Below are 72,089 nucleotides of genomic sequence, written 5' to 3'. Positions count from 1 at the left end.
ATTCATGAGGAAAGGAGGAAAATGAAAAAAGAGAGGGTGGAGTTGTCCCAAAACTACTACCTAATTTGTTCTATCCCTAGGACACCACAAAGGTGGAGAAGGCAGAGTAACCGGGACTGTGGTCTCGTGATTAACTAAGCCCTAAGCTGATTTGAGAGACTACGATATCCTATAAAACCACAATTCCTCGGTCTCCTGGGAGTTTAGTATTGCAGAGAAGAGAAGGAGTTGAACCGAGCAAAGATTCTTTCCACCACCCTCCAAAAATTGTTTGACCCCAAGTTGAGTATATAGTTTAAAAGATAACCAGATCTGGAAATGAAACGCCGAGTCAGACCTCCACCGGAATTAGAAGGATAAAAACCAAGGGGTGATTCGTGTTTGCATTTTAGTCATTGGAAAACACGTTTTTTTCAAAACACATCAGTTAATAGTGCTATTCCAGCAGAATTCTGCCCTGAAATCCATGTCTTAAAAGAGCAAACAGATTTTTTTATTTTCAATTTTGAAATCTGACATGGGGCTAGACATTTTGTCAATTTCCCAGCTGCCCCCAGTCATGTGAATTGTGCCTGCACTTTAGGAGAGAATTGATTTCTGGCAGGCTGCTGTTTTTCCTTCTCAATGTAACTGAATGTGTCTCAGTGAGACATGGGTTTTTACTATTGAGTGTTGTTCTTAGATCTACCAGGCAGCTGTTATCTTGTGTTAGGGAGCTGCTATCTGGTTACCTTCCCATTGTTCTTATGTTTGGCTGCTGGGGGGAAAAGGGTGATATCACTCAAACTTGCAGTACAGCAGTAAAGAGTGATTGAAGTTTAGGGATGTCGCGGACTGTTCGCCGGCGAACATCGACTATTCGCGCTCGCCGAATGTTCGCGAACGTCGCGCGACGTTCGCCATTTTGGGTTCGCCTTACCTGGCGCTTTTTTTTGACCTCTCACCCCAGACCAGCAGATACATGGCAGCCAATCAGGAAGCTGTCCCTCCTGGACCACCCCCACACCCCCTGGACCACTCCCCTTCCATATATAAACTGAAGCCCTGCAGCGTTTTTTCATTCTGCCTGTGTGTGCTTGGAAGAGCTAGTGTAGGGAGAGAGCTGTTAGTGATTTGAGGGACAGTTGATAGTAAGTTTGCTGGCTAGTAATCTACTTGATACTGCTCTGTATTGGAGGGACAGAAGTCTGCAGGGATTTGAGGGACATTTCAGGTTAGGTAGCTTTGCTGGCTAGTAATCTACCTTCTACTGCAGTGCTCTGTATGTAGCTGCTGTGGGCACTGATCTCTTCTGATCTCATCTGCTGACTGCTTTAATAACCCAATAGTCCTTGTAAGGACTGCTTTTATTTTCTTTTTTGTTTTTTTACTTTGCTAGTTGCTACTATAAGAGCCCAGTGCTATTAGTCTAGCAGTGTTGGGGAGTGGGACTGGTGTGCTACTGTGCTGCTCCTAGTAGTTCAGCAGCACCAACCCGAGAATTTTTTTTTTTTTAATATACATATAATTTTTTTTTTATTTTACTTATCTTACTGTTCTTTAACGTGTACAGTGCTGTTTGCTGTTCTTCATAGTAGTGCACCAATAGTAGTGCACTTGCAGGCATTATTTGCCCAGTGTGTTCTTCAAACAACGGCCATCTAGCTGTGTGAGCTGTTTCACATTCTGTCTAAATATCAATAATAATACCGTCTCCAGAAACACCACCTGAGTGACGTTTTTCAAGCAGCAATAATATATTCCGTATCCACTGCTGTAGTAGTGTATACGTTGACCTTGTAGGCATTGTTTGCCCAGTGTGTTGTTCATTTTCAAACAACTGCCATCTAGCTGTGTGAGCTTGTTCACATACTGTCTAAATATCAATAATAATACCGTCTCCAGAACCACCACCTGAGTGACGTTTTTCAAGCAGCAATAATATATTCCGTATCCACTGCTGTAGTAGTGTATACGTTGACCTTGTAGACATTGTTTGCCCAGTGTGTTGTTCATTTTCAAACCACTGCCATCTAGCTGTGTGAGCTTGTTCACATACTGTCTAAATATCAATAATAATACCGTCTCCAGAACCACCACCTGAGTGACGTTTTTCAAGCAGCAATAATATATTCCGTATCCACTGCTTTAGTAGTGTATACGTTGACCTTGTAGGCATTGTTTGCCCAGTGTGTTCTTCATTTTCAAACAACGGCCATCTAGCTGTGTGAGCTTTTTCACATTCTGTCTAAATATCAATAATAATACCGTCTCCAGAAACACCACCTGAGTGACGTTTTTCAAGCAGCAATAATATATTCCGTATCCACTGCTGTAGTAGTGTATACGTTGACCTTGTAGGCATTGTTTGCCCAGTGTGTTGTTCATTTTCAAACAACTGCCATCTAGCTGTGTGAGCTTGTTCACATACTGTCTAAATATCAATAATAATACCGTCTCCAGAACCACCACCTGAGTGACGTTTTTCAAGCAGCAATAATATATTCCGTATCCACTGCTGTAGTAGTGTATACGTTGACCTTGTAGGCATTGTTTGCCCAGTGTGTTCTTCATTTTCAAACAACTGCCACCTAGCTGTGTGAGCTTGTTCACATACTGTCTAAATATCAATAATAATACCGTCTCCAGAAACACCACCTGAGTTGTTGTTGTTGTTTTAAAAATAATGCCAGGCAAAGGCAGGCCGCCACGCAGAGGCACTAGGGGCCGTGCTGCTATGCTATCCTGTGGCCCTAGGAAATTGCCCAGTTTTAAAAAGGCAATGACCCTGAACTCCCAAAATGCTGAAGAGGTAGTTGACTGGCTTACACAGCACACCCCATCCTCTACCGTTTCTAACTTTACCACAACATCCTCATCCTCCACTGCTATGGCCACCCCACGTAACACTTCCTCCACCACCGGCCCCCCTTCTTCACTGGAGTCAGAGGAGTTATTTTCACATGAGTTTCTTGAACTGAGTGATGCGCAACCATTATTGGCAGAAGAAGATGAAGGAGATGAGGACGTTACACCAGATTTAATTCTGGCAGAGAACACAACAGAGATGGACATAATGAGTGATGAGGAGGTCCCCGCTGCTGCTTCCTTCTGTGAGCTGTCAGAAGAAATTGATGCATCTGAGGAGAATGATGATGAGGAGATTGATGTTTTGTGGGTGCCCAGTAGAAGAGAGCAAGAGGAGGATAGTTCAGATGGAGAGACGGAGAGTCAGAGAGGCAGGAGGAGAATAAGACTTAGAAGAAGCAGGGAGGACAGCTCGCAGGGAACAGTAGGGCAACAACATGTATCGGCACCTGTGGTCAGCCGGCCAACGCGCCCGCCATTGCCGCCAACGCCGCCAACTTCTACTGTTACCGCCAGATTGCCAGCTTCAAAAAGGTCAGCAGTGTGGGATTTTTTTAATGTGTGTGCCTCTGACAAAAGTGTTGTAATTTGCAATGAGTGCAGTCAGAAACTGAGTCTTGGGAAGCCCAACAGCCACATAGGTACAACTTCTATGCGAAGGCACATGAACGGCAAGCACAAAGCACTTTGGGAGCAACACCTCAAAGGCAACAGGCAAACTAAAAGCCACCCTCCTTCTGGTCCAGCATCTTACTGCTCTACCTCTGCTGTCCTTGACCCATCTGAACCACCATCCACTCCGCCTTCCACCTTGACCACCAGTTCCCATTCCCAGTCATCTGCCCCCAGCCAAGTTTCTGTGAGGGCCATGTTTGAGCGTAAGAAGCCAATGTCTGCGAGTCACCCCCTTGCCCGGCGTCTGACAGCTGGCTTGTCTGCACTCTTAGCCCGCCAGCTTTTACCATACCAGCTGGTGGACTCTGAGGCCTTCCGCAAATTTGTAGCAATTGGGACACCGCAGTGGAAGGTACCCAGCCGCAATTTTTTTTCAAAAAAGGGAATACCACACCTGTACCACCATGTGCAGAGCCAAGTCACCGCATCTCTGTCACTTAGTGTTGGGCCAAAGGTCCATATGACTACTGACGCATGGTCCTCCAAGCATGGTCAGGGCAGGTATGTCACCTACACTGCCCACTGGGTGAACTTGGTAATGGCTGGGAAGCAGGGAATGTGTGGCTCAACAACGACAGTGGAGTTGGTGTCACCGCCACGGATTGCACGCGGTTCTGCCATCACCTCTACTCCTCCTTCGCTCTCTACCTCGTCTTCTTCCTCTTCTTCCTCCTCTGCTGCTGGGTCCTCCTCCTCCACACCTGTGCACCCCCAGCTCCCCCTAGGCTATTCGACGTGCCAGGTACGCCGTTGTCATGCTGTCTTGGGGATGACGTGCCTGGAAAGCAGAAACCATACCGGATCTGTACTCCTGTCATCTCTGCAGTCACAGGCCGATCGGTGGCTGACCCCACACCAACTGAAGATCGGAAAAGTGGTGTGTGACAATGGAAGCAATCTGTTGGCAGCACTGAGACTGGGCAATTTAACACATGTGCCCTGCATGGCACATGTTCTGAATTTAATAGTCCAACGTTTTGTCTCAAAGTACCCAGGATTCTAGGACATTCTCAGGCAGTCCAGGAAGGTGTCGGCCCATTTCAGACGTTCCTACACAGCCATGGCACGCCTTGCTGACATTCAGCAGTGGTACAACATGCCAGTCAGGCGTTTGATTTGCGACAGCCAGACTCGCTGGAATTCAACGCTCCTCATGTTGGAACGTCTGCTGCAACAACAAAGAGCCGTCAACGAATACCTGTTTGAACTGGGTGGTAGGACTGGATCTGCAGAGCTGGGGATTTTTTTCCCCCGTTACTGGGTGCTTATGCGCGATGCCTGCAGGCTCATGCGCCCTTTTGAAGAGGTTACAAATATGGTCAGTCGCACCGAAGGCACCATCAGCGACCTAATACCCTTTGCTTTCTTCCTGGAGCGTGCCGTGCGACGAGTGACAGATGAGGCTGTAGACCAGCGTGACGAGGAGCAGGAAGCGCACGATTTCTGGTCGGAATCACCAGAACGAACCCAGGCACCTGCTGCAATGCAGGGAGAGGTGTCAGAAGTGGAGTCAGAGGAGGAAGGTGGCTTTGTGGAGGAGGAGGACCAACAGGAGCAGGCTTCCCAGGGGGCTGGTGGTGACCTTTTGGGGACCCCTGGTCTTGTACGTGGCTGGGGGGAGGAGACCGTGGATGATGCAGTCCTTGATAACGAGGAAGCGGAGATGGATACCTCTGCATCCAACCTTGTGAGAATGGGGTATTTCATGCTGTCATGCCTGTTGAAGGACCCCCGTATCAAGAGGCTTAAGGAGAAGGACCTGTACTGGGTTGCAACGCTACTAGACCCTCGGTACAAGCATAAAGTGGCAGAAATGTTACCAACGTACCACAAGTCCGAAAGGATGCTGCATTTACAAACCAGCCTGCAAAACATGTTGTACAATGCTTTTAAGGGTGATGTCACTTCTGGAACTCATCAACATTCCAGGGGCAGAGGTGCCAGTAATCCTGCCACGAGTGCACCTGCAAGGACAAAGCACTTTGGCCACTCTGTAACGTCAGACATGCAAATGTTTTTCAGTCCAAGGCAGCGCCAGAACCCTTCTGGATCCACCCTCAAAGAACGCCTCGACCGGCAGGTAGCGGACTACCTGGCATTAACTGCAGATATCGACACTCTGAGGAGCGATGAACCCCTGGACTACTGGGTGCGCAGGCTTGATCTGTGGCCAGAGCTGTCACAATTTGCCATGAACCTCTTGTCTTGCCCCGCCTCAAGTGTCCTCTCAGAAAGGACCTTCAGTGCAGCAGGAGGGATTGTAACTGAGAAGAGAACTCGCCTAGGTCATAAAAGTGTGGATTACCTGACCTTTATTAAAATGAATGAGGGGTGGATCTCGGAGGGTTACTGCACGCCGGAAGACTTGTTCTGAGTTTCTGACTCCCCATGCAGCTGTCCTTCTCTGCACGCCTCATGACTCCACACACAGCTGTCCTTTAGCATCCTCCTCCCTCCGCCACCGTTACAAACTAGGGTGCAAACCCTACTGGTTTCATTTGAATCCAGGTAAATCCTGAGTTTTTCTGGCCTCTGTGCTTCAGTGGCTGCAACCAAAAAAATTAATATTTTCAGCATTTATATGGCATATTTTTTCTGGCCTCTGTGCTTCAGTAGCTGTGACAAAAAAAAATGAATATTTTCAGCATTTATATGGCATATTGTTTCTGGCCTCTGTGCTTCAGTGGCTGCGACAAAAATAAATGAATATTTTCAGCATTTATATGGCATATTGTTTCTGGCCTCTGTGCTTCAGTGGCTGCGACAAAAATAAATGAATATTTTCAGCATTTATATGGCATATTTTTTCTGGCCTCTGTGCTGCAGTGGCTGCGACAAAAAAAAATGAATATTTTCAGCATTTATATGGCATATTTTTTCTGGCCTCTGTGCTTCAGTGGCTGTGACAAAAAAAATGAATATTTTCAGCAATTATATGGCATATTTTTTCTGGCCTCTGTGCTTCAGTGGCTGCGACAAAAATAAATGAATATTTTCAGCATTTATATGGCATATTTTTTCTGGCCTCTGTGCTGCAGTGGCTGCGACAAAAAAAAAAGAATATTTTCAGCATTTATATGGCATATTTTTTCTGGCCTCTGTGCTTCAGTGGCTGTGACAAAAAAAAAGAATATTTTCAGCATTTATATGGCATATTTTTTCTGGCCTCTGTGCTTCAGTGGCTGTGACAAAAAAAAAAGAATATTTTCAGCATTTATATGGCATATTTTTTCTGGCCTCTGTGCTTCAGTGGCTGCGACAAAAATAAATGAATATTTTCAGCATTTATATGGCATATTTTTTCTGGCCTCTGTGCTGCAGTGGCTGCGACAAAAAAAAATGAATATTTTCAGCAATTATATGGCATATTTTTTCTGGCCTCTGTGCTTCAGTGGCTGTGACAAAAAAAAATGACTATTTTCAGCATTTATATGGCATATTTTTTCTGGCCTCTGTGCTTCAGTGGCTGCGACAAAAAAAATGACTATTTTTAGCATTTATATGGCATATTTTTTCTGGCCTCTGTGCTTCAGTGGCTGCGACCAAAAAAAATAATATTTTTAGCATTCATATGGCATATTTTTTCTGGCCTCTGTGCTTCAGTGGCTGCGACAAAAAAAATTATATTGTTAGCATTCATATGGCATATTTTTTCTGGCCTCTGTGCTTCAGTGGCTGCGACAATTTTTTTTTATATTTTTAGCATTCACATGGCATATTTTTTCTGGCCTCTGTGCTTCAGTGGCTGCGACAAAAAAAACATAATTTTTCAGGAAAGTACACATGCCTAATTTTTCAGGGTTCTGCAACAGTGGCAAAATCGCATCTTTTATGGTCACCGCAGGTGATCAATAAAGTAGACCAAAACTGTGCCCACACTGCAGAATCAGTGTTTTTTGGTTCACTTCACTGTACATTGAATTACCTCTGCCTGACCGTGCACGTGCGCACAAGCACAGTGACTGCTAAACACACCACTACAGAAATATTGCCACCAACAGGACGAACATCCTAGAGGTGACAAGCTCAACTAGTAATTAACAACTATTATTTGCTCACTTGACGGTATCATTCATTAAAGCTCTTTGCGTTTTTTTGCGTTGCAGTAAGCGCCGCGTTTCGTCTTTGCGTGTGAACAGGCTGTAACCTTTACATGTAGACGCTGGACGTTTTAAAGCAGTTTATTACACAGGTTTAGAAATGTAGTGTGATTTCTGCCCTTTACAGCACAAAACGCAGCGCTGTGTCAACAATGTATTTTTTAGAAACATTTTTGCCCTTGATCCCCCTCTGGCATGCCACTGTCCAGGTCGTTGCACCCTTTAAACAACTTTAAAATCATTTTTCTGGCCAGAAATGTCTTTTTTAGCTTTTAAAATTTGCCTTCCCATTGAAGTCTATGGGGTTCGCGACGTTCGCGAACCGTTCGCATTTTTGACGCAAGTTTGCGAATATGTTCGCGAACTTTTTTTCCGACGTTCGCTACATCCCTGTTGAAGTTTATCAGAGCACAAGTCACATGACCTGGGGCAGCTGGGAAATTGACAATATGTCTAGCCCCATGTCAGATTTCAAAATTGAATATAAAAAAATCTGTTTGCTCTTTTGAGAAATGGATTTCAGTGCAGAATTCTGCTGGAGCAGCACTATTAACTGATTCATTTTGAAAAAAATGTTTTTTCCCATGACAGTATCCCTTTAAACTGGGTTTGGCTGAGGCACATCAGGCATGTGACCTAATATGAATTTTGCACAGTGTAAATGAATAGGTTTTGGCATAAAAACCTACTGTATTAAGAGTCTTTTTAAAGGTGAGTTCAGTGTAGCCAGAATTATAGACCTCTATGCTCGATGAACTGCAATGTCTAAAGATGAAGTCGTTTCTCTACTCTACATACCATGGGCCAGATTCAATTCAGTGAGAAAAAGTTATCTCATGGTTTATCACATGAAAATTCATGGAAAGGATTTAATTTGAAGAGAAACAACTTTTTTCCTAATTCATTTCTACTTTTCACTTGATAAACATAAAGATGCATTTTCCTGAATTGAATTGCATCTCAAATTGCATCTCTAAATTACGGGAAGGCCATCTCCCTTAGACTCTATTTTAATCAAATAATTAAAATTTTTAAACTGATTTACTTTTTTCTGTAATAATAAAACACCCAACTAAGATATAATTAATTCTTATTAAAGGCAAAACAAGCCTATTGGGTTTTATTGAGTTTTTAGTAGATTTAAGGTATGGAGATCCACATTACAGATATATCCCTTATCCGAAGAACTCCAGGTCCCAAGCTAACAAGTGTATTGGGGGAAATTAATGGTGCAAGTAAAAACTGAGCAATCTGGTTTGACATTTGTACTAATGTTGTTGCTGCAAATCATGTTTCGTGCAATGGATTCTGTCTTCCGGAAAAAAAAGTTTGTATTCTTAAAGCTTAAATTTTTTTCCAAAGACCGCAGGCTCAGTCACTAACAACTTCATAGAAGCCAGGGAAAAAAATATAGGAAAGTACATTATGTGGCCAAAGGTATGGTGACACTTGCCTGTCCAACATCTTTTGGTTCTATTTTTGCTGCTTAAGTCTTCAGTTCTACTTGTCTAAGAAAGGCTTTCCACTAGATGTTGGGAAAATGTCGGTGGGATTTGATTCCATTCATATGGAAGATGTTGGCCACTAACGTTGGCAATGAGACTTGACTCGCACAGGCATTCCAATTCATCCTGCAGGTGTTCAGTTGCGTTGAGATCAGGGCTCTGCTCAGGCAAGTTCTTCTACTTCCATCTCTGCCAACCTTTTCTCTATGGACATCACTTTGTTCATAGGGTTATTATACTGCTGGAACAGAAAAGAACCTTCCCCAAACTGGTGAAAAAAGTAGAAGGAAGTACCCGAGTCAACAATGAATAACCATCTCAAATAATTAGAACGGGTTCTTCTTTTTTATGCCAGGGATCACTAACTTTTTTTAACCTTGAGCCTCCTTCAAATATTTGAAAAAGTTGAGAGCAACACAAGCATGCAAAAAGTTTCTGGAGTGTCAATTATAGTCTATGATTGACTATTGGTGGTCTTTATGTGGACTGGCAGCCTACAGTAGGTTCTGTTTGGCAATACACCTGGTTTTTGCAACCAAAACTTACCTCCAAGCCAGGAATTCAAAAATAAGCACCTGCTTGGAGGGCACTGGGAGCAAAATCCAAAGGGTTCGGGAGCAACATGTTGCTCTTGAGCCACTGGTTGAGGATCACTGCTTTAGGCCAATAAATATGAATTCAGCTCTTACTATTTCAATTAGACAATTCAACATGTGTCCAAGCCAGGAATTAAAAAATAAGAACCTGCTTGGAGGCCACTGGGAGCAACATCCAAAGGGTTAGTGAGTAACATGTTGCTCTCAAGCCACTGGTTGAGGATCACTGCTTTATGCCAATAAATATGAATTCACCTCTTACTATTTCAATTAGATTATTCAACATGTGTAGAGCAGTGATCCCCAACCAGTAGCTCATGAGCAACATGTTGCTCACCAATCCCTTGGATGTTGCTCCCAGTGGCCTCAAAGCAGGAGCTTATTTTGAATTCCAGGCTTGGAGGCAAGTTTTGGTTGTATAAAAACGAGGTGTACTGTCAAACAGAGCCTCAATGTAGGTTGACAATCGACATAGGGGCTACCAAATGGCCAACACAGCACTTATTTGGCACCCCAAGTACATTTTTCATACTTGTGTTGCTCCCTTTTTCCTGAATGTTGCTCATGGGTTCAAAAGGTTGGAGATCCCTGTTATAGATCAACAGAAGCATGCATGGAATGCCCATGCGAGTCAAGTCTCATCGCCAACGTCAGTACCCAATGTCTTCCATGTGAATGGAGGCAAATCCCACCATCATTTTCCCAACATCTAGTGGAAAGCCTTCCTTAGAAGTGACTTAAATACTTTAGCACTAAGAATAGTACAAATTTTTGATTGCAAATGAGATGTTGGACAGGCAGATGTCACCATACCTTTGGCCACATAGTATGGCCTATCTTTTTTTCCTGGCTTCTATGAAGTTGTTAGCGACTCAGCCTGCGTTTTTGGTTTTTCCAAAGCTGCTGTAGAAAATGATATCCTTTATTATATGCTTTAGAATTCATATCTAAGCAAAGTCTTATATAGTTTCTTTTTTATACCTTGGCTGATGGAATACCTCTGCTGTTCGGAAATAAACATATATGCTCTTTGGTTTCGTTAGCAAGAGATTGCTAGTCATGTTTTGGAAGAATGAATAATGAACAGATATACACCTTGAAGTTACCAGCCAAGCACTGATAGGCCGGCAACGGCAGACACCAAGTGAATTCATTAAAGTCAATTGGCTGTGTTAATCAAAGAGCCTTCTGTCAGGTCTCGGAGTCCTTTGAAAGGGAAGTGCACGAATCTCTAAACCCATTGAGACAGAACACCTGCACGGATGGGCTGATAATCCCAAATTGCTACCGTTAAGTGCTTTGGTGCTAACTAAACAAAATTCATTGTTGACTCGGTGTCAGGCAAAGTAACTAATGCTTTTTCTCACTTTTCCAGCCTCTTAGAAAAGAGTGTTTTAAAGGTGCGATCGCTGTGACCTTGCGCTATTAACACTGTTTGTAATGATTTAGTTGATGCTTTCTCCCTCTGTATCAGGACTTTTCTGGTTATAGAGGTCATTAATAAAAGTAGCATGTTCTTGTTTCCATGCCCAAGCTCGGCTACGAAAGTTACTTAATCTTCTCTTTGAAGACTTGCTGAAACCCTCTCAGAATGTAAAACAGAAACCCAATAAGTGGATGTGTGCGCTTACTGCACTTACTGTATTTGCATGCTTACCAACTGGGATGCTGATTTACATTTTGGCAGGTTACTTTCTCTTAAATTCACATTTTATTACGCTCCCGAAGCAGTTTGTACAGAGAGAGCTCACGCTGTGATTTCCACAGTCTTTCCACTGTATAATTAGCTTTCCGTCTCGAAGATCATAGCTCAAGGTTTTAAGTGCGTCAGCAGAGCTGGAGTAAAGATGGATTCCTGTAGTGGATGTCTGGGGTGGGATTTACAGTTTTACTAAAAATGCTCAAAAATGTTTTGTAAATTACACAGCCCTTCCCAAATATTTAATAAGTAACAAATCAATTTGATATGATTTATAAACTGTAAGTATATGGCTTATAGCTGTCGTTTGTCATCAAAGTGCAGAGCAAGATGCAAGTGCAACAAACTGGCACAAACCATCATGTTTTTATACATTTTTCCCCATCCTCCACTGCTTTGGATTTTTGCAGGTCTCTGTTGTCTAGAGACCTTCATGAACCTCTTGAATACAGGACTGCCTGCATTTGGTAGCACTGTATTCATAAGAGCTGCGTAAGGGGGAATCATGTAGACAATCCCCCGCTTGCGCCATCCCCTAAATCATGTGCCATTTTCAATCTGGAGCTAGGTGCAAAACACAACCAGACCCTAGACACAAGTGCTTTTTGAATGAGCACTAAAGGGTGCACTTTTTCACTAGCACTTGAGTCTTGGGACCAAAAGAAATTCTATGCATTTGCACCCACTGGCCACAAGCTGCTTTTGTTTTCTGCTTTGCAATCAATGCTGTAGGGCAAATAATGTGCAGAAGCTGAATTGTGGTTGAATCAGGGGAACTGTGCCAATTTGTCGAATTGAGGCAAAAAGCTGCTCCTGGTAAATTTAAGGGCAGAATTTCTGGTTATCAAACCAGAAATGAAGCTCTTTTAGTGCAGAGAGTGCAAATGCATTCCACGGACCCCCCTGAACCACCTCCGGCACTGGAAACATAAGGCAGCAAGAAAGCCACCTCAGGGCGACAGAGGGGTGAGAATTGCCCCTGGGTTGAATTATCTTAATCTCAAACCCAAAACCCTCCATGCAACCATATCCCTTATCTACGTACTAGGTACCTAAGGAGTTAATATACAAACACAAGTGCTGCGTGCAAGCAAATCCCTATGTTTTTTTCACTCATATTGTATCTTTTTCCCATAATTCCAGGATAATTGTGGTTGCTTCTGCTGCAATTGCACTAATGCAATGCAATGCAATAGATGCAATTGCTCTTGTGGTGCAAATCAGGTGCAAGTAGCATCTTGATTGGTTAATTGCCTCACTCTCAGAGCATGCTTTTCAAATGGCCTATGCATCTTATTCACTTGGTGCAAGTCTGGTCTGCCTATTGATGCATCCAATGTGGGAACCCTGGATCTATTTCTCCTGGTTCAGGCAGTAGCCCCAGGGTTTGAAAAAAATTTGAGTTGCCCCAAAAAGCCCGATCAGAAACTCCTAAAGCCATAAAAGCTGTCTTAGATTTGTTTTACTTTCTGATTTTACTCAAAAAATTCCCCATCAAACACAATATACAAAAAAAACCCACAACCAAACCAAGAAACAGTCAGATGCCAACATCCAATATGTGCACATTGATAGCTTTATTAAAGGGCATGTAAAGGCAAAAACATAAAATCCCATTTTTACTTTCTTTAATGAAAAAGAAAACTATCTCCAAAATACTTTAATTAAAAAATGTGTACCGTTTTTATTAGAAACCTGACTGTATGCAGTGAAATTCTCCCTTCATTTACTGCTGTGGATAGGAATTGTCAGACGGTCCCTAACTGCTGAGCAGGGAAACAATCATACTTATGAACAGCAGGGGGAGCCCCCGCCTTACTTCCCAGCCATGCAGAACTCAAGCAGCTTTGTTTATGGGTGAGAATTGCCCCTGGGTTGAATTATCTTAATCTCAAACCCAAAACCCTCCATGCAACCATATCCCTTATCTACGTACTAGGTACCTAAGGAGTTAATATACAAACACAAGTGCTGCGTGCAAGCAAATCCCTATGTTTTTTTCACTCATATTGTATCTTTTTCCCATAATTCCAGGATAATTGTGGTTGCTTCTGCTGCAATTGCACTAATGCAATGCAATGCAATAGATGCAATTGCTCTTGTGGTGCAAATCAGGTGCAAGTAGCATCTTGATTGGTTAATTGCCTCACTCTCAGAGCATGCTTTTCAAATGGCCTATGCATCTTATTCACTTGGTGCAAGTCTGGTCTGCCTATTGATGCATCCAATGTGGGAACCCTGGATCTATTTCTCCTGGTTCAGGCAGTAGCCCCAGGGTTTGCCAGCATTAATAGGTGCAGTTGTAAATTATAAATCAGAAGAGACAAAATGAGTTGGCAACATGTGGAAGAGCAGGAGCAAGTTTGCACACCGTTACCTTCATGAATTGTCTCAATATGCAATTTCCATTTTAAAGCACTCATGGATGCGTTAATAAATGATTCGCTTTGGGGGTTATCTACTAAAATCTGATTTTATTATTTTTTTTTCAATAAAGAAAGCTTGACCAAACTCCCATCCACGATTATACCTTATCTATCAAGGTATTGGGAAAAAACTCGAAAAAAATCAAGTGAAAGTTCTAATTTTTCATACTTTACTCCTGAACATGGCCGGATTTCAAGAGGCAGCACCCCGAGGCCTCAGGTCCCATCACTGCGTGCACCCCCCATGCCCACATGATCCTAGTGCTGGCATCTAGGGTGAGAAATGCAGCTATGCACGATATCCAGCAGCAGAGCGCTGGTGAGTTTTGAGTCCCCAGTGCTCCCTAGGATGCGGCCCGGGCCTTTTTGGCCTCGCCACAAATCTGGGCCTGCTCCCGAATTGCTCGATTTTTTTTGAGTTATCGATGAAAACCCAAATTTTGCAGATTATCAGACTAAACCCAGTGCAGGCCACAATATCTCCAAATTGGGATAGGGACAGCTGCCATTGATTTATACATGACCTCAGCAGGTTTGAGTTGACGAGTTTTTGGATTCGGGCTTTTTGCAGCATCGGGTTAAAAATTCAAGTTTTCTTATTCCACAAAAAATTTGAGTTGCCCCAAAAAGCCCGATCAGAAACTCCTAAAGCCATAAAAGCTGTCTTAGATTTGTTTTACTTTCTGATTTTACTCAAAAAATTCCCCATCAAACACAATATACAAAAAAAAACCACAACCAAACCAAGAAACAGTCAGATGCCAACATCCAATATGTGCACATTGATAGCTTTATTAAAGGGCATGTAAAGGCAAAAACATAAAATCCCATTTTTACTTTCTTTAATGAAAAAGAAAACTATCTCCAAAATACTTTAATTAAAAAATGTGTACCGTTTTTATTAGAAACCTGACTGTATGCAGTGAAATTCTCCCTTCATTTACTGCTGTGGATAGGAATTGTCAGACGGTCCCTAACTGCTGAGCAGGGAAACAATCATACTTATGAACAGCAGGGGGAGCCCCCGCCTTACTTCCCAGCCATGCAGAACTCAAGCAGCTTTGTTTATGACAATCCCTAAGCAGCCCAGACCACACTGAGCATGTGCACAGTCTTAGTCTTACAAAGATGTTTAACAAAGTTACAAGATGGTGACCCCCTGTAGCCAACTTTGAAAGTATAAATCATTTGTTTGATTAGGCTTGTGGTGCAGTAAGTTCATGTTTATATTTAGTATACAAAATACAGCATGTTTAGCCTTATTCTATTTTAGAATTTACATGCCCTTTAAGAAGGACCAGTGAATAGTAAGTTACACTGTGAAAAGCAAAATATCGCCCTGTTATATTGTGAGGAAGGCTCAATATGTCAGAAGTATATTTGCAGAATTGAATATGCCCCTTTATGGTTCAATATAAACAAAAGAAACATTTCCTTCAATACCATTTGTACAGCAAGTTGACTGCAAATGGACAACAGTGCATGATTTACTCCATGGCATATATAAACTAGCATCTATTTCTGCATTAAACAAGCCCCTCCAACATGTCTGGTGCCCTCCAAAAATTGTATATGGATCAGCTCTCATGGCAACAGAAAAAAACAAAAAATAGTGCATTATAATTAAATATTGCGACAGCAGCCGGTGTCAGGATCTATTTTTAGGTGTAGTTCCCCTTTGAACCTTCTACTCTTAATTATGATATGCAAGATTCCTTTGCATCCAATCCTTTTCCACCACCATACGGCCATACTGACTACTCACAAGACAATAATACGATATAACGCCTGGTGCACTGTTAGGTCAGGACCAACATTTGTTTGGGGAGGCCCCTTACCACAGACAGGAAGGGCTTCCATAAATATATACGATAGCAAATTAGCATTTGCCCCTTATTTAACTCTAATTGATATTCAAACTGGCATTCTGGAGTTGTCCTCAGTAGTTTTAGAACATCTGCACCACATTGCCCAAAAATATTTGTTTTCTTCATTTTGCTCAGTGTTCTGTGTCATGTTACTAATAGAGCCATTTACAGTGATTCTGCAGTTTCCCCCAGGTCTTAAGGTGGTCATAGACGCACAGATAATATCGTACAAAATTTTTATCGGGTGCCTTTGAAGGCACCCAAACATCGGCCATTTTTAGTGCTGAATCATCAGATACAGGTAGAATTCTATTGTTTCTATATGTTTATCTGACGATTCAGCTCTACACGTGTGTATTGAAACAAACGTTCTTTCTTGGAAAGATCTTTTCCAAGAAAGATCGTAATTGTTACATCTATGGCCACCTTTAGATGTAGGGAAAAAGTAATGATGTCACATTATGGGACCTCTACTCCAAGCATTTACACACAGTCTAAGTTTGTCAAATGATAAAGAATTGAACTTTTACTCTGGCAATTTAAACATTGAGTATCTCTAGTGGTAAAGTCCCCATGGGAATAATGATGTCATACTTTGGGCAAGGCTACACTTTGTTTTGCTCCTGACGTTCACATAAAGTCCAAATCCATTGGTTGTTGGTCGGCAGGTGGTTGGATATATGATATTTAAGATGTGTGTATAAAGGAATATGAAGTGCGGAGGGTCAAAGTGAAATGATATATGAAGTAAAAAGAGGATTTGAGGGGCTACACAACAAGTAGAGAGTATATAAATTAGGAGAGGGGAGCAGAGGGTTGTGGTGGGGCAGTGATGGGATTTTAAAACATGGCAACATAAAGTAAGTGCTTTCACTTGATATGCACTGGGCCTAAAGCAATATGAAATGATGATGGTGGTAGGGTTGGAGAATTCAGGAGTATGATGTGAGAAGAGAGGTATTTTAGGGTAAGGGAATCTGACAGGAAGAGAAAGGGACTTAAGGTAGAGCTATCAGTAAGAAATACAAAGACAGGTCTAATAATCCCTGGAGAACAAAAACAAGTCATTATTCATTTTCATTCTTAATGGTCCATCAAAATATTTGAGCAGTAGTAACTGCAATGTAACCATAAATATTGTTTTTCCCATTTAAGCATGAAAAGGCAGCTAAGCAATCAGAGCATCTTGGTCATTTGTCCATTTTCCCATCGCTGATGGCCAGTAAAGCCAGCTCAGTTCCTTTACTTCATAGGCCAGAGTCAATGTGTGTCCTTCTCTGAAGAATTCTGTATTTTACTGAAGGCACTGAAGCATGTCGGGAAGCACATGTATCTGTCAGCTCTTCTTTGTCTCCATGGAAAGACAGAAATGTAACATGGGAATTAAAATAACCACCCTTAGTTAATTTTCACCAGGGGCTTGTAAAAACAGGTGTCTGTGGGCTAATACTTCTTAATATCTTAGTGTTCTACTGCTACATCCAGAAATTATAACCTACACATATTCCACGTATAGAAACTCTGTTTCGACATTCCGTGCACTAACATCTGTTTAATTGTTTGCTCAGCTTTGGCTGGTGCCAATAGTAATAGTTATAAATATCAGGTGCTAAGGATGGAGGAGTTTGTAATTTACACAATTTCTAGTATTTTTCACCTTGTCAATGTCCTTTGTTTTTAAAAAAAAAAAAATAGTCATTGGTTGGCTGTGATGAAGCCAAACGGATGGGGATAACCTTAATCACTGTGTCGGCTCATAGCAGAACATGCACTCTGGACTCTGCTCTTCTACTGGTTCCACTTGAATGGTGACTGAATGAAAGGGGAAGCTGGAACATACATTTTGTGTGACGTCCTTCAAAATTCTCTTTGATTCCCCTAAAATGTCTGTTGAAAAGGGGAAAAAAAGATTTCTATTGTACTCGATTACTTCTGAAAAACCATAAGCACAAGAACACACAAATTGGCTCCAGATATAGGCCTTAGCCTCCATTCTTATACCAGCTGGAGGCTCCAAGACCAGATTTATGCCTTCCAAGGTACACCATGCCATCCAGGTGAGCCATAAGGATTTGCACCAAATTATTTATAATCTCTTAATTAATTTAAGAGAATTTATACAATCCATATTAATATCTAATTGATTTAGGAAGAATAACACAGTCTTAAATAGATGGATAAAGCATAAATAAACAAAACATGAGGTCAGAGAGCTTAAAGGAGAAGGAAAGTAAAGGCATCTTACTAGTTGCTTACCAGAACAAGATGGAGGTCCAACACTTCTCAAACAGTGTCCCTGGCTGGTGTGTATTTTTGAAGAAGCTCAGGTTTGCAGAAAAGTGACAAGAAACAATGGGGGCTTCCTGAAAACTTGGCACTCCCATTGATTTTACCCTTCTCCATTAAAAGTATAGTCTGACATGAACATAGGATACATTTATACACTGGAAATTGTTTTTAACCTGGGTGTAAATTTCATCCCATGGCACAACTTAGGTACCACTAGTAAGAAACTATTACAGGAGAAGGAAAGACATAATCACTAAGGGTGCCCCAGTGATTATAGTTGTTTACCTGAGACCCAAGTCGGGTGCTCTTGAAAACTGCAGTGAGTTGGGGTATTACTGAGTTCCATATTTAGGGCCTGGTCCTGGTGTGCTTTAAAAGTAGACTGAAAACTTCAAGCAAAAAGCTTTTTTTTCATGTGTCTACGTAATTGGCCTAGGGCCGAAGAAAGGACCCAAAATAAGGAAGAAGCTTGCAACTCCTACAGTAGTACCCCATCCCAGTACATTTTTTAGCAATCAGGAGCACCAGCCCAGTTCTCAGGCAAGCCATTATATTCATTGGGGTGTCTAATATTTTACCCCCACTGATCATGCCCTTCATTCTCCTTTCACTTCCTTCTTAGTAAGAAATTGGAGGTTCAGCCTGACCTTCAATTAATCTTCTACTATAACAGAAAACGCATTGTTGAAGGCACACAGGAGCTAATATACTAAACTATTACCTGAATGGTCCTCAAATAAGCCTTACACCATAAAGTAAAACTGCCATTGCTCAACATTTCTCCCGGGTGCTGTACCTTCACAAGAAGAGGCTGTTACATCCTCAACCCTTTCAAAATCCTGACAGCATTTTTAGGGGCATATTTTTAGAGGTGCAAAATATGCAAAATATCAAAGGCATAATTATAAAGCTTACTTGTAGTAGTTTGTCCGGGTTATACCTCTTTTCTGCTAGAATTTGACACTTGGATATACATTAATATAAAGCTGGGAGGCATGAAGTAAAGGACACCAGCTGTGAACCATGAAAATAGAGACAGATCCTACTATATAATGCATCAGCTGTTTTTGTCCATTTATAAACCTATCAGTCAAAGTTTCAATCAAAATTGAAACAGTTGTCAATGTAAAAATGGAAATTGCACTGAACCTGTTAAAATGTTTCTGAAATTCCATCACCGTGATAGCATTTTTATTGACTTCAACAAATCAGTGGATAGGAAAACTTCCATAAGTAAAACAAATTCTTCACTTAAGAAATAAGGAGGATGCAAAGAATGACATAATTTTTATGGGGAAGGATGAAATTTCTTCTTAACAAACAGAAGGAAATAAGAATAAAAGAGAAATAAACTGGAAATATGTTAGAAATGAAACATATTCACGGAAACAGCATAATTTTCCGATTCCAACTGAATTTTGATGTTTTAAAAATAGGGAGCAGAATTGCTGTTCTCTGGTCTTATTGTTCATCTGCTATTGTATTCGAATAACTGTAGATATTTTGCATTTCCTTCCTGGTGTTTGAGACGCTGGATATTATTACAAGTTTATTTTCCAGATTAGCATGGCAGCAGGAATGAGCCATCTCACATTGGGAGAAATTACAGTAGACGCTGAGTTTCTCTGGGTAGGAATTGAGAATATATTGTTCTCCAGCAGATAATAAAAGTAAATACTTGCAATGAGCAGCTGAAGATATGTTCTTGGCAGAAGGCTAAAATTAATTCAGAAAAAGTATTATTTGCCTAAAAAAACCATTGCTGAAATGTCAGTATAACAAAATGACTAAGAATAGATACAAAAACTGTAATGAAACAAAATCCTTAAAGCGAACTAGGTCATTGGTTTTGGCTCTTCAATCCTGGAAATGTTTGTGTTTTTTTAAAAAAGACCCACTATACAGCATTTCATTGATCTTGCTATCTGAAATAAGCTCCTAGTGTCTGTTCTAACTCTTAGGGGCCTATTTGCTAACATTCAGATTCACTTTTTTTCGCAAATTGTATTTTTTTTGTCTTAAAAATGTGTGGTTTTTGCTTATTTCTCTAAAACTCTATTCTAAAATTTGAAATTTGAGAAGTGTAAAAACACGAAAAACTCTTATACTAAACTTTGCCGAGTAAACGCAGTCAAGGTCCCATAGAAGTCAATGGGATGGAGCTGCGCTAATCCTATTGGACTTTTAGAGCAAACTAGGTCACTGGTTTTAGCTCTTCAATCCTGGAAATGTTTCTGTTTTTTTTAAAAAAAAGACCAACTACACAGTATTTCAGTGATCTGAAATAAGCTCCAGACTTTTAGAGGATTTTCTTCGAAATTGTCCAAAAAACTCAAATTTTTTAGAGGTTTTAGAGATATTTTTATTTTTTTTTTCAGATGGTTCAGTGTCTTTTTGCTCCATACTTTTTACATTTATTTACTTTTTAATAGCTTTCATGTCATTTGTGGTTTAAGAGAAATGGCGTTTAATTGTGGTTTCTAAAAGCTCTAATACCAGTAAAAATTGGCCTTTAAGAAATGGGCCTCCAAGGGGCCTGTTGAATAACATTCAAATTTCTTATTTTTTTCATGAATCAAATGTTCTCTCTAAAAATCTGTGTTTTTTTATTTCTCTAAAACTCTAAAAGTTGGAGATTTTTATGATGTGTATTTTCGGGCTGCACTTTTTTCATTTATGCTAATATATATTTGGATCTTTTAATAAATGTGTTTATTTGTGGTTTCAAAAATGTCTAAAACTACTATGGGAATTATAATAAACAGGCCTCTATCAATTACTTATATATATATACTGAAGAGGGGAAGTTAAAAGTTGACTTCTCCTTTCAAAGTTGTTAAAGCCGTGACCGTAAATAGCAGACACGACAGGACAACCCTGAACAGTATTAGCCTCTGTTATTGATCATTAAATATGTCATGTAGGGTAGGCATGGCATAATATGCTCCCCAGTTATCATATGGCACCACGGCCCAAAGCAATGTGGTCATGAAAATGATTATTTTTGGCAACCATGCTTTAAACTACAGGATCATTCATGTATGCCAATGCATTAAAGGACATGTAAACCCCCTCCACAAAAATGTCATCAATGAACAGCCTCTTTGAAATCTTTAGATAACTGCCACTCTGGTTGTTAAAAGGTTAACAGTAAGGCTGCAGAATCCCCTTAATCACTTAGAAATCCTTCTACTCCTCTAACCCAGCAGGCCCCCTCCCTCAAGAATGTACTTTGGCTGTTGGCTAATGAGCAGGCTCAGTTCTTCTCAGGCCAGATTACTAAACACACCCTCCAGTCCAACAGCCAATGAAGAGATAGCATTGCTGGTTCCCATATAAACTCTAGTAGACTGATCCTGTTTTTTTCTCCTAACCACCTTTCCTGAGCTCAACCCCAGCAGAACTTTTTATCAAAGTATGTTGTGCCTGTGTAACTCTACATTCTACATTGCATGAACTTTACAGCATACATGTCTTAATGTTACTGATGGTAATGTCAAAAGGGAAAATGGCCGCCTGGTGAAAGCTGTTATTTGTTTTAGGAAAATGTGTTGGTGCTGGCAAATGGAGGGGGTGTATGCAGTACAAATGATGTGGCTTGGGTGGGGAAGGTATGCCCAACTAATATCATGGTAGGAAAATGTAGACTTTACATGTCCTTTAAAATAATATTCACAATACTTTGGATCATGGTGCCATATGAGAACTCATCTAAAAGGGAGCATAATATGCTATGCCTGCCATATATAACATATTTACTGGTCAATGACAGAGGCTAATACTGTGAAGGAGGGTTGTCCTGTATATTGTGTTAGCAAGGATAAGCTACCGGGCCAATCTAAGTATATTCACAGAACTTTCTTTTCTCTGATTCGGGCTTCTTAGCGCAAACAATGGTATTTTTGGCATAATTCCTTAATCCACAATTTTTTTCATTATTTATCAAGTGTAAAAAGTACCCAGGTAAAAGCTGCCTAGGTCATATAGAAGTCAATGGAAGTTACCTTCCTTTTCTTGCAAAGAGCTGTTTTTAGCCGGTAGTCTTTGGAACTCGTACGTTTTCAAACTAACGTTTTATAAGGGGATCTTTTAATAAATTTCATGGCATTACCACTAAAGTTCAACCTGTAATAAATGGGCCTCTATATGTAAAGATATTTTTTACTATACACACACACCGTGAAAAAAATCGCACTTTCTAACTTGCACCATTATGGTGGATACACGGCAGAACCTATGTATTATATCTCTGGTATCTCTGGAATCTGTATAAAAAACATTCCTACACATTTAAAGATGGAGACACTTTCCGTAAGGCAGTAAGTGAGTGCGTTAGCTGACAAATCTGCATATATTCAGAGAAATTAATAACATCCCGAACAACCAAATTGTTCCATTCTGAGCAATCGTTCTCCGAGATTTCAGCAAGTTCCATTATTGAGGCAAATAGAGAATATGCCTTTTAGTAAAGCTGCCCGTTTACATTATCCTCTTCACTCAGGAAAATGGGAAAACTAATTTGACCATTCACCTTCAAAAGAAATGTTCTTGCTTAATTTTCACTTTGTCAATCGCTTGCAAAAAAAGAAAATGTATGCCGAGGCTCTTTCTGTTCACTTGACAAATCACGAGTCCTAAGAAAATGTGATTGGCAAATAATAGTATAATTTCCAAGTGCCAATTTAATGTGTCCTGAAGAACAAAAAAAGACTGCAATAGAAGGCAGCAGGATATTACAGATCTGTTGAACACAACTCAGGACACTGCTAACATTTTTCTGATTTGTTATCACCATTGTTACCCAGGGGAAAATGTATCCATTGCACCTCGATGCCTTTATTTCACTGATATGCAGCATGGGAATGTGCTACTTTCACTTGTTATTCTCAGCTTATTCCTTATGTGGTTTTATGTCCATGGTATCAGTATTTCACTATGCAGCTGGCTTATTTTATCTTCATTTAGTGCTTTCTTAATTAAGAGACTGGCAAATAATATGTGCCCCCTATTCTATGTCCTGTTTCAATAAGCGCGTTATGGTGCTACCCTTAGTTCAAGAAGGATATGTTGGCTTATCTTCGCATAAGCAAGTAGTTTAAGCATTGAGAACCTCAGCTGAGGGGATATACAGCCGTCTTTAAGTAGAACTTGGCCTCAGAATGCCAATGGACCTCTTTTTACCACGGGAGACACAGGTAACATGTAAGATGCGTTGGGAGTTCCTCCAGCGCTCTTACCTCCCGGCTCGTCTCTTCCGGGTTGCGGCGAAGAGTCTGGCGCTAACGTCACAAATCTTCCAACTGGCACCAGCACCACAGCATCATGACGTCATTCGGTGGAAATTAGAATTTTGGCACCAAAGATTCCCTTTAAAAAGCCAAATCGCCATTTTAACAGTGCCCAAGCTGGCTTCTGTTTACAGATCCTGCTGAAGCATTTCTACTGACTTGAACATTGAATGGTTTTTGACTTTGCCTGTTCTTTGACTCCGATTCTAGCCGCCTGCCTCGACCCTTTTGCCTGTTCTTTGTCTACGTTTTGCGTAATCCTTGCCGGTACCTCTCTTACGGACATGTATATGAAAACGCACTTACTCCTTGTTGGCTTCTGCAGCAGAAACACCGGAACACCGGAATCCACAGGAATTCCCTGTGCATGTGAGTGTACCTGACGAGTTTGTTACATAACAGTTGTGATCATGTGACATACACTGATATGATGTAAATGTTAAGTACACACCATTACTATTTCAGTTCTCAGAGCTCTCATTGTAATCTGTAGTTTTCCAAACCAAGGGGTGTGCTCAAGAAACCTAAACTGTGACTGGTAACTTTAGGAGGAACCTTAGGTCCTCAGCTGCAACCAGGTCTTTTTGTGTGGGTTTCCAAATAGGGGTGGGAGTCAAATGTTATATGCGAAATAGGCTGGAGTTAGGGTTGATGGTTGATGGTTGATCCCAATGTTATTAATAGGGAAAAAAATACATTTGTAGGGAGGCCGGTATTTTTTTAGGTGGCAACCCTAGCTGGAGTTGAGAATAGACCATTAAATATCTTACATGTGCTGGGGACCAGTGTACTCTCCTACCTCTAAACACAACATTTCTCAGTCATGATCTTGACTCCCCCTTGCACCAGCATAATTACATGGCACATCGTTGTGCCACTGGTGGGGGGGGGGTGTAATAATGCCAGGGAGAGTGTTTTGATTCCATTGCAGCAATTGCAACAGCTGGTTTCAGTGTAGTCTGAGCCTGCTGAAGCCTGTTTGCTAGTCTGCTGGTTCTTCATTTTAGTAATCTGCTCCTGACCTTTGTTTGAGATAACTGCCAGTTGCCTTTTAAACTCTGGCCTTTTTCTGATTGCGATTTTTGTCTCATCACTATGTGTACTGCACTGTTTTGCTAGTTTGGCTGGTGGAGTTGGTCATTTTGTGGTGCTGCTGCAGAAAGTTCCAGGGCCCCAAAAAGTCATCATTGACATCCAGTGATGGCAGAAGTTTCTCCTGCTCCGTGGAAGACAACTGCTAGCTACCCACTAGTGGTCTACTTCCAACAGAATTGTTACATAGTATAGTATAAACAAGTATTAAATAATAGTTTATGAGTAGACCAAGGCAGGGTCAGAACTAGGGGTAGGGAGAAGCGTCACATGCCTAGGGTGCATCGGTGGGGGGCGAGCAGGCATGTATCTCTTCTGTCCACCTACCTAGGGGATCTTTGATAAACAGATGAGAATAAAAGGGACATGACAAGGAACAGGACCAGAATCCAAGAAACAGGTTAACCAGACAAAGGAGAAGAATCAGGTCAATAACAGAACAAACCCAGAGCAGGATGAGAACACAGATTTAAAGACAAAGTGCAACAGGAACCTACAAAATGAGAACTATAACAGTAAAGGTCGGAATTTAAGTTTTTTTGTTGTTGTTGTTGTCAGCAAGCTTTTTTAATACTCTATAACCAACTCAAGAAGACAATATACTTCACAATATAGCATTTAGAAAACAGTACTTCTGGGGTATTAACTTTTAGAAATTATGATGAATTATATTCTAATGGATTTGCGAGTACGGGACCCCTTATCCAGAATGCTAGGGACCTGCGGTTTTCTGAATAAGGGGTCTTTCTGTAATTTGGATCTCTATACCTTAAATCTGCTCAAAAATGATTTAAATAATAATTAAACCCAAAAGGATTGTTTTACCTCTAATAAGAATGCATTATATTTGAGTACAAGGTAATGTTTTATCATTACAGAGAAAAAGAAAATACTTTATTAAAATATATATATATATATATATATATCAATTGAAGATGGACCAGCACTCCGTTTTCTTTATCAAAAGTGTTTATTCAATACACTGTGCATCCAACGTTTCGGCCCGCATTGGGGCCTTTATCAAGGATAAATTCTTCCTTGATAAAGGCCCCAATGCGGGCCGAAACGTTGGATGCACAGTGTATTGAATAAACACTTTTGATAAAGAAAACGGAGTGCTGGTCCATCTTCAATTGATACATATCCTTTTGACCGAGCACCCGGCAAGGAACTACAGAGGATAGAGTGCAGGTGTCTCATATTGAACTATATATATATATATATATATATATATATATATATATATATATATATATATATATATTTATTTGATTAAAATGGAGTGTGTGGGAGATGGCCTTCACGTAATTCTGAGCTCTCTGGATAACGGGTTTCCAGATAACAGATACTAAAGCTGTACCGGTCTATTTTAGCTATTATTTTCTAAATTTCAAAATGTCTGTATGAGTGGAATTAACATTTCATAGGGTTGACATTTCAGCTGGGCTAGACTGGTCTGAGCTCAGCACCAATGAAGTAGAAAGTAATAAAACATAAAGCTTCCCAATTGAAGCCTTGCTTTCCACACTTATTTATTTACTGACCTGTGGCAATGTGAGCTGAAAGGATGACTTGATTCATTGTTAAAGCCCATAGATGAAGACTGTGCACTGATTTAACCCCATCTACAGCTAGAATGGACTGTTTCACATCACTGTAATGGATCCCCCGCGGAGTACCTGAAATATAAAATGATGTCCATATACTGAGCTTGTAATCTTTCTATTAATGGAGAGAGATAGTGAATCAAATGGTTCCATGCTATTACAGGTCATGGTAAAGGAACATCTTGATTTGCACAAAGATTTTCCAATGGCTATTTTTTAAGAAGTGCTCTGGCTCCTTCTACAGTGTTTGCATATCAACTGTGTAATAACAGGCAGAAAAGATGATGAGGCATTCATTTATTAGTCTTGATTTGACAAAATTAAACTGTAATGGAAAGCATACTGATCTGAAATAGAAAAAACAGCGTCTAGGAGGCCAGAAGAATAACCAGCGAGTTTCTTCACCAGATATGGTTTTTTGCCGCAAACAAACTGATACAGACTCCAATTAGAGATGTGCGGGCTGACCCGATACCCGTGGGACCCGCGGGTTTACCCGCGGGTCAGGCGGGTTCGGGTCGACCTCGTACTGCTCCTCCCGGGTGGCAGGCGGGTGCGGGTTGAGCTCTTCTCCTGCTTTCCCCGCCCGTCACCTTTAAATGTCGGCTTCCGGGTTTGGGTTTTATAGTCTTCTGTCTGCTCACCCCGCCACCTTTGTGATGTCTAGGGATGTAGCGAACCGCCGATAATGTGTTCGCGAACGCCGTTCGCGAACACCGGCAAAAAATGCGAACAGTTCGCGAACAGTTCGCGAACTTCGAACATCCGAAAATCGTTCGATTCGAACGATCGAAGGATTTTAATCGTTCGATCGAACGATTTTCGTTCGAATCGAACGATCGAAGCCATTCGATCGAATGATTTCATTCAATCCAATGGCTTCGATCGCTCGATTCGAACGAAAATCCTTCGATTTTAGCGATCGAATCGTCGAATGGTCGAAAGATTTTGACGCGAACGCCTATTGGCGAACGTCGCGCGACGTTCGCGAACTTGCGGCGGACGCGAACAGCCGATGTTCACGCGAACAAGTTCGCCGGCTAACAGTCCGCGACATCCCTAGTGATGTCATTGTGACGTCATCGGTCGGCTGGGTTGGCGCGGGTCTATAAAAGGGCCCCGGAAGCACGGGTGCAGGCGGGCGCGGGCTGGAGCAGGGCTGGTTAGGGTCGGGTGCTGGTCAGGAAAAACCCTGACCCGCACATCACTAACTCCAATGTATTGTGCTCTAAAAAAAAAGTTGTGGAATGGAAAAGGCGTTTTGATAATTTTCAACATTTTGAAACTTTTTTGACGAAGCAAGACAGGAGAGATTTGATCATTACAAGATATTAAAACAACATTTGCTTTGAAACAAAGGTTGGCTTTTACTGTAACAGTACAATTAAACCAGGGATTAAATCTGGAATAGAGTTAAAGACCCTCTCCTGCAGGTAGCAGACCCCCTGTTAAGGTGTTACCAATACTTTAACTTGTTCAGTATCTGACATTAAGGGGCAGATTTATCAAGGGTCGAATTGAAAATTAGAATTTTTAAATTAGAATTTCGAGTTTATTTTAGGGGCAGGTTTATCAAGGGTTGAATTGAAAATTTGAATTTTTAAATTCGAATTTCAATTTTATTTTAGTGTAATTCGACTAGGGAATAGTCCAGATTCGATTTGAGTTTAAAAAAATGTGAAATTCGAAATGTATCATGTACTGTCCCTTTAAGAATTCGAATTCAATTATTCACAATTGGTGTTATAGCCTAGGGGGACCCCCTATAATCAATTTGGAGTTGTTTGGTGGAATTTTTAAAATCAATTTTTTTTTTTAAGTTTAAATATTCAAATTTTTTAATAAATTTAGATTGGGCGTTTTTTTTCCAAATTTCAAGTTTATAAACTCTAAATTCAGCCCTTTGATAAATATGCCCCTAAGCTTTGATGAAAAAAAGAAATGGTTACATACCTTCCATTAGGATATTCAAGAGATCCCTCAGCACCGTTACAGTTGTGATCAACACAAAAATGGAGAAGATAAAGGTACAGATTGGATCAGCAATCTTGTACTCTGGCTGTAAAACACAACATATGTTTTTGGTATGAGCTTTACCTCAAAGATACTTCTAATACAGTATGGGACCTGTTATCCAGAATGTTTGGGACCTAGAGATTTCAAGATAAGAGGTCTTTCCATAATTTGGATCTCCATATCTTGTGTACTTAAAAAATAGTGTTTTAATTTAAACGTGATTTAAACCCGTGATTTAAATAGGATTTGTCTCAAATAAGGATTAATTATATCTGAGTTGGGATCAAGTAAAAGCTACTGTTTTATTATAATAGAGAAAAAGGAAATCATTTTTAGAAATTATTGGGAGATGGCCATTCCGTAATTCGGAGCTTTCTGGATAATGGGTTTTCAGGTAATGGATCCCATGCCTGAATAACAATCCCCCAAAATAGTTTTCATCTCTCTCTATGATTTCCAGATTGCAGTTACAAGAACTATTTAGTATCCACATAGCAATTCACAGGGTGCCTCTGTAAGGGGCTTCAGTTTAAGAACAGCGCTGGTGAGAACCACCATGGAGAGCGGCAAAAAAAACAACAGAGCCAGAAGCCCCTATAAGAGCCCCTATGGGCCATAATGCTGTTACTGATAATTTGTGGAGACATCATCCAATTAGCATTATGCAATTATGAGCTAATAACCTTGAGCATCTTTATACTGTATATTAGATGGACATACCAAGCACTGGTGATTGTTGGACCTTTTATGGTTCAGGCCACCCTTAAAGGTCCAACCTTAGGTCAGGACCATTCGTAACAAATGACAGGTTTACATATTTAGGAATAAAATTCAGTGTCAGTCATTGAACCACAGTTCCAAGAATACATAGGGCAGCAAGTCAGTATTCACCCCAAATATAACCTTATCTGACCTTCTAGCTGGTATTTTACTTCTATTCTTAGTATCTAGGACAACTAAAAAACTTATTCACCAGGAAACACCTAACATGTACATGTTTCATATTCATATCAGTGGCCTAGTCATAAATGTCTGGTTTTGTTATCCCATGCTTTATATTCCCAAATTACTTCTGCTCCCATCTAAGCTCCACTTGTCATATGCTCAACCAATAGTCCTGTTCCTCCATCAGTATCAAAGATAAAACCATCTAAAATCCTCCTTCAATGCCCTGAATGTAATGAGGCATGAGTGGAACTAACCTTAAAGTAAATAATCAGTGCACTAATGAGAACACTAATGCTCTGAAACAGATCCCCTATGACGTGTATAAAGGCTGCCCGTATACTGGCATTGGTTTGAGGCTTGTACTCGGACGCCATATGTTCATGTTTGCCTCCTGCATGACTGTGTCCATGTCCTGACTGGTGCAAAATCAAAGCCAAGCTGGAAAAATGCAAACAAAAACAATCAGTCCAGTACCATTATGTGAGGCATAGAATTATGAATCAAGTAAAACATGTTACTAGGGGACAATGTACACTGCAAACCATTTAGAAGGTAGCATTTACTGGCCTACTGTTTAAATAGAAATAGCTGGTTGTTTACTGACGTGTAGGCAGCTATCTCAGGTCATTTTGCCTGCTCATGTGCTTTCGGAAAGAGCCAGCACTTCACAATTATTTCTCCTACTCAAAATTGAAGTCACGGAGAGGCCTGGGTGTTTAACTATTGAGTGCTATTCTCATATTAACCACTTAGGGGCATATTTATCAAGGGTCGAATTTCGAATTGAAAAAACTTTTGAAATTCGAATTCAAAAAGATCAACCGAAGTTGAAGTCGAAGTTTTTTTTGGTCGAATAGGTCCATTTTCAATCGAATAGGTCTGTATTCGCCCATATTTGAATGGTACGAATCGAAGGAATAGTGTATTCGATCTAATTTGATTCAAAGTTTTCCCCAAAAAATATAGAGACTGAAGTTTATTAGAGCAAAGTCATGTGACTGAGGGCACCTAGGAAACTAACATGTCTAGCCGAATGTCAAATTTCAAAATTAAATAAAAAAAAATCTGTTTGCTCTTTTTCAATGCAGGACTCTTCTGGATAAGAAGTTATTAATGAATGCATTTTGTAAAAAAAAAAAAAACATGTTTTCCAGTGACAGAATCACTTTAGGTTTTTTTTTATTGCAAATATGATGAATTGTGTAACAACAGTGCCACCTGCTTTTCAGTTGCTGTAACACAGTGATCCCAAACCAGTGGCTCGTGAGCAAGATGTTGATCACCGACCCCTTGGATGTTGCTCCCAGTGGCCTCAAAGAAGGGGCTTATTTTTTAATTCCTGGCTTGGGGGCAAGTTTTATTTGCATGAAAAACAAATGTACTGCCAAACAGAGCCTCTTGTACACATAGGGTCTACCAAATGGCCAATCATAGCCCTTATTTGGCACCCCAGGAACTTTTTTCAGGCTTGTGTTGCTCCCCATATATGTTCAGAAGGAAAACAGCTAACTGTCCTGATGTTGCTTTGCTCAAGGAAGAGATCAGAAGCCTAAGAAGATCTTTCTCATGTGTCAGGTGGCATTGCTGTTACAGAAAAGAGATCAGAAGCCTTTGAAAACATTTCTCATGTTTCAGGCGACACTGTTGTTACAAAAATTCACTTTGTAGTGTGGTACACTTTTGGTTATTAGTGATGGGCGAATTTATTCGCCAGGCGCGAATTTGCGGCGAATTTGCGCGATTCGCCGCCAGCGAATAAATTCGCGAAACGCCCGCGAAAATTCGCTGAAAAAATTTGCATCGAAAAAACGGGCGCCAGTGTCAAAAACGAGACGCCGGCGCCGTTTCGCGAATTTTTCGCCGTTTCGCGCAAAATTCGCAAATTTTTCGGCGAAGCGAAACGGCGCAAATTCGCCCATCACTATTGGTTATTCTGCATCTATAACACTTGACTGTGATCATATTCCCATTTCTACCATAGAAACGATAAAGAGTTGGGTTGTAAATAGGTGAGAGTTTTATTATATTTATGTAAGTGAGCAGGGCACCTTTGGCTGCATAACTTTTTAAGTTTCTGTTTATTCTTGGAATGTTTTCCTGCTATTAGTGCAGTGACTCACACCTCAAAAAAATTTGTTGTAATGTCTACCAAAAACTATGAGTGTATGTAGAAATCCATTATGATTGCTGTAATAAAATGGTGTCTTACACTACATTGGCACCCAAGGCACAGGCGGACGTTATCAGCATTACGGTCCCATCAATGGTGTAATCAGGCCGAATTATTCTCTCGATGGCCAAATACACCAGCACTCCAGTCACCAGCCATATTGTAATTATGGACATAAGTGCACCGAGAATTTCTAAAAGAAAAAAAAAATATATTGAGCTTGAAATATTTATTCTAAATAGTTTTGCAATAAATTAACATCAGAATTTAATAGAAAATAAGTTGTGGACGGGGCATTTTTTATTCTGGCCAATCAGACTCATGTACTGTACCTTCATAGATAGAATGATTTCAACTTCCAGTCATTATGCAGATGAGGAATACCCTCCTGAGAGGACCCATGTAACATATTATTTCACTTTCCTGTCACAGGGAAAATATATGTAGGCTTGTCACAAATGTTATTAGCTATAAGCAACTCTAGTTCTAGTTTAATGATCCTGTATGTGTTAATAATGATGTACAGGGGGAGGTTGTCTACAGATTGTCTTCCTGAAGAAGTAGTTTCTTCTCTCCAAAGTGCTGTAGTTTAGGGCCTTCAAGGAGAAGGAAAGCTACAGAGGCATTTTATTGCCAATAGATTAGCTGCAATAGTGCAAGCTAGAATGCTATATTTATTCTGTAGAATGTTTTACCATACCTGAGTAAAAAGCTCTAGAAACTCTGTTTGTTTAGGATAGGGGCTGCAGTATTATTAACATGGTGTGACATCACTTCCTGCCTGAGTCTCTCCCTGCTCTGGGCTCAGATTACAGCAGAGGGGGGAGGGGAAGGGAAGAGGAGCAAACTGAGCATGCTCTTGCCCAGGGCAATGAGGTTTAAGCTGAAGGCAGGAAGTCTGATACAGAAGCCCATGTGTACACAAGAGAAGGAAAGAAATGCAGTGTTTCTTTTGACAGAGGACTCAGAGCAGCATTACTTTGGGGGTTTACTGGTATATTTAGATGGACCTTTCTGATAAGGCTTACTTGGTTTTAACCTTTCCTTCTCCTTTCACAGTTACTGTATATATCAAGTGGTGCTAAAAAATAGTGCTCTGAAACTCTCTTTCCAGGAGAATGGCACTTATTTTGACAAAGCACATATCCCCAAAAGGAGGATAGGTTTGTGGAAGTTTGGGGGTATCTGGTTGCAACCTGACTTGCTGTAAAGTAGGGATGTACGGAATCCAGGATTCGGTTTGGGATTCGGCCAGGATTTGGCCTTTTTCAGCAGGATTCAGATTCGACCGAACCAAATACTAATTTGCATATGCAAATTAAGGGCGGGGAGGGAAATCACGTTACTTTTTGTCGCAAAACAAACCCCTAATTTGCATATGCAAATTAGGATTCAGATTTGTTTCGGTATTCGGCGGAATCTTTCACAAATGATTCAGGGCTTTGGCCGGATCCAAAATAGTACATTCGGTCCATCTCTACTGTAAAATGCGCATGGTCCTTATTTGGAAATGTTGAAAGACCTGTCATTGCTTATTTTAACTAAACGAATACAAATCTTTCCTCAAAAGGATAATTAACTTTTCACGTGAACATGTGATTGTGTTACCTGCTCGATACCATCCAAATGTTAGCCGCATCGTTGAAGACTTTGATGACAGCCAGAGTGAACCAAGACTGATAAAGAAACTAGATAAATCTACTAAGAGATGGGCTGCATCTGTTACAACAGCCAGGCTTCCTGCGATATACCCACCTGAAACAAAATATACACTGTAATTCTGTTCTTAAATGTCTCCTCTGACAATTAAGCATTAGGGAGCAAAAAAGTTAAAGATAATAGTTGATAAACGAGTAGCACTTTCAGTTTATGACTGCTGCCTTCTCTCTGTTCCCACCTGTCTGGGTTATCCTGTCACAATCCTCTGCACCACTTTTTTAAGACAAGAAATAATGCATTCCCTTTTAAAGGTCTAATCACCTTTTTGCTGCTTTGGTTCAATAATTAAAAGATGCAGCTGGCTCTAAAGTATACTTTTTCTCTGTTTACGGCTATGTTCATTTTTCTGTTTTTCCACAAAGGTTTTTGATTACCTGCTAAATCTTTCGTATTTGGTTCCCACAGGAATATTCTGCAAAAGTGTTTATTTAGTGACATTTAAACTTTATTTGCTGTCTTTCACATGTTTGTTTTTCAGATATTCCTTAGGGAGCTTTCCAACATGTATTGCCTCTAATCAAATGTATTCATTATCTTCTATTTAAGTCTTTTTGAAGCATTGGTGAAAATAGCAACATAAGTATCCAATCAGAAGCAACTGGAAGAGCAGAGAGTTTGTTGGGTAGTAAACTGCTGACTAACACTAAAATACCAGTGCATTATGATGATTACTTTATGGAAGCAGACTTGGACTGCAGATAAGAGAATTATACATGAAAAAACACAGCCTTTTAGAGAGACCTAGGTTATTCCACGGCTGAGCTTGCAAATTCTGCAGGGTAGGGGAATGAGATGGCCCTACTCTTTACCCAATTAAAAAAAATATAACAAAACTGCCTACTCTGACTGCTATGAATCCAAATAGAGTTGATTGACTCCAATACTCGGAGTTGGACTGCACCGGTAGGACATCAGGAAATAATCTGGTGGGTCTTGGCCATGATGGGCCAGCCCAGATTTGCTCACTGCATGAAGCCTTTTCTGTGGCTTCCAACCTCCCTCCCTGGCACCCGACATGTCTGCATAAGGAAGAAAGTAGGCGCTGGGGACTGGAGGGGCTTTGGGTCTGATTCTACCAATACTGGACATATCATAGTGGATACGGCATGTGAAGCCCATATGGTACATATCAAGGACAAATTAACAGGTCAGGGAGGCCTGAGAGTATAGGAATACAGTTGGATGCACCCTTCTACAGTATGAGATCTAGATAAGTAAAAAATGTATGTATTGCACCCCAGCAGTGGTTAACATTTCTGCCTTGAAATGCTATGGTCCTTGATGAGGTTCCAGCAAGGGCAATATCTGCAAGGAGCTTGTTCTCCTTGTGTCTCTATGAAATTACACTGGACGTTGCTGTCTTTTCCTATAAAAAAAAGTTGCCACTTCTGAAACCCACAGTATGTATAAGTAAGATATTAATATGTATCTACCATCACCATGCAACATACAAGGTCGTCAGAAATTCCAGTATAATGGAATGGAGAAAAGTATAGAATATTGTATTATCAGAATCCCCTTCACCACCTCCACTAAAAAAAGATAGTCGGGCTTATTTACGAATGCAAGTGCAGTCAGAATTTTGGAAGCAATTCTACCTGTACCATGTAAACATAGTAGACCATGTAGACCCCCACAATATGAATTCATTTTATTCATTCTAAACATGATACAACCATATTTCATCACCAGTCATACCAATTGCCCAATCGTATTTTAGCATCATAAAATACCCCATAACATACCAATTTATTATTCTAGGAGGGCTGAGATACTGTGTGTATATATAAAACAAACCGCACTCCAAGGACTTTGTGTCTCAAAAGCCAAGTTAAAGTTTATTCTTGCTCAACGTTTCGAAGTCCTTGGAGTGCGGTTTGTTTGTTTTCTGATATACTAATGTGTTGACCGGCACCCAGGCATTTGAGGACAGTTTAGAGTGCACCAGTTGTATGGGATTTATATATATATATATATATATATATATATATATATATATATATATATATATATATATATATATTTACAATAGCTAAAAAATAGTAACATCAGTGCAAGTATATTTGGGAGTAGGACTCACCTACAATCTCTGCAGATATAAATACAAAGCATATAAGTGATGCTATACACAGTTTCTTTTTGGCAGATGTTTGTTCTCTTTGCCTGGCATCGTAGGCCTTGGTGTTGTTATTGTGGCAGTGATACTTAATATGTGGATTTTCATCATCCTGAAGTGGAGGTTTGCCACAGTTATTCTTTTCACTGCTAAATATAAAGATATAAAGAGTTTGAACATAACGATTATAGCCATTATTTTACCCATACAAACACAGGCAAAAATATTATTTCCATTAGTTGTTTGTAACATTGTGATAATTGTGTTTCTCTGATCATCACCATCATTTGTTTATATATAGGACCATTACGTTATGCAGCACTTTACTACAATTTATAACAAACAAGGGTCTTACAGTCTTAATGTATTTTGTATTTAATGTTATATACTATATTTAGTTAATAAAGTTAAATCATAAGTACACAGTTGAGAGAGGAATATGCTGATTTTTCTCTTGGTGTAAATTTTCTGTGACAATTCACCAGTGCATTTTCCGATACAATTTTAGTGGGCAGAATTCTATAGAAAATTTACTCTATAAAGGAAGAAGTAGATAATAGGCAAAAGTGGCTGCTTTATAATGGTCGTTTATCAGCCTGAACCCAGAGACATTTCTCTTAACTAAAATTAATTCTTGTGCTCTCAATAAATTGGCAGATTTTCACTGGCGAAATTTCACCTGGTGGAAAAGATGTGAATGCTCACCAATGCTAAATTAATTCTCCAAAACTTGTCATACACATCTTTTAGTAATTTGACGACTTTTTGGGCAAATTTTAATTTTTGGTCAAATCCAAATCTTAAATGTTGCTGTATGGTAAATATGCCCCAAAAAGTATATTAGCTTCATTGCTTCTTCAGGATAAACATCTGGGAGCCCCTTGCACCTCCTGCATGGAGAAGTTGCCCCGGGAGGGACAATCTGGTACAGGGCTTTGTGTTTGGGCAGTTTAATAAAAGGATATTAAACCTCAGGTTGAACATTGCATAGAATCATTCTTAGATTTGTAATACAAAAGACAGAAGCAAACTAATCATAGCTGGAGTGTCCTAGCCTATGCTAATGTTTTTTTATACTACTGTTCACAGTCCAGTGATACTGGAAATGATAGTTTAAGACTGGATGACTCCATAAAGCTCATTTATAAGGGCCCAAGCAGTGTGTAAAGTGCAAAAAAAGACAGTTTCCATGGTTTTATGTAGAGGTGAAGAAGCTGCACCTTCTGCCTTTAAGTTAAGACACTGTAGATGTGACTGATTGTTTTGGGGGGATGCAGGGAGTTTATAGGAAGGGAGATGTAGGAATGATATTATATATCCCATTATACAACTGTATGGTAAGGCTTTTGCCCTAGAGCAGAAGATTTGATATGCCGTCTCTACAGCAGATGAATAACAATTAGAATTGAACAAGAGACTTACAAAACATCAGAAGAAGGCACCTTTAACTTTGTAATATCTGGGCTCATTTCCAAAACAGAAATTCCCAATATTAAGCTTGGTAAATAAATCAAATATTCAGCAGAATGGAGCAACATTGAATAATCCAGCAAAGCGCAATAATTACAATTCTGATTCTGTTCCACCGCTTGCTCGTTGATATGTAAAAAAAAGCAAGACTGATGGAGACTATTAAACATTAAGCAATGCAAAGGAACAAACATATTTCCATTTGAATCAGGGTGATGGGATCTCTAATGGGTTTCAATAGAGCATAACACTAATTTATTAGATTTGGTTGCTGGGAGGAAAGTGCTTAATGCATGAGCGCTGAGACAGCTTGGGAGAATTCTCTCTAATAACATCTGTGTCAGGGCAAAGGTGCAGCTTAGTTCCATCTCCACATTTAGGGTGGTGGCAGACATGGCTACTGGGGGAAATTAGTCGCCCATCGACAAATCGGGCAACTAATCTCCCCTAAATGCCTTCCCGCCAGCTAGAATGTAAATTGCCAACGGGATTAAACTCAGAATGCTTTGTTTTCCGAAGTTGCCTCACAAGGAAACTTCGGGCATTTAGGGGAGATTAGTTGCCCCGATTTGTCGATAGACGACTAATTTCCCCCAGTAGCCACATGTTCCACCAACCTTAGGTCCACAGTTAGAGATATAATGCCTTCTGGCTGGAGAAAAATATATGTTGGGATGTCCAACCGACAACACTCAACTGAGCGACAACTTCTTCTTACATGGGACTTGTTTGTTAAGTTGCTCAGTAGCATCAAGGGCAAAATAAATGGGTCCAAAATTAAGTCCACAAAAACAATATATACAAAGCATCTGTGACATGTTATTCATGCCATAAACTGATTGGGCATCTTATCTGCCCATGTATGGGGCTCTCAGATGGGCCCACCCAACGATATATGTACAAAAATGATGTCAATCAGGCAGGTTTTATTTTCCCGTTAGATCAAGGACCGTATTGACTAGTTGAAGTGGTCCTCACTCTCATGGCTCCTATTCCCACTTTTGTAACCTTATTGTTTGGCCCTAGGGCCAACAATTGGTTTATGCCCGATATCACCAAATGAGCGGATCTTATAGTGTATGGTCCCTAGCATTCCTAAGCACCAACCATTATGATTCGAACTCTAGGCATAGGGGACCTCTACATTTGACACCTACTGTATCTTTAGCTGTCTGTAAAGCCCAAGGTTCCTTTGGTTCTCTAAGCCTGAAATTATGATTTAGAAGCAGAAGGTGCTAGGCTACACTATATCAATCCATTGGTAATCCGTGTCTCCTCGTAATACCTGATGAGCTACACTTGTGCAGTGTTTGCGAATAAGCTCTTATTTATTTTGTTACACGTAAATAAAGCACAGACAATGCAAGGCCTGGTGCAAATTTTGCACCTGTACCGGCACATAGTTTGCACCTAGCAGCAGGTAAAAATGACAGCAGAGGAAAATACAGGAATTACGGGGAGAAATTCCCTCAACCTTTTATAAATCTGCCCATATGTGTATGTGGCTCTGCACTGGTGGGTTGGGAAATGCAGGGCACCTGTTCATGTTATGTAGCCCATACAAGCAGGGAATTTTATAGCACTAGGGGGCGCTGCAATTGCCACTTTCTTTTGCATATGCTTCATATGTTTTGCACTTTGCACCCCCCACAAAGTTCCCTTCCTGGGGCCAAATAACTACACTTCTGCCTGTATTAGGCAGACCTAATATAAAAACAAATGACAGTTGGGAGGTCATTGCTATTGTAGTGTGTCCTATTTTACACATGTAAACCCAAAATTAAAAGAAATTCCTCTACTGTAATTAAAATGCTCTCAAACTATGGGTGTCAATCAGGCTTTTTTTACAAGAAAGAATTAATATATGGGGCTCTACTAGAAGATGAGTGGCCACAGTTATGTGTTCAAGGACAGCAATGTGACCCCATTATTAATGTCTTCGCTTGACTTCATGCTAATGAAGAACTCAGGGCCCATCGTTGCACCAATTTCATGATAATTTAAAAAAGACAAAGGCAGGTGATGTTTGACTGAGCAGCCAATCAAATGCTTGCTTTACTGGTGTAGAGACAGTTTGAATGTAGAGGCCATGTTAAACAAAAGCAAACAAAATCGTAATATCTGCCATTGAACACCATTAAAGTCACAACTCAAGGTGAAATGGGGACATTGGCATCTGGTGCATGTTTCGGCATTTCATTTTTCTGCGTGGATTTTAGGACCTACTACTGCAACGATTCCCAATGCCTTACATATTTTCTTGTCTTGTTACTGAGTTTAGCAGTAGATTTTTGTCATAGAATTTTCCTATGGTGCCTAAAAAGGATTGGGCATATATTTCCTGCAGGGGGTGCTGCATTTTCATCTCAGCAGGTTTTACGTGCTGATCACAATCATATCTATTAGGGATGCACCTAATCCAGGATCCGGTTTGATATTCGGCCTTTTTCACCAGGATTCGGATTTGTCTGAATCCTCGCCGAACCGAATCCTGGACCTAATTTGCATATGCAAATGAGGGATGGGAAGGGAAATCACAGAACTTTTTGTCACAAAACAAAGAAGAAAAACATTTCCCTTCCTGCCCCTAATGTGCATATGCAAATTAGGGTTCGGATTCGGTTCGGTATTTTGCCAAATCTTTCATGAAGGTTTCAGGGATACAAATAAATCCTAGTGGATTTGGTGCATCCCTAATATCTATCAATATTCAAGGAGAATTTTCGAAAATTATAGAATCATACTTGCAAAAAAAACAGCATAAAATCTACAAAGTAGAAGTTGACACGACTGCAGAAAATAAAATGCAGTGTTTGATAAAAACGCGAGTTTGATATTCATTGCGGGGTTGTTTGAACATTAATAAATCTGCCCAATGAACCCATATTTTGTGAGGGAGCACAGCCTTATGGAAAAAGCAATTAACAGGTTACCACTAATGCTGGCAAAACAAATAAATAAGCACAGAACATGCAGCAGAGGTAAAAATAGTTGCCAACGATTGACTTGCACGTTTGTGGCAATCTGACAGAATAAACCGGCACATTGAAGTTTACTTTCTGAAGAGATTTCTGCTCAGTGACATCAGGGAATCATTCATGCCATAAAAAGGTTGGGGTTTTTTTGTAATCTTTAAGGGAATATCAAGAATCACGTGTTATTTTGAAATAGTGCAATTAATTGTAATGAGCCCTAATGACTCTTAAAACATTAGGTAGCTGGGGATATCTACTACATAAACCCATATTCAAGTAAGGAGAACCCAGGAAAGTTGAACTGTTGCCTGTGATTGTTCGGAAAAGAAGCCAGCAGTCTCTACAGGAGGCAAATAATTGCCATGGGTTTCTTGGCTTGATCCCCCAGTGATAGATCAGTTCCAGTGAGAGTGAAGGAAGATCTGCAGAATTGACCCAGCAGCTGAACAAGCAGATCCCTGGCAAGATCAGAAATGTAAGTGGTTGGCAAAGTCAACTAATGGCGCCATTCTGTTAAATGTATTATCAGCAGAATAGATTTAACAAAATATTCAACTGGAATATGTTTGATTTTTTGAGACCCATGAAAGGAAACACAAAGGGCCAATTTGAGGAAAGTTGGACAATTCTGACGATATGGGATCAGCTTTTAAAGAAACTCTTAAACTAGGTGTAGAGCAGGGGTCCCCAACCTTTTTTACCCTTGAGCCATATTCAAATGTAAAAAGAGATGGAGAGCAACACAAGCATGAAAAAATTCCTGAGGATGTTAAATAAGGACTGTGATTGGCTATCTGGTAGCCCCATATGGACTGGCAGCCTATAGGAGACTTTGGCACTGCTCCTGGTTTTTATGCAACCACAACTTGCCTTTAATCCTGGTATTAAAAAATAACCACCTACTTTGAGGCCACTGGGAGCAACATCCAAGAGGCTGGAGAGCAATACGTTGCTCATGAGCCACTGGTTGGGGATGACTGGTGCAGAGGATGAGTTTCAGCTCCACCAAGGTGCATGTAAATGACCTTCTGAGTGATTACCCGGATTCCACTTTAAGTGGGGTTGAGGGTTAGAGAGGAAGTTCAAGGCAAGGGTACCATGCTGAGTTGGGCAACCAGACAGCTTCCTGTTTAGAGGAACCGTGTTACCTGTATTACTTAACAATATCAATAAACAGTGAGCGCTTTAGAAGAGAGCAGTTGATGCCCTGGCAGTCCTTTGTATAGAGGCTACTGCACCAGGCAATGTTTCTGTTCCGAGCATTGTTAAGCTTTTGGAGATAAGGTTCACTTGCTGAGTTACGTGTCAGCGTTTCAGTCCTATGATTACAGGTTGTAATAGTAATGTCTGAGCCTATCTCAATGAACTATGCATAATTTTGGTGAGAGTAGTAGTTGCCATCATTCAGGCAATTATCCCTCTGTTCCCTTTGTTAAAGGAGAAGGAAAGGTTAAAATTAAGTAGGATTTATCAGAAATGTCTATATAAATACACCAGTAAACCCTCAAAGTGATGTTGCTCTGAGTCCTCAAAAAGAGCACAAAGAGTGTCAAAACAAACACTGATTTTTTTCTTTCTGTTGAGTACACATGGGCTTCTGTATCTGACTTCCTGTTTTCAGCTTAAACTTCCAGGGCTTGGGCTTGAGCATGCTCAGTTTGCTCCTCTCCCCCTCCCTTTTACCCCCTCCCTGCTGTAATCTGAGCCCAGAGCTATGAGTCAGCAGGGAGAGACTCAGGCAGGAAGTAATGTCACACCAAGCTAATATGGCAGCTACTATTCTAAACAAACAGAGAGAGCTTCTAGAGATGTTTACCCAGGTATGGTAAAGCATTCTGCCGAATAATTATAGTATTATAGATTGCGCTATTGTGACTAATTTATTGGCGATAAACTGCTTTGGTAGCTTTCCTTCTCCTTTAACATTTGCAAAAACTTTTTCCCCTTTCCTATCATTATTAGTTTCTGTATTCTCCATTAACTTCTCTCTCCCCCACCAATCCATTATCTCTTTCTTCTCTTCCCCCTCAACTCTTCTCTCCAACCCATTTCAGTCCATTGTTCTCTCTTCCCCTCCACTTCCTCTCTATCTGTTTCTCTCTGTGACATATTTTTCTTTCTTTGTCTCATTTACCCTATTTAGTTTAAACAAATCTATGAACATGACAATGTAAATGTTGTTCCAAAAGGAATCAATACATTCATAGAATCATCATGTAAACTGTATCAAGTGAAGACCAATAAACATTGTGCTTTACTTTTAGATCTGATGTATTATTGATCTGAATCTGAGATTAGTCTCGGGCTAACTAATCAAATAATGTATGTAATAATAATGTATGTAAATTATGGAGCTAGACCAACATGCTGTTGTAGAGCTAACAAGTAAAAAGTTTTTGATGGTCAGAGAGTTCTATATTGGAATCTCATATAAACAGAGGACATAGGAAATGGCAATTTAAAAGTAAATATGGTGCAATTGCCCCAGTGCAGTGACCCATAGAGCAACTGATTGAGCATATGGTTTCTGTATTCTTTAATGGAACAAAACTAATCAAAGCTAATTGGTGTTTGGTTGCTAAGGCTTCATGGAGTTACTGCATGAACGGATTCATTCTTAAGTAAACTGAGTTGTTCACTTAGACCTACTACTTTAAGAGTAGGGTCCTTTATTGAGTCCTTTACAAACAATAGCTTTATTAATGGGGGTAAGCAATGCAATGTCATCTTAGAATAAAGAAAAATACTTACTGTATATAGAATAAATGTCCTAGACATAATGGGTATAAAAGTATAAATACTACTGTCATCTAGAAAAATCCAACATTTCCCAGAGTTCCATTTCCCATAGTGCTTTATTCTTAATTTTTGACTAATTTCCGCTTTCTCATTAATGATAACTAAACTAGGGATGCACCAAATCCCGAACATAAACCTATGTGTCTGGTAATACAATCACATAGATTCTTTAATATTTAAGCATATTTAGCAGAGGTTTGGGATCCATTATCTGAAAATCCGTTATCCAGAAATTTCCTAATTACAGGAAGGCCATCTCCCATTGACTAAAATTTAAACAAATAATTGAATTTTTTGGAAATGATTACCTTTTTCTCTGTAATAATAAAAACAGTAGCATGTACTTACTGATCCTTATTGGAGGCAATACAATCCTATTGGGTTTAATTCATGTTTAAAATATCTTTTTAGTAGACTTAAGGTATGGAGATCCAAATTATGTATAGACCTGTCATCCGGAACACTTCAGGTCCCGATCATTCTGGATAACAGGTCCCATAACTGTAGCTTCAATTTACAGAAAGATCTATTATTTGTAGACACTGACTTATTCGGATAATGTGAATGAATTAGAAAATTATTTTTAGTTTTGAATTAGTTACATCTTTGGTGTTAAAGTTTTCCATTTTTGGTTGCTGGGATCCACTCCCCTTACCAAACAGGTAATGGTTTGAATGGAAGACTTGAAAATTAATTTATAAAAAAAATTGCAACAATAAAACCCTGGCCTCTGCTTTTTTTGTTTCTGGAGGCAGTGACCCCCAGCATTTAAAATTTCAGGGTATAGAAAGGTATAGAAAGGTAAAATAGAAAGGCACATCTCTAGTAGTGAAAAGTCTAAAGCAACTGTACTTGCTGAGTAATGATGAAAACTTTTTAACTACTCATCCAAGCGGCTTCCTTAGAACAAGAGCAAGTCCAGTTACTTTAGACTCATCACTACTAGATACTGCACATCTAGACCTGGATGAATAAACATCTTCACAGACATATTTAACTCCATTCTATCTTCAAAATTAGAAAGAATATGGCCCTATACAATATCCTGAAATACAGGTCAAATGTTCCTTGAACACCCATTTTCTGTTTTCAACATATAAATAAAGGAAAACTTGAGTTACCTGTCCATAGTTAAGGAGTACATCTTGGTTGCTTTATCGCTCACCAGGTATGCTTTTTCTGGTCCCTTCATGATGATTTAAAAAAAAAAAAAAAATAGGGTCCCCTTAGGAGGTCAGGGTATTACACAGAAGAATACCTTTTGCCTAAGAAAGAAACATAAATCATATTTAAAGAGAAGTTCATCAGCTCTTGTTGATTCTCGAGCATGTGAGCTCAATCAACTCCCAGCAAGAGCCTACAAGGGAAAGCTCTGTCTCTGTTCATTGCTTCCTCAGAGGTCAGGTGCTTCTCTTGAATGAGCGATAAGAATGCCCTGGGGAGAAAAGCAAACAGGCTGAGAACAGGAGGAAGGCTCTGTAATTAAAGCTGCCTTTGTCTTTCTCAGTATTGGGCAGCTACATGTTTTGGTTTCAGTAAATTAAAGATACATACTGCCCCTTTATTGCAAATGGAAACCCTTTGTCAAGGTAGGAGGGTATTTAGGAACAATAAATAGTGTAATCTACAGCAAATTCTTTACACAGTTTCTGTAAATACCTTATATTTCTGATTGGCAGGGGGCAAATCCAAAGATAAGTTCAATCATGGCTGCCTCTTAAAATATCATTTTTTGGAAGCCACAAGGTGCTAGTTAGAATTCAGTGGAAACTTAGATAATACATATTCACACACTGCCCCCATAACCCAGAAAAACTACCGGTATTTTTAAATACAAAGTACAGATAAAAGTGAACTTATGTGTGCATGCTTTAGGGCATTTTTATTTCCTGGTGTTGCTGGTCTTTAAAGCATATATAGGCAAACTTCTGCATTCCAGCTGTTGCAGAACTAGAAATTCCAGCATCTCCCATCTCAACCCGTAGATGGATGCAGAGATTTATAGATTGTAACCTCTAGAGCAGTGATCCCTAACCAGTAGCTCATGAGCAACATCTTGTTCCCCAACCACTTGGATGTTGCTCTCAGTGGCTTCAAAGCAGCTGCTTATTTTTTAATTCCAGGCTTGGAGGAAACTTTTGGTTACATAAAAAACAGTTGTGTTGCCAAACAGAGCCTCCTTAGGTTGCCAGTTCACATAGGGGCTACCAAATAGCCACTCACAGTCCTTCCTTAGCATCCTCGGGAACTATTTTCCTGCTTATGTTGCTTGCCAACCCTTCTTACATTTGAATGTGGCTCATGGATGAAAAAGGTTGGGGATCTCTGCTCTAGTGGGACAATTGCTCACTACTTGTGGTTTAAAATGCTGGTGCCTTGGCTAAATCCAACCAGGCTTTTAAAGGGTTTCCTAGAGTTCCCAGTCTTTGTGTTTATGAGTATTAGTCTATATACCTGCCACACTAGGACCAAATTCAGCATCCCAAACTTAGGTTCTCAAAACAGGAGTAGAACTATAGCAAGATCATGGTGAGCCTGTTTAAAGATACACATTATCCAGCTCAGGTGCCTTCATTTTCTGAAGATCTTTGGCCAAGATTCAGAAGACTGCTTAAGTTACTCTAACTACAGATCTATTTCTTTTTTGTAGAAAAATAAGAAGATATTAGGGGTGATTTTCAACTACAAGTGTGTAGACAGTGCAATTCCGGATACTAATCATGTATGGTTTTTATCTATAATGCAATGTTGTTAATTCCAGCATCATTGCAGCCCCTCGTGGAGTTGCATGTGCTGCAATTGCACTCAGTTTAGCAAAAGGAACACAAATAAATAGAAATTGTATTCTTTTGCCGCAAGTCTGATATGCCTATTGACACAGTGTCACGGTCGGCACCCAACACCAGAACAAATGCCAAGCACCCTGGTCTCAGCTCGTGCTTCACCTGTAGTGTGACCACCTTTGGCCTTGGGAGGAGCCCTCAGCTACTTGGATGACACCAGGACTTAATGAGAGGTGCAAGGCAAGAGGTTCTGGATAGGCAGAGGGGCACGACTGTTAGCGAGAGTCTCTGGGCAGAAGGTCGTAGTACAAGGCATTAGGCAATAAAGTCAGATCAGGCTGGATCAAGGCAGGCAGAGAATAAGCGTAGTCAGGCAGGCAAGGGTCAAACCAGGAAGTCAATCAGAGGGTTAAGCAGAATCGGAGTCGGTAAACAGGCAAGGGTCAGGATACAGAGAGTAGAATCGTCAAAGCCAGGCACGAGTCAAAACGGGAATCAGAATACACAATACAGAAGCTTCAAAAGCACAAAGCACCAGGAACAAGATCCTATAACGGGCAATGAGAATCTGCATGATGGCCCTTTAAATATTTTCAAAATCCATTGCGTGCTGACGTCAAAACACCAGCGCGCATGTGCCAATAAATACAAGAGAGACGCCCAGGGAGAGAAGAGGATGCGGCTCATGGCGGGCGTCCCCGCAGAGGGGGCGGCAGGCGTCCCTGCCGATCCCCTCCCATTAGTCCACCAGGGTAGGTTCTTACACACAGCTTGCTGAGGGAACACTGCAACTAAGGCCATTCCTGTGGTTCAAGTAGCTACAGGTTTCCCCAACTTCAATAGGCCCACTTGTGAACACCCCATTGCTCAGCTAGATGAATGTTTGTTCCTCTAGTGCAACCAATGCAGTAGTGTAAGGAGCCTGTTAGGAAGCAAGTAACTTTAATAACAGCGTAGACATTTCCGTTAATTTCTGTGCAACTACACCTTTATAAAAGTGTATATAAACGGTCCTTATTTTCTAGCATAACACTAAGGGGCAGATTTACTAAGGTTCGAATGGTAAATTCAAATTTGAATTCCCTATTTGAAGATGTTAATAGTAGTGATGAGCTACTATTACTTTCAATTTTCACTTCGAAATGGGAGAAAAAAATGTTGCGTGTCAAAAAAAAAGTTGTGTGTCAAAAATAATTTGACGTGCAAAAGTAGAGGGTTTTTTTTTTTTGGAGGAAAACTCTATTTGAATTAGATTCAGATTCGATTCGAGTTTTTGGGTCGGGACTATTCGATCAAATTTTAGACTTTCACATTTTTGCATAAATAATATACCATTGGCATTGTGAGAAAATCTGTAAAAAAAAATTCACATTACTCTAAAATTCAACCTTTGATAAATAACCTCCTAGTTAGATCATTTCTAACAGTTTGATCGAACTTTTATGTAATATTCCTGATGCAACATCCATTCAATTTCCATTAAGCTCTTTGGGGGATACTGCAATTGTTTCTATTCCAATATTATAGCCCCATTCAACTTTTCTACTACTGCTGCCATCATTACAGCTGTCTAATCTCTCTGCATTCACCTCCCTATAAAGGACAAGCACATGCTTTTGAAAACCCCACTAAATATCCAGCTCCTTCCCGACACATCATGACCCAAATCCATCAACTCTTCATCAAGGGATAAAGCTTTTCAATCATATCAGATGGAACAAAGGAGAAACAACGACTCAAATATAACAGGTGATGAAAACACTGCCTAGTGATAAGAGCCCTCCATATCCTGTGTTATTCTATATGAGCAATTCGTGGGCATACCCAGATCTTACTGCTTGATACTGATTCACATGCAAAGAATTTATTCCATTCTTAAAGGGAAACAAATACATTTTTTATAAACCTATTTACACTAAAGCAGTCTTATAGTCTTTGTTATTTGTGGTTTGCTGTAAAAAAAATTCTAAATTCAGGTATGGGACCTGTTATCCAGAATGGTCAGGACCTGGGGTTTTCCGGATAATGGATTTGTAATTTGGATCTTCATGCCTTAAATCTACTAGAAAATCATGTAAACATTAAATAAACCCAATAGGCTGGTTTTGCTTCCAATTAGGATTAATTATATCTTAGTTGGGATCAAGTACAAGATACTGTTTTATTATTACAGAGAAAAAGGAAATCATCTTTAAACAATTGGATTTTTTGGATAAAATAGAGTCTTTGGGGGGTGGCCTTTCCATAATTCTGAGCTTTCTGGATAACGGATTTCCAGATAACGGATTCTATACCTGTATTCTCTATAGTATATGGATGTATTTGGTCATTCTGGCCAATGAACCTTTATCACCATTTGGGTTTACTGATATGAAATAATATAGTGAATAAAGTACCCCCTCTTGTAAAATATAAGGATAATTAGGGATGCACCGAATCCACTTTTTTGGATTCGGCCAAACCCCTGAATCCTTCACGAAAGATTCGGCCGTATACCGAACCGAATCCGAACCCTAATTTGCATATGTAAATTAGGGGTGGGAAGGGGAAAACATTTTTTACTTCCTTGTTTTCTGACAAAAAGTCACGCAATTTCCCTCCCGCACCTAATTTGCATATGCAAATTAGGATTCGGATTCGGTTCGGCCAGGCAGAAGGATTCGGCCGAATCCGAATCCTGCTGAAAAAGGCCGAATCCTGGCCGAATCCCGAACCGAATCCTGGATTCGGTGCATCCCTAAGGATAATATAAGTTACCGAGGCGTTTCATTTCTAATAAGGACAAATGAAATATCATCCATAGATTATAAATCAAACTGAGTGCCCCAAATAGTTGGCTTAACCAGGCCATATTGTTTTTTATATTGAGATCTTTAAGGTGAAAAATGTTTTGTACGATATTCAGTGAGTGTATAGTGGCAAAAGAGCTGACCGATATCGGCAGAAGCCTTAGACATGAGTCGGCTTGTTGATCGGGCTGGACAGAACATTTTGATAAGGTGCCTTTGAAGGAACCCAAACACCGGCCATTGTTAGTGCTGAATCGTGAGATACAGGTACAATTCTATTGTTTCTATATGTATTTCTGACGAGTCAGCTCTACACGTGTGTATTGAAATGAACGATCTTTCTTGGAAAGATCTTTTCCAAGAAAGATCGTAATTGTTACGTCTATGGCCACCTTTACTCAGAAAGAAAATATGGAGTGACTGCTATGGGAGCAGATGAACCATAATCACAAAATGGGAAAACAAATTAAAAAGTGAACATTTTTGTCTTTTATAAAGATGAAGAGATAGCAGGTGGGTGGTCGTTTGTTTTTCTGGGCCCTGTCCAAATGCCCCTTTTTGGGCACATATTAAAATGGCCCTGGCTGCTACTAACAATGTGCAGGCCGGCCCTACATTTGCGGGACCCAGTCGGGCAGGTTTGGCCCGACTGTCACACACAATCTGCAGGTCATGGGAGGCTTCGGGTTGTGAACTTCTTCCACTCTCTCCATCTACAAACTTACTCGGCCGGCTTTCAGCTCTGGCAGCCACCATGCCCCCTTTTGTAACATCAGTGAAGTTGAGGGTTGTCCGGGTTCAGGTTGGGAGTGGACCCTGACATCATTAGCTACTAAATAACATTTACATTAGTAAAGAAATCCATGAACTGTTTTTGCAACACAATTGGATAATAAATCCACCATCTGAACCACCAGGTTTCCAAATAAGTCAGAATTCTCCGTATCTGCATTATCAATAATGGAGGCTGTTTAAGTATTCCTTGCTCATTTTGTGAAAATACTTGAACAGGAAAAGTGTTTTCAAGCTTTGATTGGATTATTATTATGTATCCAGTTTATAGATGAATAATTTTTCTAAGGAATTGCTGAACATTTTTAGAGCCATCGGCTGTGATGGTAAAAGCACTCGGACAGTCATTACAGGATAATTCATTTCTTGGTCTAAACATTAAGCATCTCCATTCTGAATACATTTTCGGGACCAATCAAATTTAATGGCAAAAATCATACTCGGAGTTGTTGGATATTTTCTATGGCTATCAACTCCCCTGGTAAAAGTATTGGAACAAGCTTTTAACTTAATTTTTCCTCATACTGAATGTGAATCTCCATATTTAAACAAGGGTTTAGAATCCATCATTGGTCATGATAATAATATTCAAAGAATCTGTATTGTGAGTTGCTGAATATGTCTCAATGGTCACTACTAATGAATGTACTCTCTCCTCTTTCACTGCTGTATAATATATGTGTTCTTTCCTCCTTCAGAACAACAGGCTTATATTTGAATACTCTAATTCTTCACAATCCATCATGTTTGATGTATAAAGTATGACCCTAAAGTCTGGTATAGTCTTTTAAGTACAAAATCAAAAATCAGTTTTATAGTGTTATATTGTAAGAAATTGCCATCTTGATTTTGTTATTTAATACGAAAGCTGTTGTTCAGGGAACTTACATGAAGCCCTGATTATCATAACAAAGGTTTTCCTGTGACTACTAAGGCCTATGTCTGCTGTGGGGACCATAAAACTGATTTTGTATGCGAGAAAACTTGCTTAACAGGATGTAGGCAAGTTGGGGGTTTATCACAGCATCTTGGCAGTTGGGAGGGTTTATGTGGGGGCAGGTGAGAACCCAGGATCGAATATATGTAAACCCCCAAAAGAGGGAATACGTATAGGGAGCGATCAGCGCCTGTGGCAACAGAAATAAAAAACAAAAATAGCGCAATACGTTTGCAATGTAGAATATCACCCCGTGCTTGCACTGGATGTTAAGTGGATGTGTTTTCCCCTTTTCCTTCAGGTGGCTATTAGTGAATGAAAGTGGCAATTCAAGTGAACAGAGGGGCGGAAGAGTGCTTTTCCTGTGAAAAATGGAATATGTTCCAAGGATGCAGGTGCCTCCACCTTCTATATAAAATGCCTACTTACAAACCACTGGTGTGGTATAATGCGTTTAATATGAAGCTCTCTCAGGTTTCTCCTCCAGCGTTCGACTCCTTCCAGGTTCCCAAAGTATGAATACAAACCGATGATAGTGTAACACCGTTTATTTAAAACATGATTAAAAGCAATTAAAATTTACACTCACATTTCCCTTGCGGGTTTTGGCGCATTGAGTCCAACAAACAGTTTTTCTGGGGTCCCCAGAGGCAGTCCTGCCAGCTCGCTCCAAAAATCTTTTCTGCTCGCTCCAGGTGCCTTGGTCCAGGTTGTTGTGTCCCCCAAACTATGCCTAACGCGTTTCGCTGGATGCTACCAGCTTCCTCAGAGGCGTCTCTACCATCTTTGTTTGTATCCTTCCTTTTAAAGCCCATTCCAGCGTGTTCGTTTGATTTCCGCTTTCACTTCCGGTTTATGCGTTCCAGCTTGTGCGTTCCAGCGTCTTCACTTCCGGTTTAGCGCATACAACTCTCGATCTTCTGTGTATTGTAATGTAGGCTGGAGCAAGCAGAAAAGATTTTTGGAGCGAGCTGGCAGGACTGCCTCTGGGGACCCCAGAAAAACTGTTTGTTGGACTCAATGCGCCAAAACCCGCAAGGGAAATGTGAGTGTAAATTTTAATTGCTTTTAATCATGTTTTAAATAAACGGTGTTACACTATCATCGGTTTGTATTCCTACTTTGGGAACCTGGAAGGAGTCGAACACTGGAGGAGAAACCTGAGAGAGCTTCATATTAAACGCATTATACCACACCAGTGGTTTGTAAGTAGGCATTTTATATAGAAGGTGGAGGCACCTGCATCCTTGGAACATATTCCATTCTCACAGGAAAAGCACTCTTCCGCCCCTCTGTTCACCTGAATTGCCACTTTTACCTACTAATAGCCACCTGAAGGAAAAGGGGAAAACACATCCACTTAACATCCAGTGCAAGCACGGGGTGATATTCTACATTGCAAACGTATTGCGCTATGTTTGTTTTTTATTTCTGTTGCCACAGGCGCTGATCGCTCCCTATACGTATTCCCTCTTTTGGGGGTTTACATATATTCGATTTTGGATTCATGTACAGTTGAGAGACTGTGAAGGGGTCGGCAAGAAATAATCTAAGAGAACCCAGGATAAAAGAACGCTGGACAAATGTGAAGGGACAGCTGGGCAGCTTTAGTCTACAGAAAAGTAAAAAGCACTGAGGCATATTTTGAATTTTATTTTTGGGGTATTTTTGCCTGAGTGACATTTTTGTTTTACTCTTGTTTCAGCAGTAACAGGTTATGAACATGTTTTACATAGACTGCATGCTGCTTGATAACATCAGTATGTGTTTCTTATTTGAAGCAGTATTCACTCTATATTTTTTTGTTCTTTTGAGTTTTTTTCCCAAAGTTTGTCTGTCATTGTTTGTATTTGTAGTTTATAATTATTTGCAGTTCTCAAGGTGGGGTGTGTTAAAAAAAAAAACCACTCCAATATACAGTCTACATGTTAAAAGTTACCAGAGCCTTCAGCAAATGTACAAGTGTCTTACATTGATATGCATGGGGTTATTTACATAACAGATCTGCGAGAGATAGCAGTTTACTTCTTGTGTTGTTCTTTTGTTGTTAAATAACTCTTGTGTGGGTTCTGTCCCAAATGATCTCTTCTGATAATAATGCTAATTTCTGTTTTGTTGAGTTGTGATAAGCAGGCATGAAACTGATATGGAAATCCTGAGACAAAGGCGAGAAACATCTCACTAGTGATTTGGCCAAGATAGTGCTGCACACTTTAGTGTAGTGTGTCTTCTGAATTTCCTGAGTCCAGTATTGGTATTACATTCACACCTATTGCTGAGGTGCTCTTTCCAGCTATGTTGATTAATAAAATGTGCCACAGATATTTACACCCTACCCTAAAATAATAAAATGTTTTCCCTGTGTGGTTTCTTTAATATGAAAACTGTGTTAAGCAGAAATGTGTTGGGTGTTGCAAACACCAAAGTGCAAAGACCATGGTTTGTTAAAAGTAGAGGCCTAAAATGGGATCCAGCCCAGACCTGGGTGGAGCAGGGTCAGGTGCTAAGTGGGGCACAGACAAAGCAGCACGATAAGCTGGATATTAAACCTCTAAAAGTTGGGGTGTGGGCTCATAACTGGCTGAAGGGTTATAGATTATGAGTATGAACAACTGTGAGTGTTTGTGTAATTAGGTTAAAATTCAACTCACAGTATCCCAAATTTAAAATATTTGTGAGTGTTACATCATTTGGATCTCAATAATCCTATCACTTTCAGCTCCAATACATACAAGAAATTGCCATCTTGATTTTGTTATTTAATATGAAAGCTGTTGTTCAGGGAACTTACATGAAGCCCTGATTATCATAACAAAGGTTTTCCTGTGACTACTAAGGCCTATGTCTGCTGTGGGGACCATAAAACTGATTTTGTATGCGAGAAAACTTGCTTAACAGGATGTAGGCAAGTTGGGGGTTTATCACAGCATCTTGGCAGTTGGGAGGGTTTCTGTGGGGGCAGGTGAGAACGCAGGATAAAAGAACGCTGGACAAATGTGAAGGGAGAGCTGGGCAGCTGAGAGGAGGCAGCGAGAGAGCTGGAAAAGCCGGAGGAGCCTGGGACAAGACTAAGATGTGAGGAATGAAGACCAGAGGGGAAGGCGGAGATGAAGCTGAATTCTATTCCCCTGACTTTAACAATAATAATGTAGACTTGTGTAATGTGCAACTGTAAATATTGTAATTTTTGTTTAGTCAAAGTGTAATCATTTATGTAGAACAATCAATTGATTTATTTTACAATACATCACTTTACTATAAGCTCATTGGTGTGGATTCATTGTCTGCTTGCTCAAAAGAACCAGAAATCCTAGTAAGTGGGTTTGAGGTATACTATTAATTTTGATATATTATTATTAATAATGATATATATACTATATATAAACTTACAATAGAAGTAGAAGATATTATATTGATCCTTCTAGTATTAATTCTCGCAACAGAAAGAAGGTCTGTGGAGGGGTAATTATACCTTAAAGTAGCAGGTATATGAGGGAAAAGAAAGAAATATTATAACAACTAAGAAATAACTGACATAGGATTTTGTACACTTCAATAAACTTGTGTATGGACCCATAGGTTTAGTATGTCCCTATGGCTTTAAATCTCTACATTTCCTTATCTCCCTAGTTGCTGGGTAGATGCCTATGAATCTAGTTTATCATTTGTATATTAATACCATTGGCCTACTGGCCTATGACCACTTCCTGCCACATTTTAACATAGTGTCCGGTTAGGGGTGGATCTTCCTTTTTGGCTCCTATGTTTTCCAGGGAGCCTGAGTACAACAAGGCCCAGTAAAGCCTGTCCATCCTAGAGGGACCTGAAACTCTAGTGATAATCTGGGTGCAGGGCCCCCGTAAATGAGGCCAGCCAGTGACAGATCGGATCATTTTATAAACTCTATGGCAGGCAAAGCGAAGTTACGCTAGCGATGCCTAATTTGCATACAGCGCAAGTTAAAATATAATGGACGTATATGCTGCAGCAACTACATTACACTACACAAGCCCAGGAAACCTTTAAAAAATAAAATAAAGGTGTTCTATTGCCCTACACAAATGCCCACTGTATCGTTGAGTTGCCATATGTTAGGAAATGTAGGGGGGAAGGAGGGTACCCCCCAAAAAATGTACGATATTTTTCATACTATCACCCTTTAAAAAATAAAAGACGCCAGCGTTTTTTGGGACTTCAAAAATTTCAACTTTTTTTGAACAAGCCCTATCTACTCTATTGCACTTCACCTGGTCTGAGCTGGCGAAGGCAAGTCTGGAGCAAGAGGTAACGTTCAGTAAAATGCATAAGTTAGTGAATTAGCGTAGTTACATCCCTTCGCCATAGCGCAACTTCGCCTGGCACCCTTAGTAAATCACCGAAGTAACGAAATGACGTCATGCTGGCGAATTTGCGCTAGTGTAAGCCACTTCGCGATTTAGTAAATTTGCCCCTATAGGAGAATAAGATAGTGAATAAGATAGTGAGGAGAAACATAAAGAGCAGCCTGTGCTCCAACAAGGATTTTAGTAGGGAGTAGCTCTCCTCTAGACTCTAAGGGGCAAATTCACTAAAATGCGAAGTTGCGCCAGGCGCAACTTCGCCGCACTTCGCCAGGCGTATTTTCACCAGCGCTCCGCAAATTCACTAAAATCCGAAGTTGCGCACAGGGGTAGCGTAAGTTTGCGAAGTTGCGCTAGCGTTAATTTGCCAAGTGAAGCGAAGTTTCGCTAGCGATGGTTCATTTACATACGGCGCGAAATTCAAATTTCAGTGGAGGAATACGTATCAGCACTACAAATGCCTAGAAAACCTTCAAAACATCGAATAAAATTTTTATTTTGCCCTACACATGTGCCCACTGTCTAGGTAAGTTGCCATGAGTCAGGAAATGTAGGGGGGAGGAAGGGGAGCCCCAAAAATTTTTCGATCTTTTTCAGCCTATCAGCCATCATGTAGAAAACACGCCAGCGTTTTTTGGGACTTAGAAAAAAAATTGACTTTTTTTTAAACAATCCCTATCTACTCTATTGCGCTTCGCCAGGTCTGAGGTGGCGAAGGAAGTCTAGCGTAAAAGGTAGCGTTCAGTACACTGCGCAAGTTAGTGAATTTGCGTAGTTTCGTCACTATCGAAGATTCGCCTGGCGTAAGGTTGCGAAGTAACACTAGCGAAACTACGCCAGCGTTCGTTAGTGAATTTGCGCAGTAGCGAAAATGCCAAACGCTAGCGAATTAACGCTAGCGTTCAGCACTTCGCGGCTTAGTGAATTTGCCCCATAGACTCTATGGCAGGCAAAGCAAAGTTACGCTAGCGATGCCTAAATCGCCGAAGTAACGAAATGACGTCACGCTGGCGAATTTGCGCTAGCGTAAGCAGCTTCACGCATTAGTAAATTTGCCCCTATATGAGAATAAGATAGTGAGGAGAAACATAAAGAGCAGCCTGTGCTCCAACAAGGAATTTAGTAGGGAGTAGCTGTCCTCTAGACTCCAAGTCTGCCTAAAGTAAAGGGATCACAGTTGGATAGGGACTCAGGCTTAGAATTTTTCTCCCTGATCATTCCACTGTATGGGATCTGGACCACATGGGCAATTCCATCCTAGAGGTGTACCTTCAACTTCCCTAGCTGCCTGTTTCCACATGGTGTTACATCTTGCTGTCTATGCTTGAATGTCCTGGCATTGTACCATTTGCTAATATTTTCCTTCAGTGGATTTGTGTTTATTTGCTGCAAGAACCTCCTGGCTTCCTTTATTATTTAATTGTATGCACAGTGGCCTAGATGAGTTGTAGTTGTGGTTAAAGTAGGGTTGTATGTTGCCTTTATGTTCAGGCTCAGATTTGTAGCATGGCCATAAAGGCACAGATAAACGGGCGGCATGTTGCCCAGCCACATGTGGGGAACTCTGGGGTCTAGGAGAGCAGTTTCTGCTCTTCCTGACCCCTCTGCCTGAGCAGAGAACTGTGCTTATTTGACTTGTGCTGTTTTGATCATTTATGATGATCCCTAAGCTTAACCTCCCAACTGAAGGCCCGACCACACTGAGCATGTGCATGATCTTGGTCTTGCAAAGATGTACAACAAATTTACAAGATGACAGCCCCCTGTGGCCAACTTTAAAAACATAAATCATTTGTTTGATTTGGCTTCTGGTGCAGTAAGTACATGTTTATATTAAGTATACAAAATATAGCATTTCTAGCATTATTCTATTTTAGACTTCCCCTTTAAGAGAAGCCAAATATTCTATTTCCCTTGTAACTCTCTTCAGGAAGTCAATTTCTTTTGGTTGATGGCTGTTTTTCCTTTTACTTTCAATAGTTAAAAGAATTGTTCTGCAAAGTATTCTAAAGATTCTCTCAAAGATATCAACTTCATCATTTACCTTGAGGGTGTAAATATCCGAGCAACTTTTCTTGTTTGAAATGTTTCAATGCTGTAAACCTGAATATTGAAAGGAGGTGTAAGCCCAAATGTAAGATTTTGCCCAATGAAACAAAATGTAATTCTAAGCCACTATTTAAAATGCAAATCATTACAATTATCAATGATTTTAAAGCTATTAAAGGGGTGGTTCGCCTTTAAATGAACTTTTAGTATGTTATAAAATGGCCAATCCTAAGCAACTTTTCAATTGGTCTTCATTCTTTATTTTTTTATAGTTTCAAAAAGGGGTCACTGACCCCATCTAAAATGAAATGCTCTGTAAGGCTAAACATGTATTGTTATTGCTACTTTTTATTACTCATTTTTAGGGTAATAGGGTAATTTGGACCCTAGTAACCAGATTTCTAAAATGGAATACTGGAGAGTGGCTGAATAAAAAGCTAAATAACTTAAAAAACACAAATAATAAAAAATGAAAACCAACTGCAAATTGTCTCAGAATATCACTCTCTACATCATACTTAAAGTTAACTCAAAGGTGAACAACCCCTTTAATAAATAGTGGGGTCTGCTATGGGTGCTGCATGAATTTGAATTGTTACTGCAGCCACCAATAATTCAATTTTTTACAAGATGATACATTATTGATCTGTTTTCTTTATCTGCCAGGCAGGAATGGCAATGGGAGCTAATATGGCATCATCATTTGCAAGACTCTATATGCAGAAATGTTAATTGGCACATATTAACGTAGCCACCAGTGATGAATTTTTCATTTCAGATGATACGTTGAGGATCTGATTTTTTTATCCTTTAAACGTGACCTATTAAACTGAGAAAATGAGATAACACCCATCACCAGCATATTCCTGTCCTCATTACTTTTACACCTGAAGGAACTTCCTTTAGAAAAAGAAAGTAAAGAAAATCCAATGACTCAATACAGTTACCTGTGCATTCACATTATTCTACAGCTGGCCATAGAGAAGCTGATAAAATCTGCCAACTTGGCCCATTTAGACTAAGTCACCAGTGTATCAGCTCATGCACGGGGCTCTTGGATTACCTGCCCAAACAATATCTGGATGAAAATCATCCATATATCCACTGAAAAGTTCCATCAGGTCCATAGTTTTAATATTCCATCAGATAAGCACCATATATATTATATATATATATATATATATATATATATATATAATTCCAAGATATTAAAGGTTACATGTACTGTTAACATCAATGAATTTGTTACAACAGCGCCACCTGCTGGTCATTTTCTGACCAGTCTGACCACCAAGTAGTCAAGGAAGTTGTCAGGAGAAAGAAAGAGGCTGCTCTTATGTTCTTCTGCTTAGGAAAAAAAAATAGAAACCTTTCTAAAATCTTTCCTAACCAGAAGAACATCAGAGCAGCCTCTTTCTTTCTCCTGACAACTTCCTTGACTACTTGGTGGTCAGACTGGTCAGAAAATGACCAGCAGGTGGCGTCGTTGTAACAAAATTCATTGATGTTAACAGTAAATATAACCTTTAATATCTTGGAATTAAAAAAAAAATCAATGTACATTGCAAAAGTGTTTAGAATTGCACCCTCGTCAATTTTACATTCACTTATTTTTAAGGTTTATTCATACTTTACGTCTACTAGAAAATCATGTAAACATTAAGGGGGTTATTTACTAAAATCCAAATTTATCTTATATTTTATTTTATTTTAAACTCCCATGCTCGATTTTAGCTTATTTGTTAATTAACTTTATTAATTAATTTATTTATTAATTAAAAACGAAATTTATTCAAATTGCTGAAAAACCCGATAAAATTGAGTGAAACCCCGAATTAATGGAGTTTTCCAAGCTTTTTTCCCGAATTGCTCGAATATGTCAGGCTTTTTCCCTTGAATTGCTCTAATTTTTTTGCCCAAAACCCCTAAAAACATCCGATTTTTGGGCTAAACGCAGCAAAGACCACAATAACTTCAAAATGAGATAGGTGCCTCTCCCATTAACTTATACAGGGCCGTGACAGGTCTGACATGGCTGATTTTTGGATTCTGGCTTTTTGCAGCATTGGGGTATAATTAATCTCAACAAAAATCTATTTCCTCTAAAAATGCAAGGTTTATAGTGGGGATTTTAACATTCGGATTTTAATAAATAACCCCCTAAATAAACCCAATAGGCTGGTTCTGCTTCTAATAAGAATTAATTATATCTTAGTTTGGATCAAGTACAAGTTACTGTTTTATTATTACAGAGAAAAAGGAGATTTTAAAAAATTGGATTATTGGGATAAAATGAAGTTTATGGGAAATGGCCTTCCTGTAATTCTGAACTTTCTGGATAAAAGGTTTCGGGGTAATGGATGCTATACCTGTAGTTTATACCAGGTGGGAATAGCCCTGTATCTAAAGAATCAAAATCACGTTGATCCTAAAACTCTTCAAAGAGTACTTTTTTTTATATTATCTGAATTAAACTTTAGATACATTTACGATAATTCCGTAGCATTTTAATTGATGCTTTGCCTTGGAAATAATGAATTTTCATTAAATCCTCTCAAGGCAGAGTAGGCATTGACAGGAAACTATTTCATGCTTTCCTTAATAATACTTTAGAGAGCAGATAATCTTACTGAAAACAGTTTCATTGTTCATTCAGAGGTTAAATCCTTGAAACTGAGACCCTTTTGTTAGCGTTTCATTTGCGGAACTCTGTTATTCAACATCAGTTGCTTTTAATATTAGGATTAAGAAGGACGTTTCATCGGTCGCCAGGAGGAAGCCATTTATAATGGACATGTCATTCCAGTAGAAAAGAAGATAAACAGTAAGGTTAGAAAATGTGCATGGAAAATAACTTGACGGAAAACAAAATACATGGCATTTGGGAGTTAAGTTGGTATTGAAGCCAAAATAGCATGACAAACAGGCTTTGTCTGAGACCTGGTTCTATAACTTTACTCTCAGGCTCTTAAACTAGTTGCCTATGGGCCAGGCCTCACGAGGAAACTTCGGAAATCAAAGCGCCACAAGTGCATTAGCGCTGGTGTTTTCTCATTATAACAGGGGGAAGGCAGTTCAGGGGGGGTTTGTCGCCCCGCAGAAGAGGCGCTTAGTCGCCAGACGACTAAATCTCCCTGAATCTGCCCATGTGCCCCTGCCCTAATGGTAAGGGCACATCTGGAGATATAGGGAGATTTAGTCACCCGGCGACTAATCGCCTCTTCTTTGGGGGCGACTAATCTCCCCGAACTGCTTCCCCGTATCATCCACCTGCTTCAGTGAAAAAACGCCTGCGGCATAGCACTCACAGGCCGCTCACCGTTGGTAGTAATTGGCTCGGGTGCACCTGCCCCGAGCCCTGCGTTTATTACACAATCCTTCACACGTTATTTCTAACGGTTATTTGCACTCATAGATAGATATAAGGATCGGCTTACCCTCTCCACGAGGTGACCCGGCTGCTGCCGCCCCGAGTCTGTCGCTAAGGGAGACGTTTTCACAATACACATCCAAGACGTTGCAGCGCACTCCAAAGTCAAAAAGATCGCTCAGGTTGGTTATCGGTTAAAAGATCATCCTTTATTGATTTACATCAGATTAAAAAATAAATGCTAGCTCATGGTCTGACGCGTTTCGTAACTATGTACTTCATCAGAGACTGCGGGGTGCGCTGCAACGTCTTGGATGTGTATTGACCTTACTCTAAGGTTTGTAATCTTATCACTTCCAGGGTTTGGTATAAAAATGATGCCTTTGGCTGCCTCTGGGTTTCCCTGGGTCAATAGGTGCATTGCGTGCAATTCATAAGAGAAGTTGGAATGGACTGCGTGGTGCCAAGCACAACTATGAGGGAATGCAAGGGGCACCTTTTGATTTCTTGTACAACTGACTGTGACCACAACTGCATTTAACAGCAGTAACGGAACTAGGAGGAGCTGGGCCCGGGTGCAGGGTATGCAGCCAGGCCCCCCTGGAAGAGGAGATTGCAGTGGATTTGCAATAGTGCAAGCCTGGTGCAGTAGCACCCCGTGCACCGCCAGGTAGATTCGCCACTGCTTCCCTTTCCGCCTTACAAAGTTGGCTGGCAAGAATTCAGAATTGTTAGTGTTTTTATACAAATGGAAGATCAAAGAGGTTGCCCAGCTCGAAACCATCACAGTCATAGCAGGGGAAGTACAAATACACTATAGTTGTCATTATCAAACATGCTTGCACTGCAGATGCTCTAAAATGTACACAATGGAGAGCTCATATCGACATTCATTAAGGTACATGCATCCTAACTTGCTCCTGCACCTCCATGTGGTTGTCAATGTGTTGATCCTGTTTCTTCTGATGATCTGATCCTATAGATGCTGGGGAAACATGGAGGTACCTCCAGCCTGGACCAGCAGCTAAACTACAAATATGTGGAGGTCCTGGCGCACTGCACTTCCCAATCTGCTCACCCATCTTCACCTCCCACCCATCTGTACCGCTCACCTATCTTCACCACCTACTCCTGCCAGTGTCGGAGTAAGCCTACATTCCCCTTCCTCGGTCAAAGGTAAGATAATTGCTGGTCATGGGGCTGTTCCACGTAACTGTAGTGGAAGCAGACCTGTCTGAGCCCCCCTGCAACCACAGGGTCTGCTTCCTCTATAGTTACACCACTGGCATGGACCTGGCAGTAGCACCAGTAGGTTGTTTCAGTAGGTACAATAGATTTGTGTGATACTTCCCAACAACCCCTGACAATACATGAATAATGCACAAATTATTGCTGGGATTTTCCAAAATATTTCATCCAGCACTCAGTGCAGAGACCAGCAACCCTGGGGGCACAAGTACCCTATAAGTGAAGACTATATGACCCTTTAAACCTCCATGAGAGACAGCACTTTATCATTACAAACAACAAGTGGTTACTATTGTAACTTATATTGTAACTTATATCACTGGTGGACTTTATAGATGACCTCATTTCCTTTAAAAATTACGTATGCAAATAAATTGTTTCCACTTCACCCAAATTTGGTCATCCACTGTATTGGCTTGAATGAAGGTTGACCAGTCAATCAACTCATTGATAATCAATTAAGATTTTATAATATCAGAATTTCCTATGGATACGTTAATAAGCAAAAAAACTCAATTGTCATGTATCATTTTTCTACCTCTCTTGCTGGTAAGGCTCAGTTCCTTAAGATACAAATATCCCATGAGATCACTCAATAAAGACCCCCCACCAATTTTGAAGTTTTCCATAAAAATCTTCCTTTATTTCTCCCATTGTTAACAATATTAAATCTTCATAGCCGAGAGAACCAATAATGGATAAGCCACATTGCCTCCATGTTTCATTGCTCATGGACAATTCTACAAATAAAACATCAGCAAAAATATGTGTAATTCAACAAAATGTGCTTGAGCTCTCATGTGAGAAACAAGCTGCACCGTGCTACGGCTTGAGGCCTATTTATCAATGTGTCCCTGATGATAAATCAGCCCAGACCAAAAACTGCATCTCAGCTTATTTATTAGTGTCATTGTTTGGAGATATTGCAATTTTGCCTTCTTCATTACTAAAAAGAAGTTGGAATCACCATTCAGTGAGAACGATCAGGCTTCTTAATTACTCAATTAAAGTCTAGGTTAAGCTTATGTTACATTTAGCATGATTGGATATGCAGATCAGAGGGTTGTTTTTATATATATTTCTGTAAGTAATTATCCCTCTGCTGGGTTTGAACCAGGGATCTTAGGGCAGGACTAGATGATGCGTTTTGATCCAACACGTTGTAATGCGACTAAATGCATGCAACGTTTCGGATGGTTTAGCGAAAAAGGAGAATCGCACGTAAACAACTACATTGATCTGACTGTCGGATGAAAACGTTGTTTAAGTGCGATTCTCCTTCACTTCTTTTCACTAAACCATCCAACACGTTGCATGCGTTTAGTCGCATTGCGCCGTGTCGGGTCAAAACGCATCATCTAGTCCTGCCATTATGCAGCGCCGATGCTAATGAAAGCGCCGCCTGAGACGGCTCCTGCAATGCCGCCCCCTCTAGCCAGCTTACCTGTTGGGAGGGGAGGCAAGAACACTAATGCGGAGAGAGCAATTGCACTCTCTCGCAATAGTAAAGCCGAATTTCCGGTTTAAAAACCGGAAATTTGGCTCTTAAAGGTACCAGGAGCGGCTTTTTGCTGCCCCTGAAAACCTCTTTGGCGTTGCTGCCTGAGGCGAGTTTCTCAACTTGCGTCATTGGCGGCACGCCCCTGACCTTATGTATTGCAGCCTCCAACAAACGAATTATCAGCGTATCCCCAATCCTTGCAATAGTAGGCACTCCTTCCAAAGGTCACACCATATAGACCTCAAATAACATCAAAAGAAGAATATTGAAGGAAGCCATAGACTGCAGAGCTCTGCTGCGTTAGTGCTTTATTATACACACGACATGTTTCGAGTCACACGGACCCTTTCTCAAGAAAGGGTCCTTGTGACTCGAAACATGTTGTGTGTATAATAAAGCACTAATGCAGCAGAGCTCTGCAGTCTATGGCTTCCTTCACTATTCTTCTTCTTATGTATTGCAGCCTGATGCCTGACCTCTTCACTATTCAGGCAGATTAGAGGCGTGGGCTTACCCTGTTCTGATGTCCCTATGGTTAGCCCTGGCCCTGTAAGGGCTCTTACACATGAGCGTTTTTACCTGCGCTCCCCTGCTTTCCGTTTTTCGGCGTTCTGCCGCAGGGGAGCGCAGGAATAGACGCATTTAATTATTTCAAATGGGGCTGTACTCACACAGGCGCATGTAGGCGCCGAACGCAGGTTGAGACGCAACATGCTGCATTTTTCCTGCGTTCGGCTCCTACATGCGCCTGTGTGAGTACAGCCCCATTTGAAATAATTAAATGCGTCTATTCCTGCGCTCCCCTGCGGCTGAACGCCGAAAAACGGAACGCAGGGGAGCGCAGGTAAAAACGCTCATGTGTAAGAGCCCTTAGTCAGCTGCTCTGCCTTAACTGGCAGGTGCAGCCTATTCCTAATTAGCTCCCAGCAGAAGGCCCTTATTTAAACCTTGAACTAGATTCCCTCCCTGCCAGTTCATAGTTCTTCATACCTGCTGGACACCGGTCTGCGGTCCTACGTTTCTGGTTTCCTAGTTCCAGTCTGACCCTGTTCCAGGACTCATTTCCATGCTGATGTTCCCCGTTCTTGTTCCTGTTTTCCTTTTTGGCTAAAGTATGCCTGTTCCTGGACTTTTGTTTATCTTTGAACTCCTGAGCCAGTAAGTTGTTCATTTACTTTATGTTGGCTAAATTAAACGTTCTTTCTGCAAGCATCTTTCTAGTCTCCTTGCCAGTCAACTCCCTCCTAGTTATACTTTAAATATTAACCCAGTGGCCTTCTAGCCCTTCCAGTGTGGGGTTTGGCCTACTGGTCGTGACAATTTCACTGTGTATAATCTTTTTCAGTACAGTGTTCTCCACACAGTGCTCCAATTCTCAGCTGTTCTCACAATTTCCACTAATGATAATATTGAAGCATACCTCCCAACATTTTGTAAATAAAAAGAGGGTCAGAAAAGATTGTGCTTGTAGCGTTGCAATTTTGACCACACCCTTTTCTGTGTCCACACCCCCTAATTACCATGTTAATTTTACCAAATTTGGCAGATTAGGAAAGTTTGAACATATTTCTGTGTTTTTTTTTAGTTATTACAGTTTTGCTAATGAAGGTGAATTGCCCTTTAAGCTGTGAGTCTAACTTTTCCTAAGGGACCTGTTATCTTATATTGTTACAATTACTTATTTGCTTCTATTCAAAAAAGGATCCCGTTCTCAGCCTCAAAACTATAGGCCAGTTAGTCTGACGTCAGTGGTAGGAAAAATTTTCGAAGGGTTAATACAGGATAAGATACTGGACTTTATAGCAAATCATAATACTATGAGTTTGTGCCAGCATGGTTTTATGTGTAATAGATCTTGCCAGACTAACTTAATTTCTTTTTATAAGAAGGTAAGTAGAGACCTCGATTCTGGGATGGCAGTGGATGTGATTTACTTAGACTTTGCTAAAGCATTTGATACAATGTCACACAGAAGGTTTTACTGATTAAATTATGGCCTGGAACATAGTATTTGTACCTGGATAGAGAACTGGCTAAAAGATACAACTTGTTTATTAATGACCTGGAGGTGGGCATTGAAAGTACTGTTTCTATTTTTGCAGATGATACTAAATTGTGCAGAACTATAGGTTCCATGCAGGATGCTGCCACTTTGCAGAGTGATTTGTCTAAACTGGAAAACTGGGCAGCAAACTGGAAAATGAGGTTCAATGTTGATAAATGCAGGTTATGCACTTTGGCAAAAATAATATAAATGCAAGTTATACACTAAATGGCAGTGTGTTGGGAGTTTCCTTAAATGAGAAGGATCTAGGGGTCTTTGTAGATAACAAGTTGTCTAATTCTGGGCAGTGTCATTCTGTGGCTACTAAAGCAAATAAAGTTCTGTCTTGTATAAAAAAGGGCATTAACTCAAGGGATGAAAACATAATTATGTCTCTTTATAGGTCCCTGGTGAGGCCTCATCTGGAGTATGGGGGCAGTTTTGGACTCCAGTCCATAAGAGGGATATAAATGAGCTGGAGAGAGTGCAGAGACTAAGTGCAACTAAACTGGTTAGAGGGAGGGAAGAGTTAAATTATGAGGGGAGACTGTCAAGGTTGGGGTTGTTTTCTCTGGAAAAAAGGCGCTTGCGAGGGGACATGATTACACTTAACAAGTACATTAGAGGACATTATAGACAAATAGCAGGGGACCTTTTTACCCATAAAGTGGATCACCGTACCAGAGGCCTCCCCTTTAGACTAGAAGAAAAGAACTTTCATTTGAAGCAACGTAGAGGGTTCTTCACAGTCAGGACAGTGAGGTTGTGGAATGCACTGCCGGGTGATGTTGTGATGCTGATTCAGTTAATGACTATAAGAATGGCTTGGATGATTTCTTGGACAGACAGACAGACATAATATCAAAGGCTATTGTGATACTAAGCTCTATAGTTAGTATAGATATGGGTATATAGAATTTATGTGAAAGTAGAGAGGGGTGTGTGTATGGATGCTGGGTTTTCATTTGGAGGGGTTGAACTTGATGGACTTTGTCTTTTTTCAACCCAATTTAACTATGTAACTATGTACTATGTAACTTATTTGCTTATCTCGAAATTATTACAAAAGTATCTTATCTGCTGCTGTGGCTGTTCTGGACTCTCTGCCAAAAGCCAATTAAGTTAGAAACTATTTTTCTTTTTCTGTCTGTTCAGTGCAGAGAAAAACGGGACTTTCCAGTACAAATGAGGGACTGCGGGTTGAGCTGTCAAAAGTGGGACTGTCCCTATAAAAACAGGGCAGTACAAGGATTCCCAACAACTGATTATAATTTTATAATATTTTATGGCCTGTAGTGTTGCCCCTCCATACACTGACATTTCTATGGAGGTTTAGCAACACGAGTACATTAGGTCCTTTTTACAAGCATATCCACACTCACCTACACCGATCATTTCTTATTTCTAATTTGGACGTTTCTCACCAACCTCTTGGATGTTGCGCCAAAGCAAGTGCTTATTTTTGAATTCTAGGCTTGGAGGCAAGTTTTGGTTGTATAAAAATCATGTGTACTGCCAAACAGAGTCTCAAATTTAAATTGAAAAATTGGAAAAAGGGGAAAAAAAGTTGTGCCCCACTTAGCGCAGCAAAATATTTGACCATGCCCATTTTGTGGCCACACCCCCTAAATACCATGTCTATTTTCATAGTTTGGCAGGTTTTAGAAAGTCTGAACACATTTCTGGGGGTTTTAGGGTCATGTTTTATGTGTTATTATAGTTTTGCTAATGAAGGTGAAATTGCCCGCTAAGTCACAATTTCCCAAAAGAGACCTGCTTATCTTAAATAATTACAATTGTATCTTTGCTTATCTTAAATAGTTAAAAATGTATCTATGTGCAGAATACAGGTATGGGATTTGTTATCTGGAAACCCATTATCCAGAAAGCTCTGAATTACGGGACGGCGTCTCCCATAGACTCCATTTTATTCAATTAATCCACATTTTTCTAAATATTTCATTTTTCTCTGTAATAATAAAACAGTACATTACTTGATCCAAACTAAGATATAATTAATCCTTATTGGAAGCCCATTGGGTTTATTTAATGTTTAAAAATTTCCTAGTAGACTTGTGGTAAGAATATCCAAATTACAGAAAGACCCATTATCCAGAAAACCCCAGGTCCCAGGCAGTCTGGATAACAGGTCCCATACCCATATTCTAAGATAGTTTCAGAAACTTTGTATCTTTTTTCTAGTGTCTGTGCAGGAGACCAAAGACAAATTCAGGACAATTCAGAAACTGGGACTGTGGGCCAAACTGTCAAAAACGGGACTGTCCTGCGAAAAAGGGGACAGTTGGGAGGTATCCATAGAGGATACCAAATAGCCAGTTACTACACTTATTGGGCATACTTTGGGACCGTTACATGCTTGTGCTGCTCTCCAACTCTTTTTACATTTGAATGTGGCTCATGGGTAAAAAAAGCAACATCACACCACCTTATATATATATATATATTATTTTTATGGATGCCCCTTTCCCTTAGCCTGGCACTGGTAGTGGGTGCAATTAGTGACATATTTATTACATCGGAAATCAAGGCCTAAAATGGCAGCTGTAGAGAGGGGACCCTTGTCTTCCTATATAGATAAGAAATTCCTCACAACCCACTTCCAGACACTTGCAGCTAAATCCAGCAGAAGAGCCATGGAGGGGGGGGCATGAACAGACGGCAAGGGAAAGGAGACATCTGCCAGTATAGCTCAGGGTCTAGTAGGGCAAGATGGTAACATAGTAAGTTAGGTTGAAAAAAGACACACGTCCATCAAGTTCAACCTTTTATCTGTATCTATATCTTTTAACCTGCCTAACGGCCAGTTGATCCAGATGAAGGCAAAAAACCCATCTGAAGCCTCTCCAATTTGCCTCAAAGGGGGGTAAAATTCCTTCCTGACTTCAAAATGGCAATCGGACTATTCCCTGGATCTGCAGGGTGACAGCGGGACAGTATTGACCATCAAATATGGTTGAAGAGCTCTACCCAGCTTTTACTAACAGCCAATTAGGTAGGGAACTTTAAAATATTAAAAAAAACGTAAAAATCATGGATCAAACAACCCATTATCAATAATGTACTCCTACAAAAAGTCAGTTTTGCTAAAAAAAACATTCATGGCATAGCTTGCTGGGAGGTCACACATGAACAGACCAATCAGCAGATAGCATTTACGGGGCGCTTGTAAGTCCAACCGGTCTAACTGGTTGCTATGGGTTACTAGACCTCGGCAATCTTTGCCTGTTTAAATTACATTACTCCATTAAGGATTCATGTAATAAAACAGGAGGTTGCACTCTAGTAACCTCTAACATTTAATCAGCTGGTACCATTTACTGATCACTCATTTGAAAGCAAACATTTGATTCGTTGGACATGGCATGGGTGTATTTAGCATAAAGGCCTAAGGGCCGCCGGAAATAGTATAACAGATTTTGTTTTATTGTTTTGGACGATCATAAGACCAGAGTGGTTGGAGAAAATATTTGGATGGCTAGGGGCCACCACCCTCAATTATGACCTAAGGCAGCTCAAGGCAGAAATAAACCCCTGAGATATATTAATTTACCCCACGTAGGCTGCGAAGATTGATATTACTAGTGGGATAGAATTCATTCCTATCTGCTTGATTATTTTCAATCGAATTCTAGAAGAAAGAGAAAAATGAACAGTGAATAAGTAAATATTTCCATTCGGTAATGTTAACTTGGCCACTAGATGGCAGTAGTTTGACATGGAAACAGATAAATGCAATTTTTTTTTTTTTTATTCCAGATCTGCAGAAAAGGCTCCTACTATCTAAACTTGTGCTTTTATCACATTGTTATTATGGTCACTGTTTTATATAAATAACACAAAGAGATGAAGATATGACATGTTAGCGTTCATGTATATTTAAGATCTCTCCCTTTAGGGCTAAAGAGTCATGCAATATTCATCCATCTATAAAGAAAAGCAGATCCCCACTGCTCACCAGGCACAATTTCCATGCAGGCTCAGTCCTAAGGTGCTAAGGGGTAAACCAGATGGTGAACGGCTCATGGAGCGAACGCACAGGGTTCATCTGAGATTCTTCACTTGGGAGGGAAGTTATACATCAAACATCCCATTGTTTGGATACAGAAATAATATTGGATGTAGCAATGCTGAAGGTTGCGCAGTTCCCTCACTGATATTTATGTCCTGTTCAGTTCAGGCACATGTTATGGATGATATTACTATGCTGGAGAGCAAAATCTAATTTTTCCACCAAGGTTGAGTAGAATCGGTAGACAATTGGAAGTGTACACAGGAATACTGTGCAGGTTCCTCTGTGGCTACAGTCAGACAATTGAAGCTATTCTGAGAGGTGCTGGGTGGGTATAAGCCATAACATTGCACTCAATGTTCATTGCACAAGCTTTAAAGAGAACCACATCTCAGGCCATGGAGCAATGGTGAAGTTTAAGCATTAAAGCATAAGTAAACCTTAAAAATAAGTGAATGTAAAATTGATGAGGGTGCTATTCTAAGTACTTTTGCAATGTACCTTTTTTTTATTTTTTTTTTAAATTCCAAGACATTAAAGGTTACACGTACTGTTAACATTAATGAATTTTGTTACAACAGCGCCACCTGCTGGTCATTTTCTGACCAGTCTGACCACCAAGTAGTCAAGGAAGTTGTCAGGAGAAAGAAAGAGGCTGCTCTGATGTTCTTCTGGTTAGGAAAAAACAGAAACTTTTCTCAAATCTTTCCTAAGCAGAAATGGCTGTTCGTTGCCTTTGTAAATTATCCTTTTATTGAATTGTGACTCCATGTGATAAACGCCCAAATCAGCTTCTCGGTGCTTCCTGAATATTTACACAAACTGTGTTGACCAGCATAACCAGTGTTCCAATCGCTTTGCTCATCTCAACAAGCTTCATAAATGTTCAGCCATTGAATGAACTCTTTTTCAATGCGTATACGTTATGTCTCATCTCACACCAGGTAGGTTCGAATCCTGAGCAGGATAAACCCGGTTAAACCTTCTGCTTGAGTTGGTGCCAGTGGAACATTTCTGAACAACACAAGGAGTCCATTTCGGATGAAGTTCTGTGAAGGCCTCTACTGAATGTTCTGAATTCTTTCCTCTCGAGTCACAAACAAACATACACAATTGAATAGCGAGCTGTGGTTTATAGGTATATCTTTTCTCCTGATTATTCCTGCTGATCAACAACAGTACAGATGACAGTTCATCTCTGAGTGGTGAATCTTTGTGGCAGTTAAGGCTGAATAACTTTCCTTGCATTAACCAAATGGAAATTAGCAGCTCACACACAAATCCTGCTCCGATACATCTTGAGACGCTGGTTCCCATTCGGAAACAAATGTGAATGCAGTCATTTATCCATGTTACATTTCTTTTATTCTTTTAAAATATTTTTCTATACAAATATTACAAAAGTAAAATGTTGGGCGGAAGGTAATTTTAATTAAACTCGCAGATAATTACAAAACCATCAAAACAGGCTTTGTGCAGAAATAATACACCCTGGCTAGGCTATGCATGCTAATGATGTTAGCCACAGCTCTAAGCTACATTATGCGTTTGTTTTGTAGAAGACCGAGGTGCAAAGCACAGCCAGGTCCCTAATGCAAGGGCTTAAATGAACATTAGGGAGCGCACTTTTGTGCTTCCATCTGGCGTCCCTGTATTTTATCTCCGGTGTCTTATACGGTGCTTAAGCAAGTACAGTGAGCACCTATTGAAGTAAACTTCGCACTGAGATGTAGCAGATGGGAAGGACAATACAAATACTAATGGGAACAGGCCTGTATCACTCCCTCAATAGGGCTGATGTATCCAAGCTGATTTATTGTCCTGTTGATAATTCACTATCATTTCTGTACTGCTTTTCACAACTATTTCCCTCCCATAGTTTGGCTCAACTAGGGTTGGCACCTTTTCTGGAAAAAAATACCAGCCTTCCTATATATCTATCCTTTAACCCTATTAATAACATTGGGATCAACCATCATTTTTACCGGCAGCCCTACCCTCAACCCAACCGCAAGTCCCCTCCATCCACCTCCCACCCCTGTGCGTAAATTCATAGGTCATCTTGCAGAGTCAATTAGGGGTGGGTGGAGGTCAGAAAGCATTTTGTAGCAGTTGTGGGGTGTGGGCAGGTGGAGCCCGCTGAGTTTTTTCCCAGTGTCTCGCTGGTCCAGTCCGATCCTGCTTAGCAATTTTAAATGCATCATTTATTATTTTGATTATATGCATCAGAAACTATAACAATGCCACAGTTAAACCACATTATTTTAGTCCAAGTCCTCCGTTGAGGCCTAAAATATGGCTAGGGACCTCTTTAACTCATAACATTGTTACAAACCCCAAACACTGGCAAAACAATTATTTAGATATAGCACCAATAATTTCTAGGAAGTGTTTATACAGCATTGGACTTAGAGGTCCAAGGCCCACCTGGGCTGAGACTTAAAGGGCTCTTCTGCTAAAGTCCAGGCAGATTCCCCAACCCCAACAAACCTTTTATCTTCTTCCTCCATTGCTGTGACAGAGAGAATGGAGGTAAGGAGTGTTCCCAGGGTTTGAGACCTTGGTTCTAAGGGGCCCATGAGTTTAGGGGCACAAAGAATTTTCTTCTGGTGTCCTTCCAGCCAAGTCCAACACTGTGTCCCCAGATCTAACTCTAACTGACTTCCAAGATGAACATCCAGGAGTATGTAGCAGAGCATCCGATTCAATGGGTGCAAGTCTAGTGGTCCTTTTGATGCAACCCACTGTGAGAATCCAGGAGCTACCACCAGGTCCAGGATGGTGGTAGCTCCAGGGTTCCCCAGCATCAGTAGGCGCATTCACCAGAAGTGGCAGCAACCATGTGGGTATGCAGGAGGGTTTTTGGAAGCAATTTCAATATGCGCTCTCCACTGCATCGATTTTAGAACACCCATGGGTGCATTCATGATAACCCCTTCCATGTTCTCCATTGGTATCTCCATTATCTTGTCTCTGCCCTTGGCCTGTGACATCTCCCACGTATGTTCTGTTTATCGACCGACAACAATCTGAACACGTAGTAACATTTTTATGGCAACAAGGCAATGCTACCGGGCAAAAAGTCATCCAGGAGAGCAAATATTCTTGTCCAGATCAGCAAACAGAGCTCATCATCCATCATCCAACAGAATCACAGAGCCAAAAGCTTCAGAGAAATATTAGCAGACTATTTTCAGTTTTTGATTTTTATTTTACTTCTTATGAGCGCCATCTCCAGCCTGAAATCATTGGCTTGAACTAAAATGACTTTTTCTTCTGCACTTTACAGAGAAATATCAGGAGGAAACGTATAAAGACACCATAAAATATAATAAGACTTCAGCAATATCATCTATTTTATGCCGAAAAGTTTCCACAAAAACAAACCAGGGAGAATCGGTGGGGTTTTTTTTTCTTGTTCTAAATTAGCACTTTTGAACAATACATTTCGAGAAATGTATAACACGGCCTCTGAATTCCTTAACATTAATTTGATGGAAATGTCTGCAAAGACTATTCAGTCCCATAAAAGTATGATTCAAATGCGCATCTGCATGCAACCTGGCAGCCGAACGAGCTTCTGCTGATTATGTGCTTTATCATCACCCAAATGATCGGATTCCCAGGAGCAAAGCGATGAGTGCGATGTCCTTAATCCTGTGCAAAGAAACAACTTAGAAATGAACTCACCTTCAGAATACAGCGACCCTTCCCATCGTTACCATTTCAGCTGCGGCCATGGCTCCCCATTTGCTTGAGATGGAATTATGGGGAGCAGGGGATGACTAAATAGTCATGTTTATGTTCTTTAACCAATCTGATTGCATACATTATAGATATTACCTTGTGGTGTACAAAGAATTTCCATGAACTGAACAAGAATATCAGGGTCTACATATTCATTGCTAAAACAGTAGTGCTTCTATTATTTTGGGAAGATATATATATATATATATATATATATATATATATATATATATATATATATACAGGGCCGGATT

General features: G+C 40.2%; 1 protein-coding gene across 2 annotated transcripts; it reads right to left on the bottom strand.

The window, feature by feature from the left end:
• Positions 1–14,620: 14,620 nt before the first annotated feature.
• Positions 14,621–43,714, bottom strand: slc30a8.L (solute carrier family 30 (zinc transporter), member 8 L homeolog). 2 transcript variants are annotated; one of them, XM_041566616.1, is made up of 9 exons: positions 43,327–43,707; positions 34,926–35,110; positions 32,735–32,881; positions 31,166–31,319; positions 29,211–29,394; positions 27,946–28,051; positions 25,930–26,064; positions 15,140–17,603; positions 14,621–14,646 (listed from the first exon to the last, which is right to left on the bottom strand). In XM_041566616.1, exons 1-8 carry the CDS (start codon positions 43,395–43,397, stop codon positions 17,458–17,460), a joined length of 1,128 nt encoding a protein of 375 aa, XP_041422550.1. In that variant the 5' UTR covers positions 43,398–43,707; the 3' UTR covers positions 14,621–14,646; positions 15,140–17,457. The 2 variants fall into 2 exon arrangements, with proteins under 2 accessions (XP_041422550.1, XP_018122147.1); XM_018266658.2 differs by lacking the exons at positions 14,621–14,646; positions 15,140–17,603 and adding an exon at positions 17,610–19,721 and having other exon boundaries at positions 43,327–43,714.
• Between the last annotated feature and the right edge of the window lie 28,375 nt (positions 43,715–72,089).

Source organism: Xenopus laevis, chromosome 6L (genome assembly GCF_017654675.1).
Source record: "Xenopus laevis strain J_2021 chromosome 6L, Xenopus_laevis_v10.1, whole genome shotgun sequence".
Classification (NCBI taxonomy): domain Eukaryota; kingdom Metazoa; phylum Chordata; class Amphibia; order Anura; family Pipidae; genus Xenopus; species Xenopus laevis.
Note: the sequence above shows the minus strand (reverse complement) of the source record. Positions and strands in the feature narration are given on the sequence as shown.

What these genes read in the sequence shown, in the direction of transcription:
- slc30a8.L (XM_041566616.1), bottom strand. Translation starts at nt 43,397, where the DNA reads ATGAAGGGACCAGAAAAAGCATACCTGGTGAGCGATAAAGCAACCAAG. An exon ending in TACTCCTTAACTATGGACAG is followed by an intron (nt 35,111 to 43,326) that starts GTAACTCAAGTT and finishes CTTTATATTTAG; the next exon opens with CAGTGAAAAGAATAACTGTG. An exon ending in ATTTGGATGGTATCGAGCAG is followed by an intron (nt 31,320 to 32,734) that starts GTAACACAATCA and finishes TTTTTCTTTTAG; the next exon opens with AAATTCTCGGTGCACTTATG.